We start from the raw sequence: 72089 nt of genomic DNA on the forward strand, positions 1-72089 counted from the left end.
ACCCTCCACAAAAGCTGGACTTAGACATAAAAAATAGTGAAACTCTGCCTGCAAAACCATCTATTGATGTGCCTCCCAAGTTAGAACTAAAGGCTCTCCCATCCCATACGCAGTATGTGTTCTTGGGCCAGGAAAATACGTTGCCAGAAATTTTTGCTGTTGATTTGAATGACGGTCAAGTATAGGCAAAGATATCAATGTTGAAGCATTTAAAATGAGAAATTCGATGGCCGATTGCTGACATTATAGGTATTCTACCGAGGTTAATTGTAAGCCAAGCATTAAGCACTAGAAGAGACTAAATCCACTAATGCAAGAAGTTGTTAAAAAAGACATTATAAAGTAGTAAGATGTTGGAGTAGTGTATCCGGTTCCCGACCGTAATTTTGTGAGTCCGGTTCAATGCGTTCCTAAGAAGGGAGGAAACATTGGTTCCTAATGCAAAAAATGAGATTATCCTGATGAGGTCGGTTATTGGTTGGAGAGTTTGCATGATTTATTGCAAATTGAATGCATGGACAAAATAAGTTCACTTCCCAATGCCGTTCATGGACCAAATGTTAAATCATCTTGCTGGAAAGGGTTGGCACTATTTTCTATATGGGTATTCAACAACAACAACAACAACATACCCAGTGAAATCCCACTAGGTGGGGTCTGGGGAGGGTAGAGTGTACCAGACCTTGCCACTACCTCGTGGAGGTAGAGAGGCTGTTTCTGAAAGACTATATGGGTATTCGAGTTACAATAAGATCTTTATAGTGTCGAAAGACCAAGAGTAGACTACTTTCACTTGTCCTTATAGGATGTTTACTTTCAAGAAGATGTCGTTAATGTTGGTAATGCACCAACAACTTTTCAATATTGCATGATGCCTATCTTCTCAGATATGGTGGAAGACACTGTTGAGGTATTTATGGATGATTTTTTTTGTGGTTGCTGATTCATTTGGCGATTGCTTGACTCATTTAAGTGATATTTTGAAATGTTGTTAAAAATATAATCTTGTGCTAAATTCGGAGAACTATCACTTTATGGTGAAAAGAGGCATAGTTCTGGGTCATCAGATCTTTGGCAAAGGCATTGGGGTTGATAAAGAAAAGATTGAGGTAATTGAGAAGTTTCCACCACCTATCTCTGTAAGGATGTTCAAAGCTTTCTGGGACATGCTGGTTTCTACCTGAGATTTATGAAAGATTTCTTCAAAATAGCACACCCATTGTGCAAATTGCTTGAAAATGAGGCAAAATTTGAGTTCAATGATTCTTGTCGGAAAGCGTTTGAAGGGTTGAAAGAGAAGTTGATTTCTGTACCGATCATTATTTCACCAGATTGGGAAAAACCACTGTAAGTTATGTGAGATACAAGTGGGGTGGTGCTTGGTGTAGCATTAGATCAAAGGTGAGAAAAGATTCTTCATCCCATATATTATGAAAGCAAGGCCCTGAATGTTGCTCAAAATAACTACGTTATCACTGAACAAGAATTGATTTATGTAGTCTTCGTGTTCGAGAAATTTAGTGTAATACCTCGGTCTTAGAAAGTGCTAATTTTAGAAAGAACTATATTGGAAAGAGCTAAATTGAGATTTTTCGCAAGTTAGACTTAAATTGTGAGTTTTGGGTTAACTTCAAATGTTCATATCTTTCAACACAAGATGAGTTAGGTGGCCCATGAGATATCAAATGAAAGATCTTTGAGTCCTCTTTCCAACACCATTGAGTTTGCTAAATTCGAATTTCAGATGAGAGAGAAATGCCCATTTGAATTCAACCTGTCCAGTTAAGGAAAGTTCATCCGAACTAATAAGGGGTATTTTGGTCTTTTCCTTACCCTATTAGCTTTAAACATTTTTAATAATATTTAATGGGTCTAAACTGACTTAGATCAGTTTTCACAATTCTAAAATACGCTTAGGGTTTTAGAGAGTAGTTCAAGAAGAGAAGAATGAGAAAACAGTCTAAGCGTTCAAGGTTTTCTTGCAATTGTTAAGGGATTTCGACAAGGATTTGATTCTAACGAGGTATGTAAGTTTTCATAGTGATGAGTTCGTTCACCCTCACACCAATCATGAGATTCTTGAGTTAATTTTGCCCATGATAATCCATGTATTGAGTTTCTTGATTAGTTGTTGAAGTTTCATTCTTAAACCTTGATTATTGGGGTTTTGATGAGTTCTTGAGGTGAATATTATTAGTTTGAGGGTTATTTTTAGTATATTTTCATATTTTGATGTTGGGTATACGAATCTAAGAGAGTTAGGAAGAAATAGATTGATTATAGGTGAATTAGGGCCAAGAATCGAGGAGGAAAAATTCATTGGATTTCTAGGCAGGGGGCTGGCGCGCCAGAAAATGTACTTTGTAATTTAGGGGCTGGGGCCCTGCAACACTCAGTGTGCGAGGGTCGCCTACTCCCACTCTTTTCCATCGTTTTATCGATCTAAGTCCTTCTAAATTGTATCCTTGCTCTCCTACTGATTATAACTATCCAATATACATCAAATCATTCAGAAATATGTGTATCCAATCCATAATTATTAAATTAACATTTTCAAATTGAAGATAGAGTTAAGAGTAAAGTTTGAGGGAGTTATTTTAAGTCATTTGAGAAGTCTTTTGTAAACTTTAAAGACTTTTTTTTAAGACTTGAGTACTTGAGTATAAGGATGAGGAGAGTTGAGTTTCATTTTTCAAAATGAATATATGAGAACTAAGTATTCCAAGAGTAAATGATTTTACATCTAAAATGAGAGGAAACCTTGATTCTAAACTGAGTTTATGAAGAGTTTTGAGCACTATCTCTTTTAAGAGAATTATTTCAGTAGTAATCTCAAAGTTGAGGATGAGGAAATGTTTTTAAACATACGAGCATGAGTTTTATTATTGGGAGTAGTATTGAACACTGATATGGGGACATGTTTAGACAACTCAAAGTCCTCATAAACCATCTATGCTAACATGAGTAAAGGGTCATACTTTTTAGTTGATTCCCTGTTGCTTTTAAGCATAGCTTAGTGGATGCACTTAGTTCAGGATGGCGTATACTCCGGCAAGGAATAGGACAGTTCTGGAAGCGTGGGTGAGACGTGGTATCATCACATAGCTTATAGTGATAGTTGTCGGTTGAAGAATCTCCCAAATAAGAGTAAAGAGTTTTTATTATATTTTTAAATACATTGAGTTATTATCTACTACTTTAAAAGCTTTCTTTATACTACATCATTATTTTTTATTTTATATCATATTGAGTTTGAGTGAGTTGAGTTGAGATGAGGTAAGTATGTTCCTTTCGTTCCCATTCAAGAGCATATGTCCATGCTTTAGAGTTCCCCTTGCATGCTGGTAGATTCAATGTACTAGCGCCATTTTGGCCTGCATCATTTTATGCTGATGATACATGTATTCAGGATCATCAATCGGTGCTCCTTTGATCCAGTCGAGCCCCATATTTACTTTAGTGAGCCTCTTTGATTCCAAAGGATTTCCCATTTATTTATTTCAGTTTGGTTTTGTTTGGATGTTGTGGGTCTTGCCCCGACTTCCATCATAATATTGTTATAGGCTTCATAGACAGTAGTAGTTAAGGAGTCTTTTTACCGCTTCCTTTGTTGATGCATTAAAGACTGTATGTTGAAAATTTATGTTCGTTTGAGTATAGTCATTAGACTATCTTATTTTATGATATCCTTATGATTTAAGCTTGATTTAATTGCAATTTCATTTAAGTAAAGTCTTCTGCTGAGTACTGAGCCAGGCCAAGGGTTTACCTGGGGACCAACAATGGTTCTCGAGTGCCAGTCATAGGCTTGGGGAATGACATTTAGATCATATTTTCTTGGCACTAAAGTCATAGTGTATACTGACCGTTGAGCATTGAGGTATTTTATGGAAAAGAATGATGCATAACTGAGACTAATTTGATGGGTGTTATTGTTGCAAGAATTTGATTTTGAGGTGAAAGATAGAAAAATGACAAAAAATCAAGTTGCTGATCACTTGTCTAGATTAGAGGAAGAAGAAATGTGGAAGTTAGTTGATAGAGTTGAGATTGATGATATGTTTCTAGACGAACATGTTTTGGTTGCTTCTTTTGATCTTATCTTTTTGTTCTTAAATTTTGCTAATTATTTGGCGAGTGATTTGGTGCCTTCAAATTTTGTCGTTCAACCAAAGAAGAAAATTTATGTCTGATGTGAAGAAGTTTTTCTAGGAAGAACTTTATCTGTTTTAATTTGTGTCTGCACCGATGGGATTATTTGTTATTGCGTTCCTGAGATATAAATGATGAGTATACTGGAAGTTTCCATTCGTCTCCTATTTTTAGCCATCATAGTTGTATCCGGACTGCTAACAATATCTAGCCATGTGGGTATTATTGGCCTACCATTCACCAAGATGCTAATGATTTCTCCAAGTCTGGTTCTCGTTGTCAAAGAGAAAGAGGTAATTTAAGAACTCCAAGCTAATCCTATTTTGGTAGTTGAACTATACGATGTATAGGGCCTTGACATTATGGGTCCATTTGTGAGTTCAAATGGGATGAAGTACATACTTGTAGCTGTATACTATGTATCTAAATGGGTGGATGCTGTTGCGCTTTCAAACCATGAAGGAAAAAGTGTCACTACATTCTAGAAAAAGAATATCTTTTCCAGATTTGGTACACCGAGGGAAATTATCAGTTATGAAGGTTTTCACTTTTGTAATAAGTTGTGCAAGACGTTTCTTGAGAAGTATGGTGTTCAACTTAGCGTTGATATACCGTGAGTTTACGGTATTTCTAATACATTTCACTTACAAGTTGTGTGTGTCTAGGGCCTTTTTATATTGGTTTTTATGTGTTTTTATCATGTTTTGCAGGAAAGATGTTCAGGTGCGGAAGTATAAAGACAGCTGAAAGAAATGCAGAAACAGGGCATTCACAGAGATGATCTATGGACCGTAGGTCCATCCACGGTCCGTAAGTGATGACCGTAGATCAGCAGGCATGGTATTGAGGACAAATCAGGGAAATCTGACCAAGTGTGGAACCACGGGGTCCATTGACGGTCCGTAGATTAATCTACAGACCGTACTGTTGATCCGTAAAATGATGCTGCAAGGGTTCCAATACCTGATTTTTGAAGATTCTAAGTATGGAGCTACAGAGGGGATTGACGGACCGTAGATCTATCTACGGTCCATACTGCTAGTCCATCGTTTGCTTCAGAGAAGCTGATTTTTGGAAGCGGAAATATTTTCTATGTCTTGGCTTACGGAAGGGACTTACGGACCGTAGATCCATCAACTCGCCTTGTTGCTACTTGCCGGATCAAGGAGGTAATCAACAAGAAAAGAATTATCAACATAGATTTAGTGTGATACTATCTAATAGGCTAGTATCGATTGGTGCGAAGTAGTAACTAAGCCACACATCGATTATGATGTTTAATATGAGGTAAAGGTAAGGGTTAATAAATTATACACACGCAGCCGGATCAAGGTGCGGGGTGAAATTCTCTAGATGCCGGATCAAGGATTTAGAGATACCTAACTTATCACTTTGCATGTAACACACTAGGAAAGGATTGCGATTACTAGGATTACTGCGTTATGAGCTTGTGGGGAACACGTCTACCCTAATTAATTTTCTCATCTTGATAACAACCGAAATTGACTTTTGTTTATTGATTACTTACTGAATTCTTACAATTTGTTTCACAAATCCCCCTTTTTTATTTCTTGTTTCTGGAAGTATTTTGGCTAATTGAATATAATTATTGGTTAAAGTAAAGTCTAAACCATTTTCCTCGTGGGATCGACCCCAACCTACAAGTTGGGTTCTTTACTTGATAATGATCGCTTATACTTCTTTAGAGTGGTGTAATTTGAGCGTATCAAATTTTGGCACGCTGTCGGTGAATCTGGCATTTAGATTTATTTTTAACTACATTATTGAACGTTAGTCAAATATTTCCTAATTTTACTTTTTCCCTTTGTTTTTGTCTCTCTCAGGTTCCGACTCTAGTGTATGCCAAGTACACGGAGCCAAGGCGAACCACTTACTCCGTACGATCCAGAGTTGAACAGAACTTTGCGAAGAATGAACAATCAAGGACTTTCAGTTAATCCTATCGAAGGAAATCTAGATGAAGCAGTTGAGTTACAACAGCCAAGAGTAGTTGGTGGGGAAAACCGAGGTCTAGCTGAAAATCAATTGGGAGATGCAGTGAGGGTGCATGGTCCACCAGGCCCACAACAACATGACAACTATCGGGGCAACATCGATAAAGCAGACTCTGATGGTCCCATTGTCCTACCTCCTCTTCCTCTAGGGCACACATTTGTGGTGACTAGTAGTTTGATGCAGATGCTTACAACAAGAGGCTTATTTTCAGGATCGCCATCAGAGGATCCACATGCTCACTTGGCCAAGCTAAGGGTGGTTTGCAAAAGTTGTGTAGGTAGACCAGACTTGGATATGGATGTCATATTAGGAAATATTTTACTAACGTTCAATATTGTAGTTAAAACTAAATCTAAAAGCCAGTTTCCCTGGCAGCGGCACCAAAATTTGATACGCTCAAATTACACCTCCTTTCAGAAGCATAAGCGATCGTTATCAAGTAAAGAACCCAACTTGTAGGTTGATATTGATCCCACGAGGAAAATGGTTTAGACTTTACTTTTAACCAACAATTATATTCAATTAGTCAAATTATTTTCCGAAACAGGTAATAAAAAGGGGGGTTGTGCTTGTGTGAAGCAAATAGTAAGAACTTAATAAGTAGTCAATAATTAAACTCAACTTTGGTTGTTATCAAGATAAGAGAAATAACTAGGGTGTACGTGTTCCCCATAATCTCATAATGCAGTAATCCTAGTAATAGCAATCCTTTTCTAGTGTATTACATGCAAAGTGATAAGTTAGGTATCTCTAAATCCTTGGTCCGGCATCTAGAGAATTTCACCCCGCACCTTGGTCCGGCTACGTGTGTATAATTTACTAACCCTTACCTTTACCTCATATTAGACATCATAATCGATGTTTGGCTTAGTTATTACTTCGCACCAATCGACACTAGCCTATTAGATAGTATCACACTAAATCTATGTTGATAATTCTTTTCTTGTTAATTACTTCCTTGGTCCGGCAAGTAGTAAGAAGGCGAGTTCTAACGTTGGCCACCGTTAAAAAGACTTCTAAACGAAAGAATTATCAATGCATGCAAAATACTAGTCAAGAATTGCTTATTTACTATTCATACTTTGTTAATTGATTATGGTTCCCACAACCCTAGTTGTCGATTTAGTTACTCATATTGGCAAGAACACAATTCATAATTGTAGATGAAGAAATCATGAACTTACTTAAAGAGAATATTAAACCCAGAAAATTAACTTGAATTGCAAAGCCAAAATCTTCAAAACGAACTTGGGAAATTAATAATTGCTAGGGTTGCAAATTAATCTCCAAAGTTAAAAAGCAAAAATAGAATAATAGTGTCTAACCCCCAAAAACGAGGTTAACATGTCCTATTTATAGAAAACAAATCCTAAATAAAAAGGAAACAAATTAAGGAAAGTTTTGTTCAGGAACGCGTCTTCGATCCACGAGACTGACTTACGGACCGTCGATGGATCTACGGTCCGTAAGTCCCTTCCGTCACTCGGGACTTAGAAAATATTTCAGCATCCAACAATCAGCTTCTCTGAAGCAAACGACGGACCAGCAGCACGGACCGTAGATCGACCTACGGTCCGTCAATCCCTTCCGTAGCTCCATACTTAGAATCTTCAAAAGTCAAGTACTGGAACCCTCGCAGTCTCACTCTACGGATCAATAGTACGGTCCGTAGATCAATCTACGGACCGTCAATGGGCGCCGTGGTTCCACACTTGGTCAGATTTCCCTGATTTATCCTCAACACCATGCCTGCTGATCTACGGTCATCACCTACGGACCGTGAATGGACCTACGGTCCGTAGATGACCTCCGTGGATGCCTTTTTCTGCATTTCCTTCAGCTGTCTCTAAACTTCCGCGCCTGAACACCTTTCCTGCAAAACATGATAAAACACATAAAAACCAATATAAAAAGGCCCTAGACACACACAACTTGTAAGTGAAATGCATTAGAAATACCATAAACTCACGGTATATCAGTGGTGCATCAAATCAGAGATTGAATGGACTTGATGAGTTTTACCTAAAAGCATATGAAAGTTCAGCCTTGTACAAAGAAAAGATGAAGAAGTAACATGATCAAAATATCAAAAGCGTGAATTTGCTTCCATAGATTTAGTCCTTCTCTTCAATTCACGATTGTGTTTTCCTGTCAAGCTCAAATCAAAGTAGACAAGAAGAGTTGTGCAAGTGTTTTCACACAGAGCGGTTGAACTTAAGAAAAAGGAAGGAACAAGGTTCAAGGTGAATGGTCAGAGGATAAAAATCTACTTTGGGCAATTGGAGGTAGTCAAAGAGGTGATTCAAGAATGAGTTCTTAATGAAGTCTAAGTGATAAATAAGTATGCATCGTACCGCGACGTTAAATAAAGCGCCTAGTAAACCCAAGATGTAAATTAGATTTTTTTTTTTGAAGTTTTTCTAGTTTTTAGTTTTGATTTTTAGGCTAAAATAGGATAACTTAGGTTCAGTGTCTAAAAAGTGTCAAGAAATGGTAAAATGAAGGCTTAATGTTTGTGCAGGAAAGAAAGAAAAAAATTGAAATTTTTTAAGTACAGAGGGTCCTATGGATGGGTCCTACGGGTCGTAGGAAATCCTACAAACTATATAGGCCTTATCTATAGAACCTTAGTGAGAGGTAAAATATTAAGGACTAGTTTATGGTTCCCATCTACAAGTCGTTGTTCATTCAACCAACCATAGATGACATTTGTAGAATTTGAGTCCAAATACAACTACATCTTTAGGTTTTTGAGTGCACAATACGACACATAGTAAGTTCTACAGCTCGTAATATGTACTATTAGACTCCAGGAAATTTTATAAACTTTTTCCAAGTATAAAGTCTATCTACAAAAGCTTTTTACGGTCCGTAGGATCCCCTACATCCCATAGATGGTCTTTCACTTAACCAAGTCCTTTTAAATTACCAACACGACTCGCAAATATTTTACATAAAACACCCAAATTTCAAATCCCACCCATTTTTCCCTTTTCCAAATCCATTCCCCCAAAATCAACCGTTACAACCCATCATTTTCCCACCTATTGACATCACCCTAAAACCTCCTTCAACTACCTTCCATCACCATATAAGTTCCTATCGTATACTGATTCTCCTTCTTCCTTTGACTTTCACTTTACTACTCTAATTATCAATCACCTACGGAGGAGTCGCATGTCATTTAGGGTAGGAAGACAAATTAGGTCATTATAAATTGTTTAAGATACTAACAATAATTTGATTTCACACACAGTAAGGTATAGATCAAACTAATTAGACTTTAGTTGTTTGAAATTTGAAGTTGATGAACTTAACCTAGGGTTGCAATTTTTTCTCTTGTTTTATTGATTAATAATGTACAATCAACCCTTAGAATGATAATTGTCTATGAGTGTGTGTAAGTGTAGCGTTTAATAGAACGCATGAATTAGTTTGGGTTGATGATAATTGCAAATTACAACTTGATGTTCAGGTTCTATCTACCAGCCATACAACTATCAACGGACCATAGATAGGTCTCGTAGTCCATAAACAAAATTCCAGTAGCTCCAGTTTTGAACTACGGGTTTGACCTACAACCTGTAGAAATTTTGGCGGACCGTACTGATTGTCTGTAGTTCCAACTACTAAAACTAAAGTTGTGGCTTTCCTTTCTACGATTGGACCCTATAGGTCATAGAATCTTTTATGACCCATAGGAATCCAATCGTATGACCAAATAGTATTACTATCTGTAATTTATTTGGTTTCGTAGTTTTATTTTTAACTTTTTTTCTTTCTTTTAGTATGTTTATAGTACTAATGAGTGTTCTACAAGTACTATGCCGCCAAAGGATACGTCGCAACATGGGGAAAGGTCCACCTCACTTTCTTCTTGGAATCAATTAAGGGACGAATGACTTGAGTGGATCCAAATACAATTCTGGGGTACGACAAGGCTCCCCCAAAGAACCCCAGACAACAATGAATCAATCCCGGCAACTCGAGACAATAATTGACCCAGTTTGCATGGCTGGACCACCCCAAACATCGACTCCCCAATCTGAAGAGGGAGTTGTTTAAGAGATCAAGAAAGGTAGTTCACCGGCTTGGTCTTCATTAGGTACTCAGTTTCATTCTGAGGGGTCTCACTCTGAGGAATCAGAGGATCACATTCAGTTTGGGTGGGTTATGGGACAACCAAATTATTTTGAGGTCTAAAACATGTTCTAGAGCTTTGGAATGTATCTGCTTGAAATGTGAGAAAACACCCCAACGGGCTTATTACTGAGAAGACAACAGTGTTGAATGATAGTTTGCACATTGTTCAAGAAATACATGCACTATTCAAATGACATTGATGTGAGTGCATGGCAGAGTCCTCGAACCAATACAGTGATAATATAGTCTAAGAATTTTATGTATCATATGCAGCCACAGTAAAAATTTCAATGCCGAAAAAGGGAAAGGAGCTAGAACAACCTAATATTCTGATAACCAGAGTTCGGGAAGCGTGTGACTCCTTGTGAAAAGTGGAGGGTTGATTGTTGGGAAAAATTTCATCTGATTGCTTGATTTTTTGGTTTATTTTTGCATTGTATTGTTTAGAGTTAGTAGTGTCGCTAAAGAATAAACAATGATTTTAAGTTAAGGGTGTTGATGTACCATTGACTTATGGTACTTATAATGCTTTAAACATGGAGTTTTGTGTATGTCTTAAGCATTTGTTAGTAGATTTATTGGTATTGTGCTTAAATTTTGAAGGAAAGTAGGTTACAACAGTCTAAGTTTGGAAACTTAATGAAGCAGCTTGTTTTTGAAAACTTAAGGGTGAACCTACAAGTCGTCGTTCACCCTATGAGCCGTAGGACTTACTCAAAGATGAAGGCTAAAATATGATGCTGAGATTTCGGCTATGCATGGAGCAACGGAAGCAGACTATGAGCCGTATGATGACCTGGGAGCCGTAATTTTGAGTTGTAGAAATAGTCAAAAATTATGAACCTCTATACATTGAATGATGAATTGCCAGGACGGACCTTACTTAGGTCTACGAGTGATATATTATGTCCATGGAAAATATTCAGAGAGCCTTTGATGAAGGTAGCTTCTACGGGCTTGGTCGATAAGACATGTTTGATCGACAAGCCCTAAGCTGTGACTCGTTGAACTGACTGTCGAAGCCAAATTTTCTATGTTTCCTTTTTCTACTTTGTTAAGGATTTGATGTCTATAATTACTTTGTTTAGGATTTGAGAGTTATACAATTTGATATCTTTGTTTTTAGCATTGAGAATTAATTTGTGAACACTTTGTTCATTTAATTCTTGAAGCATTAGTTTATAACATAACTTTTGTTCGTCAATTCAGGATTTCAATTTTCAACTACTCTAACTGTAATTTCATGATTTATTTTAACAAACTTATTATAAATTATGATCATCCAAGCATGAGCAACTAAATTCACAACTAGGGTTGTGGGAGTCATGAGTAATTAACAACGTAGACCTAATAATTAAGTAATCTTTGAATAAAGTTTATCATGTATTGTTGATCTCTTCATTTTGATTGCATTTTAATGGTGTGCTACATTAGAACCAGCCTTATTACTACTTTCCCGACCAAGGAAATATCGAATGGGAAAAGAGATTAAACAACAAAGATTTAGCGTGATAATCTGCCATCTAATAGCCTAAACCCAGAGTGTGAGGGCTAATCTGGGGTCAAGGGTAAGTCTTAGTAAAGCATACAACCATAGATCGACCAAATTGCGTGGTTAAATTCCCTACTTAGACAACCAATCACTTAGGAGATACCTAACTTACCAACTTTGCATGTTAAACACTAGATAATTAAGTGTTAGTATAGTAAGGTTTACTGTGCTATAACTTGTGGGGAACAGATACACCCTAGTTTCATATTCGATTGATTTTACAAAATGTTAAATCCTGTTTACTTGGTTACTTGTAACCAAAATCAATCGATTAATATTTTGTGTTAGAAACACCCTTTTACGGAGATAATCTTACTGAAAGTACAATCAACAAAAAAGTTGCCTAAGTCTAGATCTTATTCCTCGTGGGATTGACCCTAACCTGTATTAGATTTCATATTTGAACAAAGACCACTTAGGGAGGTTTAATTTGGCCAGATAAACCGCGCTGACGGAGTTCTCATCCGAGCTCATTTACGTAGAATATTGATTTAAGTCAAACTTAGGCCTTAACTGAAAGTTAAAACTTTTAATCACACAAACTCGCATTGAAAGCATCGAGAGTTATGTGGGCCATGCTACTAGTCTAAAATAATCCTTCTAGAGCTGATGGAATAATCAAAATTAGATTCTGAAGTCATCTTTTGGAACTTTTGATCAAAATGACCATTTAAGTTTCAAGATCTCTAAAACATAGAAAATCGGATAAAAACCAAATGAACGACTAGGTGACCAAACTTTCATTCCCAGCAGACCATAAATGACTTAGGGTTGCTATAGGGACGCTCTAAATGATGAATAGAAGGCATAAACACCGTAATGATCTAGAGGGTCATTACAAACAACAACCATCATCAACCCCAGAGAATTCCTTCCTGAATATATCCTAATCATAGTCTGATTCCCCATAATATTCCTCCCTAGAATAACACCTATCAAACATCACAAAGCCAACAATAACTAATGAGTTCCATCAACAACCTAACACAACTCACCATACACTCAACCATCTAGACTCTGTGATCGAAGACATATGCATGAAATGTTCCGACAATCTACAAAATATTACATGGGTAAATACATGTGTAATTACTCAGTTAAAAAAATCTTGCCTACCTGGGTGCCAAGCAGCAACTGCTGAAGGACTATGAATGTAAGCTCCTGGCTCTTCGGGGATGAATCTTAATGAACGTTGACTGAGAATCATTGGGTTTTACCCTTCCTTACATTTAAATACCTCTTCTCCATTGTTCTCAAATTTAGAGTGTCTTAGAATAATTTTACAGAGTAACTCTCATAATTTTTTCAACTAAAAGAGGGAAGAAAAATAGAAGAGATCAAGTTTTCTAAGGTATGATTTTATCAACCTCAATATAGTCGCCCTACAGGTGCTATAACAACATTTCTTTAGCAAGAGGCTTCCCGCTATGGCGGTCTGGTGCTCAGATCTATTAAAATTTAATAATTCATCTTGTGTTCCAATTTTTAATTTGGCACCAAAATTTATGATTTTTTCAGATTTCTGTACAAGGTGCATATAAATAACGATTAATCGAGTTGTTAAATTCTGTGTCAGTTGTTGATATATATATATGATATATTAGCATACATAATATATAATATCCTCCAAGTATAGTGCCTCTAGGTTTCTCACCACCATCACATACACCATAAGTTTTGGGTGATTTTTATATTTTCGAGGTAGGGGTGGATGCATGAGGAGTTTCAAATTGTATCATTCCATTTATGTTCATTTGAAATTAATGTAATAGTGTGGATTACTTGTTTATCTTTTTAATTTTTTAATGTTTAAGAAGATGAACATCATTGGTAGTTCTGAGAAGTGTTCTTCATTTGTATCCATTATCATTATGAACATGATTTTGTTCTTTGATGAGTAGAGAATGCTCATATATCAAAGTAATTTGTCATTATTAAAAATTCACCTGATGCGGAATCCTCAAATCTTTGAAAATATGGTTGCCAATTTTAAAAATTAGGTACACAATGATTTTGTAAAATTTTAATTGATCCTAACGTCATCTCAGAATAGTGGGAAGCCTCCCTCTATGGTGAAGCCGCTAAAGGGCATGCATGGGCCCTATAGCGAGCTACCTTGATAAAAATGATGTATTTTATTTTTCTTCGCTATTGGAAAAAGAAAAATAGCCAAAAGGTTACTCCTAAATTCCCCTAATCCACTCTAAGTTTAAGAACAATGGAGGGGAGGAATCTCAGCTCAAAGGAGGCTAAAACCCAAGGATTCTCCACCTTTGTGTGTCAGGATTCACCTCCACAGAGCCAAAATCCTATGTTTGTAGTCCTTCAGTAGCTGCTTAGCACCTAAGTAGGCTAGGTTTTCTTGACTGAGTAGTTAGACATATGTTTAGTGATATAATATCTTGTAGATTGTCGAGAGATATCATGTATATGATTTTGGGCATGGAGTCTGGATGGTTATAAACGGTTAGTTGTGTTTAAGGCTGATGACAGACTTGATTAGTCATTATTGACATTATGATATCTACTAGGTAATATATTGGGAAAGGTAATGGCTGGTATCAGATGGCGATCATGGAATATATGGGAAGGAATTATCTCTGGTAGGTGATGGTTGTTTATGTTTTCCATTTATGATATAGGTGCTTGTCAAACTGGGTTGGTGGTATTGCATGCACGTTATATGATTAGGATAAATGAAGGAACATGATTTGAAATGGAAGATGTTGTTAATCACATGACATGAATACATTTACTCGAGTGTACAAGTGTGATTGTTGGTCATTGTGACAGTGATTGTGTTGTGTGTTTGATGATCAGATAGGTTACCACGCCGGTGTATATATTATTGGACTAGGGTACCGCACGGGTACATAGTATTAATGGATTGGGTACCATAATGGTACATTAACAATGGAAATGGGTGGAGTTGACACACTCTAGTGTCACTCTTACTAGTTGAGTGAATTAAACGTCTAGGCGTGGACTATTTGACTAAGTGACTTTGATATATTGAGATCCGCTTCAGATTTTCCATGCCCTTAGGTTACTCTAACTAGCTGGGCGACTGTCTGGCTAGGTGGCCTGGAATGATTGCTACACTTGCTAGCTGGGTTGGGAGTTGATTGTGGTTGTAGTAATTTAGGCTGGGAGCTAAGTTTTCAATTCTTGGGTTCAGATTTGCAGCCTTTCTATGATAGTCCTATTGCACCCTCCGTATTCATGTGCATCGCCTATCACCGGTATACTTAGTTTTTTATTGTACCCTACGGTGTTTGGGGGCTAGTTGGGTTATGTTTGTTGTTTGTACCTTTAAGGTTTATGGGGATTCGTCTAGGTTATTGTTTGATTATATTATGTCCTATGCTATTGTATTCTTATTAGTTGATAGGTTTTAGAGTTTTGAATTATGATTGTGGGTCCTCGTGACCATGGGTAGTTGAATTGGTGTCTTAGTTGCTTGCGAATAGGTTTTTGGCTTGTATTTCAAGTATGTTCTTGACTCGGCTTCTCATGTGATGTATCTTGTTTCTTCCCTTGATTTTCTATCTATTTTGGCATTTCCTGTTTAGTTACTTGTGTTACTTGCGAATAGGTTTTTGAGCTCAATCGACTGATACATATTGAGTACTGGTTTTGGTAGTCATACTACACTTCTGCTCCTTATGGATTGCATTTTGAGTTATCACCCTTGATTAGGAGTCATGCAAAGCAACTTGGAATTTTGGAGATTAAGGTGAGCTCTAGGCATCCGGAGCTACTAATTTCCATATTTTGGGCAAGGCTTAGTCTTTATATTGTATTCAAAGACAACCTGTATTTATGTTGTATTTGTAAAAACATTGTGCTCTTATTTTAGATTAGATGATCAACTATTGACTGATGCCAGGTCTTGGGATGGTTCATTGTATTGTTTTCTTATATTATCTTTTCTCCTTTTTGTTGTAACCTTTTTATTCCTTATTATTAGCTTTCAGTTTGTAGTTTGTTGCTTATGGCTCCGTGCTAAGGAATATGCTTACCTACTAGTGGGGTGCAGTGGGTGCCATTATGATATGAGAAATTGGGTTTTAACAATTTGGTATTAGAGCCACGTTGACCAGCATAGTTGGTTTGAGAGAAAATGCCTAGTAGAGGCCCGTAGATCGGTGTAGAGACATCTGTATTCTATCTTAAGGAGGTTATAAGGCATTCATAGTTAATTTTGTTTTTGACTCTTATCATGTGCTTTTGCTTTGAGTAACCTCTAAAAATTCTTCTTGAGAATGTACAATGTCCTAGATAGATACCTCGAAGCATTCGATGGACTTGGGCGTGGCATCAACTTTTTCCACTAGGGTTTCGGCTTGTGATCGGGTTAGAAGGCCTCACTGGGGCATGGACCTTGAGGTCAGAGGCATTCATCATCAATTGGGGAGTCTACAGGTAGCCTAGGCTTGGACAAGTTCTTTAGCTACCTCGGTTCCTTGACATTCAGTGTGAGGAGGTATGAGCTCATACGAAGGTACACCTCAGATAGGTGTGGTTCTCAGTGCATCGGGTTCTCCTTAGAGAAAGGTTAACTTGACTCGTCCTAACAGTGTTCTTCGTCTGTGTATGACTATGTGTTGGGATTTCTAGAGTGGGCTGGGCATAGCCCTAAATTATTTTCTTCAAATCAGAAGTTGAGTCAGGGGTTCATCAGGGGGTTTTCCTTGCCACTTTGGTTAGTATCGGAGCATCTGATATCATTGGGGTCTATATTTCCCCAGGTTTTGAGTCATGTGGGGAATGTGGAGCAGGCGTGCCTTGAGACTTACGAATATAGTAGTAATAGGTTTTGCCATCAATACAGTGGTCACAACATTGCACTTTGAGGTGAGTATTAGTTCAATGAGGGACATCTTCCTTCTCGACCTATCAGGCCTTTAGAGGTAGAATCTCAAGTTCCAAGGGGTTCTGAGGTAAGTTATGGCACCTACGGTACGTTGAGTTCATCCCAGACTTCACAGAATGGTCATTTTGGACCACAGGGGGTTGGGTCTCATATTACCCCTGTTGGGTTTTCACAGCCAATTGCTCTCGGAGATAGTTGATATTGTTGTGGTGAGATAGGCTACTATGTTAGAGATTGTCACAAGGCCCCAGTGCAATTGGAAATGATGTAGGAGAGGTAGGTATGGAAGATCATCATGTTCTTAATGTCGAGCTTTATGCTATAGAGGTTTCCATGATTGTAGAGACGTGACCACTGGTCGAGAGAGTGTCCTAGTCAGAGGTTGTCTTTCAAGGCAAACATCTTATACTCCCAGACTAGGATTTTCGGACCTAGTTGTACCAATGGGGAGTTTGGTCATTAGTCTATAGCTTGTCCCATCATGGGACCATGATGAGGTGTATTTAGTTAGTTTAGTCTCCTGGATTGTCGGTACCTTCCGTTAGAGGGTGTGTCTTTGGTGTTGCAAGTGCTACATCTGTGGTTCAGGTTGAGGTTAGGCATAATTCGTTCTATGCTTATGTAGGCCAGCTAAAGGCGAAGGCTCCAAATAACCCTTCTTTGTATGCGATTTTGTGGTTTATCTCTTTAGTTCATATTTTGTGTGGGGTTTTCATGCACATTTTGGTCTATATAGCTTATTACCTATTGCTGGCTTTTTATGGCACCTTGATTTGAGTTTTGTTAATAGTTTTGCCTCCTATAGTTTATTCATTTGTCTTGCTTCGATTGGGAGTAGTGGTTGGGTAACTCCCCGTGCCTTTGCCTTGATAGTCCTAATTTGGTTGTGGCCTTGGGATGGTTGGTTTTATTTTTTGCCACCCTTGTTCTGTGTTGATGTTGTGATGTTGATCCTTGTTTGATAGTTAGCTAGACTTGCCTTTCCCGATATGAGATTTTTATATTGTTGGGCCTAGTTGTCTTAGGAGGTTGGCTTACTTGTGTGCCATCCCTTTCAAGCATTAGATGTGAGATTACTAGTTTTAGGAGTTCTATTTTGGGTAGTTTCCCTTCAATAGTTGTGGTGGTCCTTTTTGGTAGATTTCTCCATTTCACTTAGTCACTTCTCACTTTTTGAGTTATGCTTTCGCTCGTTTGGCCCTTTTTGGATTTGTCCTCTTCTCATGGTCTTGGTGTTTGGTTATGGCTAGCAATAATTTGGAGGAGTGACTCCTTGTGATTCTTCATTATGCCTTGTTGCTATTGATGTTGGTCCCTTGCGGTTGAGTTGATAACTCTTGAGGCCAGTGTATGATTTACAGTTGAAATGATGATTTTCATCAGTGATTTCAGACTTAAGCTTCTACAAAAAAATTGAAATTTGCTAAGATGGTTCACCTTCAGAATGGGGACAAAGTAATTCATGGAGTCTATGAAATAATTCTAGTTCAGATTTACGGTGGTAGAGCAGTTGGTAGACTCATGGTGTCAACTTTTCTCAGGACTTCATTTTCTTAGGGTATGTCTTTGGGAATGACCCAATGTAGACTTCTTGTTTGCAAGATGACCTGGTAAGCTTCAGAAGGCTATGTTTCAGCTGGATTCTATGATCTTTAAGAGCTAAAGGTTGATTTTGGGGCTTTCCTTGGGATGAGCTCCTGGTTTTGGCAGTTGTTATATCTTGGTGCTTAGGTGGAGTATGTACATATCCTAAGGCTTATGCTGCATGGCCATGAAGGCATGTTTCTAGATGTGTTGGAGATGTTCAGGATGGCTAAGGGTCGATGGAACGCTTTTGATGGTTAGAAGATTTTAGATGTGGAGCATCAGGTTAGGTTTTCAACTTGGGAGTTAGGTTGCATTAAACATGGTCCTGCGGTTGCTCAATTTTATGGTGTTTGCATGGTGGTGGTTTTCTCATATGAATCTTGTGATTTTAGGAAATTTATATTCAGTTGGATGGGAGTTGTAGCCCAAATAGATTTGGAAGAGTTTATGGAGTTTTGAAGTGAATTTGAGGATTTTTCTCCTAGCCTAAGCTCTATGATGGTGTTGTTCGACTTGGAAGGGTGCCTAGGCCTCTGGAGGAGCATGCGTACCTGATATCCTCATTTCTTAGTACCTTCAAGATGTGTCTATCTTTCTACTTTTGCGGACAAAAGTCATTTTATAAGTGGATGTTGCAATGGCCCTCCAGGTCATTTTCTTCATATTCAATCTTTTTAGTATTCAGAGCTTTCTTCTAGTGACCCTAAGTAATTTATAAGTTGTTGGGATAAATAGCTCAGTTTCTAGGTCATTTATTAGGGATTTTCGCATGCAACCATGTTTTGGAGTGTTAGAAACTTGAATGGTTGGCTTCAGTCAAAGTTTCAATTAGACGTCCTAAGAATGAAATTATGATGGTTTATCCGCTCTGGATGGGCCACTTTAGGCTAGAGGGATGGTTGGTTTGTGCTAAGGACTTCTAGTGTGAGTTTGCGCTGTTAGGCATTTTACTTTGGAAATTTAAGCCTAGGTTTGACTTTGGTCAACTTTCTTGGTAAACATGCTTATAGGAGAATTCTGTTAGCACGATTAGCTCTGGAATGTAAACTTTGGTCAAGGATGACCTTTCGTGCGGTTCCCTAGGCTTTCATTCTTATTTTGAGCCTTCTTGTGGTTTTTAACTTAAAATTGAACTTGGGTGTAGGACCTACATTTCAACAAAATAACCTTCGATGTAAGTTTTGCTGCTTCTATTAATTCTGAAATGCCAAATTTGATGGGGTAGCATATTTTGTTTGCCTACACAAGGTTTCGAAATAATTCCAGGCACCTCGTCTAAGAATTCCAAGATGGGGAAACCAACTGATATGCATCAGCAGGTGCAGATAATTTTTTACCTTTAAGTTCGTAGGACCTAGCTGCCACATTGGTGGAGCGTTGTGCTCTTAGACTTCACAGTAGAGAGGCCTGTGGCGGTGATCGCGGGAGGTTGTGGACCTTTCAGGCCGCGTTCACATGAAGTCAACTATGTTTGCGGAGGTTAGGCCAGCTGACCCTCCGAGTTCGTGATGGACTTTTCTCACGTTGGTAGTGATCGCGAGCCTTGGGCTCTACTTTATTGAAGAGGCTTTGCAACAGATCTTTTAAATAGAGATCACTGATGGATCAGCTTAACCCCAAGAGTTCTTTTGGTGATTTTGGGAGCTTGGGAGCTCCATTTTTGGAAATTAAAAGTGCTAGAGGTTCGTGGTGATCGTGCTAGGCATTGGAGTGTTTGTGGAAGTGTGGAAGGCTTCGGTTTGAGGTAATTCTCATCCCGAAGGAGCTGCTTGTTCTCTTAAATTTGTGTCTTATTTGCCTTTATGTGTGGGGGCTATTCTGGGCGCAAAATTGAGTTCTATTTCAGGACACAAGCTCGGGTAGTCTATTAGGACCTATTGGTAAAGTCAACATTGGGATTCTCAGTGTGGGTCCCACATCTTATTCTAACTCGATTCAAGGTCCATTTCGAATTGTTGTGATTTTAGTATCTAAACATTGTAATGATGTTGTGATCAATAATTTGATAGTGTGGCGGTATTTAGAAGCATTTTGGAAGTAGATAGCTTATGTGTAGTGGATTCGGAGTGCTCATGATCGGCTTTGTGGTAGGCTTCTGTCTCCTTTCTTGATTGAGTTTGTTAGATGATGCCTACTATAGATTTAATTTAATTTTGGATGGTATTTGCTAGGTGTCTATATTTCAATCTTGAAATCCCATATTTTCTTGATTCCGTAGGAGTCTTGACATTAGTATAGGTGTTGGGATCCTTATTTTAGGCTTGTAGCTTTGCTTGATGTCTATATGAACTATTTTATTTTCTTTAGGATTGGTACTTTGTGTCCTTAGACTAAGTTGGACCGTAGGTGCTTTATATTGTGTTTTACCGCCCATGTGGTTAGGATTTGTTCCCTAGAGGGGTGGTATTGAGTCATTCTCCTTGAGTTGGTTCTTGTGACCTTTGTGGCTCATCATAGTCATGGGTTAGTCCTACCTATGCCCTGTCAAGGACTAGAGTGTTATGATTGGGGTAGGTTTTCATCCCTTAAGTTGGTTCCCCTATTTATTGATTTGAGACCTCTATTTTGGTCATTTCTCATGTTGTTGAGTAGTAAACCTGTTATATTCTTACTGTATTCAATTATATTATTGGGCCCAAGGTTGTATGCGAGGACAAGTTAAATCTCAAGTTAGTACTCAACTCTTTGGTAGCGTGTTTTGGTTGACTATAGTTATTTGACTTGAGTGCCTTGTTTGAATGCTGGTGATGACATGCATATTTTTTTTTCATTCTCACGTATTTTTTGAGGTATAATATTACCCAGTTCATGCATTGGCATCATCATGAACTACTGTTTTACCTGGATTTTATTCTAAACTAATTTTAACGGGAGTCATACCTTATGTACCACTTGATTTACTGGATTTTAATATCACGAGGCATCTGAGACGTGCTCTTTTCCTAATTTAGATTTTAGAGGTATCTGGGAAGCACTTTGTTTTTACTTGACTAACTAGCGCATCGATGCCTTTTCTTGCATAATCCTTGTCTACATTGAGATCCTCTTTGGAGTTGACACGTCCTGAGTAAATTTTACTAGCTGGGATGGGAGTGGACAGACCTGTTGGGCGGCCTGGAATGATTTTCACTTTTGCTGGTTGGGCTGAGAGTTTACTGTGGTCATGGTTACCTGGGTAAGGAGCCTAGTTTTCACTTCTTTGGTTTAGATTCGTGGCACTTCTATGATGGTCCTATTGCACTCTTTGTATTCATATGCATTACCTATCACCAATATACTTTGATGTTGATTATACCCTCTTGTTTATGGGGGGCGATTGGATTATGTTTGTTGTTTGTACCTTTCGGGATTATGGGGGTCTCACTAGGTTATGGCTTAACTATACCCTATTTTGTATTATTGTTTTCTTATTAGCTAATAGGTTTTGGACTTTAGAATTGTGGTTGTGGGTCCTCTTGACCCAAGGTAGTTGACTTAGTATCTTAGTTTCTTCCAAATAGATTATTGGCTCGTGTTCTAGGTACGTTTTTGACTCAACTTCTCACCCCTTGTATCATGTTTCTTCCCTCTATTCTCTATCTATATTGGCATCTCCTGTTTAGTTACTTGTGTTATGCTCTCCTTATTAGTTGTTGTTTCTGCTTGTTTTATCTTTTGAGCTCAGTTGGATGGCGCCTACTAAGTACCATTTTTGGTTCTCATACTACACTTGTTCTCCTTGCAGATTGCAGTTTGAGTTATCGCCATTGATTGGGAGTCATGCAGGGTAGCTTGGAGTTTTGGAGATTAGGGTGAGCTCCTGCCGTATGGAGCTACAAGTTTCCATCTGTTTTGGCTAGGATTAATCTTTATATTGCATTCAGAGAAAACTAGTACTTATGTTGTATTAGTAAAATCATTGTACTCATATTTGGATTAGATGCTCAACTCCTGACTGATGCAAGTTCTTGTGATGGTTCCTTGTATTATTTTCTTATTTTATCTTCTCTCCTCTTTGTTGTAACCTTTTTACTCCTTTTGTTGGCTTCCAGTTTGTAGTTCGTTGCTTATGGCTCTGGGCTAAGGTTTGGCTCACCTATTGGTGGGGTGTAATAGGTGCCATCACTGAGAAATCAGGCCATGACATAGATGCAATACAATCTCCTCTGATCCAGCTCCATAGGCATAGTGCAACATGGAAGCTTTCTCGACTCGTAGATTCCAATCATGGAGATCTGGTACTGAAATTTTAATGTTGTATTTATGTTAAGTGCTAAGTATTTGTTGGTTCAAATTCGTAGGTGTTACGTCATCAATCATAGCACAATATAGAGGTAATACCACATCTTAAGGGTGGATCTACCCTTGCTCGAGGTTTTGTCAAGCTACACCCCTTCGCCACAAAACTACATTGTATATGTAGGTCAAATTTAAAATTTATACCTATATATACATGTTTTGACACCATTTGACACAAGCTGGAGGTTTAGCGTATTGATCAAGGTGGTGCAATTTTTTTAGGTGGTAAGTTCTATCCCGAATAGCAACATAACAATACTTTTTGAGTATATCCATCTTTTTCATTTTAAATGACACAATTTCCTTAGAATTAGACATTTTGTCAATTTATAATGTAATTACCTTATATGTTTATTAGTAAGGTTTATTTTGTTGCTTTTTCATATTTTTTACTTCCTTATATTTTGCCACACCTTAATGAATTTTTTTGCTCCGTCACTATTATTATGTATGGAAAGAAGGGAATGTCCGAATATTCCAACACAAGCAAAGGAACGTTGAGGCTATTGTGAAGAAATTTTGTACAGGTGATACATAGTTGAGGTATTAGGAGGAAAATATTGAAACTTAATCTTGACGACATGAATTACTATCCTTATAGAAGGAGGCGGGCCTACTCGTAACGTTGAGGAGTCACCAAACCCAAAAAACATCACCAAATATCTTGTATATGTTTGAGTGTATTCCTTGTAAATGATAATATAATTAGCTTAACACCCTGAATACTAATAACCTTAAGGGGTACTAATTGAGAAGCCACCTCAATTTCTTCAGTGCCCTATTATGTTACATGTGTTAATCGCCATCAATTATAATCTCTGCCTACATAATATTACTATAGAATCTTCTATAGATGTATTTATCATGTATAGTATTTACCATGTGCAGTATTTTACCATGTCTGGTATTTTACCATGTATATTTTTCTTGTAAGCTAATTAGGAGATAATCTCCTTCATTCTAAAGTAACAAAAACCATGGTTTTTCCGTTTTTTATATGGTATCAATGCTTTGAATTTTTTCTGTCTTTCTTCTATTTCCTCTCCTCCTACTTGCGCGTTTTTCTTTACTTTCCAGTCCATTCCAATGGATGTACATAATCAACAAACGATAATGAAACTTGATGGAAACAACTATTTTTGTGGGTTTCATATTTTAGAGATTTTTTTGAGGGAACAGAGGTTTTGGTTCATGTTACCTTGCCCAAACCAGAAACTACAAACAACGATTCAGCAATCATCTCCAAATGTTGTCTGTCTGACACAATGGTACGTAGCTAGATCATGGAGTCCATCGACAAAACCATTGCTCTGAATCTCACAAATATCTCTTTTGCTGGTGTGATGTGGGAATACTTTCAAAGGAACTATCAGTGTAGTAATGATGCACACATTTATCAACTGGAACTATCTCTCACATCTCTTTCTCAAGAGAGCGCTAGCATTAAAGAATTTTATTGTTCCATCATTTTGATTTGTAATGAGATGGACATGATTGATGACACCAGTAATCCGCCAACGACACTCAACACGGTTCTTAAATTACAACAAAAATCTTGTTGTCGTACATTCTGTAGGAAGTCACGACCAGAGTTTGAACATATTTGAGCCTCTATTCTCAACCACAACTCAATATCATCGCTTGATAATTCCCTTGCTGATCTTATTGAAGTGACTCTTCTTGCATGTGTCTCTTCTCAAAATTGCCCTCCTAACTCCTTTGTTTCTTACAAACGGAAATATTTTGAACTGTCTACTTTTGAGTTTTTCAACTGTCATAAAAAGGGACATTATGCTTCGCATTGCGGCAATTATAGAGGGTCTACCTCCAAACTATTTTGTCATTATTGCAAGAAAGATGGCTATCTGATAAAAAATTGTCGGACCTATCTACTACACCCCGACCATTCAACCACTCCCACTGCTTTTACCTTTGCTGCCAATCCTCCTGGTGGTTCCTCATCTTCTATACATTCTGACCTCATGCAATAATTTATCAAGGTCTTAATGTTGTATGTTTTGGTAAGTCTAGGACAACTATTACTGGGATTATAGATTCAGGTGCCACTCATCACATGACGGGTGACTTGACAACCTATGTTTCTTTCCTGCCTTTTCCTCCCTTGTCTCTATCACTTTTTCCAATGGAATGAACCTCACCATTCATTGAAGTAGAATATTACAATTTATTTTCCATGATTCTCCTCCTCTAGTCTTATCTGATGCTCTTTATGTCCCTAAAGTATTTGCTGATTTGATTTCCATTAATCAGCTTGTTAACCAACGATTCTCTCACCTAATGGTTGTCTTATTGAGGATCTAAGAATTGGGAAGGTGATTGGTCGGGGCCGTAGAACTTGAATACTCTTAATCTTGGAGCTTAGCTCATCCTCCAACTCTCACAAGTGCTTTATCACTCAATCTTTTTAGGAGAGCATTTCACCCAACACTCTTTGGTGGAAACTGTAGCATATGCTGTTGGGACATCCTCATACTCAAAATCTGAAGTCTTTATTTTTCTTTAGAAATTTAGTGTCAGAGATTAATTTTAGGGATAATAATAATGTTAAATGTGAATCTTGTTCTCTTGCATAATCACATTTGTTCCCATTTAATAAAAGTATTTATCATACTCACTCTCCATTTGAACTTATTTATTCTAATGTTTGGGATTTTGAAAGCTTCAAGTAACTTTTTGGAAATTCTTATTGTTGGAATTAATGCATTCACACTTTGATGTTTAGTCTTTCAATATTGTCTCTTAGTTTTTCAAGAAGTTTTTTAGGATTTTGTAATACATGTATCTAGTAATTTGTGATACATGTATCTAGTTAATTGTGCAAGACTTTTTGTTTTCTATTTTGAGTAGTATAAATAGTGATGTAGTTGATGATTGTAATCATCTCAAGTGGCCTTAAGTAGCCTATATAAAACATGAGCATTCTCTAAAGATAGTATTCTCCTTCTATATTTCCTACACTTATTATGTAATATTTCTGGATCCTGTATCTCGAGTTACATAGGTTTACTTTCCTCAACACAAGTTTGAGGTATTTAGAATCCTTAAGTATTTTTATGCCATGGTCTACATTCAATTTGAGTAAATTTTAAAAACCTGCATACAAACTCAGGCGGTGAATACATCTCAAAAGATTTTGAGCATTTCTTGGCTACTGAAGGTGTTATTCATCTGAAAACACATTGTTATCAGTCTCAGCAAAATGGTTTGACAGAACAGAAACATCAGCATATAGTTGAAACTGCCCATGCCCTTCGACTCCATGACAATTTGCCACAATTATTTTGGACTAATGGTGTCCATACGACATTGTAGTTTATTAATCGGATGAGCACTAGAGTTCACCAAAATCATTCCCCTCTGCAAATTCTTTTTGGTACTAAGCTTCTGTATGACTCCTTCCATGTGTTTTGATGTACATGTTAAGTGTTTCTTCCAAGATCTGAGTATACTAAACGTGAATGGGCCACACACATCGATGGAGTTCCTCAGATTATAAATGAGGTTCCTCATGAGCGACACCACCATATAACCCTTTCATTTGAAGAAATTGGAGCATTGTGCCCGTGATATCGAAGATAGTATTACCCACAATTGGGGGCTATCATATTGCACCCACACTACCATGATCATCCAACTCATCGATATTGATCAAAATCAACACTTAAATGTACAAGAGAACATTGAAAACATTTAACAATCAGAATCAGGAGATGGATCACTAAGAGAAAAACAAACCAACAATGGGGAGACCTTCACCCCACCAAGAAAACCTACTTAGTGTCCTCAATGCATATACAAACTAATTTAAATAGTAAAAAGGGAAAGTAAGGATCACTAAATGAAAGCATTAGAGAAGGAAAGACTCTTCACTTCACGCCCAATCGGCGAGCAGTACCGGTGACACACAACCATTCAGCTGACCGCCAAGTGCAATTTGGTTCACCGAAATTTACAGAAAGATGGCCTTACAGTTGAAGCAAAAAGGTGAGGTTAATCAACCTCACCGTTTCAGCTCGGCGGACCGCCAAAATTACTGCAGCCTCGCCAAATTTTCCAGAATGAATCTCTAGCCTAGCCCTAGGAAGGGTGATACACTTGGGCGATTTGGGGAGCCTCGTTGCTATTCACCAAATGGGTCAGTCCCCCGCCCGATTTCCATTCTTTCAAAATAAGGGTTCCAATCTACACATTCAGCAAACATTATTAAAAAAATGACTAAAACCTAGGTTGCCTCCCAATAAGCACCTTAGTTAACGTCATGGAACTACATGTAAATGCATTTAAGCGTCTTCCGTATATACCACTTCAATTATAGACAAATTTAGGCATTCTCCGAAGTAGAGCTTCAATCGTTACCCATTTACCTTGAATACCGACCCTTCCTTGCATTCAGCTTAAATTGCGCCATTAGTTAATACATGAGTCACTTTGAATGGGCCTGATTATTTCTACTTGAGTTTTCCCGGAAAATGTCTCAAACGGGAGTTATAAAGCAAAATAGGATCACCAGCTTTAAACTCTCTCTAAAGGATTTTGGCATCATGCCACTTCTTCATTTTCTCCTTGTAAAGGGCTGAACCCTTATAAGTCCGCAACCGAAACTCTTTAAACATATGGAGTTAGGTTACTCTATCCTTTGAAGCATCCCCTAATTCAAGTTCAATGCTTTCAATGCCCATAATACCTTATGTTCAAGCTCAATTAGTAGGTGACAAGACTTTCCAAACCCTAATTGGTATGGTGACATGCCAATCGGGGTCTTCCATGCGGTGCGGTTTTCCCAAAGAGCATCACTTAACTTTCGAGACCAGTCAGTGTGATTTGCATTGACTATTTTTGCTAGAATCTCCTTAATTTCCCGATTTGACACTTCAACCTTCCCACTTGTCGGTTGATGATAAGGGGTTGCAACTTTATTCTTAACTCCATATTTTCTTAACAAAGATGCAAACAAACAGTTAAAAAATGAGATCCTCCATCGCTAATAATTGCACATGGAGTGCCGTTCCGTGTGAAAATGTACCGCATCAAGAAATGCACAACATTTCTCCCTTTATTGTTGGGTAAAGTCATAGCCTTTACCCATTTCGAAACGTAGTCAACCGCCACAAAGATATACTTACTACCATCTGAACTAACAAAAGGTCACATGAAGATGATTCCCTAGACATCGAACAATTCTACATCTAGAACCGAACGGAGAGTAATTCATGCTTTCTCGACATTCCTCCTTACTTTTGGCATTGAATGCATTGTTTAACAAGAGAGTGTTCATCTTGGTATAAAGTCGACCAGTAATAACCACTTTGAAGTACTTTGGCAGCAGTGCACACCCCACTATGATGCCCACCAACAAGTGACACGTGGCAAGCATTGAGAATTGCATTTACCTCCACTTCCGGCACACACTTTCTAATTATGTGATCTGTGAATTCCCGAAATAGGTATGGTTCATCCCAAAAATACTTCTTCACATCGAACATGAACCTCTTCTGTTGGTAGAAATTCAATCCATCGGGAAAAATCCCTCACACAAATTAATTTGCAAAATTATCATACCAAAGTGGATTTCCATGAGATAGAACCATTACTGAATCATCGGGAAACGCTTCCTCAATATCCCTCTCACTGGAAACAACATTGGTTTCTAGCCTTGACAAGTGATCCTCCACTTGGTTCTCACACCCTTTCCAATCTTTGACCTTGAAATCAAACTCTTGTAACAACAACACCCACCGAATCAACCTTGACTTTGCATCTTTCTTAGCCATCAAATATCGGATTGTAGCATGATCCGTGTGTACCACTACTTTAGTGCCCAACAACTACACTCTAAACTTTTGAAAAGCGTACACTACAGTTAGAAATTCTTGTCGGTGACGGTGTAATCTTTTGAGCTACATTCAAAGTCTTTCTTGCATAATAAACCAGGTGAAACAACTTATCCTTTCGTTGGCCAAGAACAACTCCTAAAGCCATACCACTTGCATCACACATTAGTTCAAATGGAATGCTCCAATCAGGTGCAACAATGATGAGAGCCGACACTAACTTTTCTTCTAAGCATAATAATGCTTTGAGGAAAGCTTCATCAAAATGGAAAGTAGATTCCTTTCAAAGAAGCTTAAAAAAGAGATAAGCTACTTTAGCGAAATCCTTTATAAACCACCGGTAGAAGCCTGCATGTCCTAGAAAGCTCCGAACGCCTTTCACCAAAATGGGAGGAGGTAGTTTAACAATAACTTCAACTTTAGATTGATTCAATTGTATTCCTTCTCCTCAAATTTTATGCCCCAAAACAATACCTTCGTTGACTATGAAATGACATTTCTCCCAATTTAGAATAAGATTTTTTTCGAAACATGTTTGCAATACTTTTCCAAGGTGTTCAAGACATGCTTCAAATGTGTCACCCACAACTGAAAAATCATCCATAAAGACACATCCAATTCTAAGTATCGATGATCGTAAATCAGTATAAACCCAACTGAATGAGTTGGGGTCGATCCCACAGAGAATAGCTTTCTTTGAATTTGAATATGAAAATATGACCGTGACCTTTGCAGCCGAACAAACACCACACTTAACAATTTTATAAGTCAAACTCCAAGATGTCGTTACCAACCAAATTCAATAATCAACAAGGAACAATCAAATAACTAGATAACACATGGGGAAATGACTAACCAATTGTCGAATTTAACTTAACAGGTGTACACCATTACCAACAATGTTAATTCATTGTGGGTAGAATGGACTATAAGTAAAGCAATTTTCTCTCGAACAATTACCTTATTTCTGTTGAATTCTCTCGAACTTCAACACTACTCATAAGACGCCCAGCCCACTTTCTCATCAAATCTACTCTTTCGAGGTAGTTACAAAGGCTCAATTTCAAGTTTCACTTTCTCAAGCTGAAACCATCATGACCCACTACTAAGGATGCCAAATTACTACATTGGTTCTATATTACCAACTTCAAATGAAGTTAAACCACAGTAATAATTTAGACCAACTTCAAATTAACACCAAAATTTACTAATTGATGACACCTAGTTAGTTAAATGCAACATTTGCCACATTGCCAAACCCCCAAGGTTAGGGTTTTAGCCAACCATAGCAAAATAATGAAATTCAATACCTGCCACATTTTCCATAGCTAGGTAAATGAAATTTAAAAGTCAAAATTGAATAATATCTTCTCTATTAAAATCCCCAGATAATTTTTTTTTCTTAAAATCACTTGAAATCAACAATAGTAATGTTTTTGCTCTCTATCTTTTGTTCCTCACAATTTCTGAATGCTTTCTCTGTCTTGCAAAAATCAATTTATCCAAGTCTGATGTGTGGCTTTTTTGGACCAATCGGCAAGGATAGTCGAGCTTCGCCGACTGTTCGGTGACTCTCCGATCGATCTTTGTCTCGCCTTCATTCTTCACATCTTCTTAGTCCAACAATTGTAATTTTAGGCGAGCCAGATCGGAATCTCCATTTCATTCGGTGATGCACTTTTTTGCCTTTTAAGTCTCCCAGCAACACTTATCTGGATCTCCATCAATACTTTTGACGACGAGGTCATCCTTCGCCTATCACATCGGCGACACACCGAATGGAACTGATGCTCGCCGAAGTTACTCCTAATCCAATCTCAGAGTTCTGTAAATTTAGGCAACAGAGGAGCAACTTGGCGATTCGCCGAGTGATCTCGGCGATCATCAGGCTTGTATTTCCTCTTCTCTTTTTCAGCTTGCGGTGTCCTTGTTTACCATTTCTGTCCTAGCTTCGTTCCTCAACCCATATATCTGAAAATCAAAGGTTTTACATCAGTTATTGGCATAAATTGAGCATTTGAGGACACTAATTATATGCGAACAAAGCCCTAAATGAGTCCAAATCTCGGAATCATCAACACCCCCAACTTAAACTTTTTCTTTCCTTCAAGTAAAACTCAAGTTCATCAGTTCAAAAAGGATGTTTCAAACAGTGCTACAAAAGACTCAATCCTGAATGCACACAACAAGACTCAACTTACTCATGCAAGGATCAATTGTGCACTTAAAAATTCAAGTTGTGACTCCCCATTATCAAAGATGCTCAAGTTCACAATACTTGCTTCAAATGCAACTTCAAGCTCAACAAAGGTACTCAAATGCCCTCACAGAAAGATGATTCCATATTCACACACAATGGTTCAACACTTTATAGTTCTGGAATCACATACAACTATCACACTCAAAAAGATGAACACATGGATGACTTCACACATAGGTTTGCCGTTATTTTCCAATCAACATTCACTTCAGCTCACTCACGATCAAAAAGGTCTTTTCAAGGCTTGTAATGGGGTTGAGTGCAAAGGTATGGTCATTTAGGCTCAGTGGATGCTATCCTCATGAAATGTGGTATGAAAACCATTTTCTTTCCTTTTCTTCTACATTCTCATTCATGCTCAAAATTCACCCCATTATTCACTTTTAATGGAATACCGAACACCTTATTTCTTTTGCAACTTTCCAAATTTATTCCACAAATTTTTCATTCTTTTTCTTTTTAATTATCCTTTTCTCTCTTTGTTTTCTGTATGGAGGGGTTCCATATGTTTCAAAACCATGGATCAAAGGGGGACTTCTTTGCACTTCTTGATTTACCTTCTCCTTTCACCACACCCCCAACTTAGGCTTTTGGTCTAAGTTGGTTATTTATACAAACCACACCTCATGAGGATTATGGGTGAATGGATAAAAAGGGGTTACAATTACATCAAGTTTCTTCCAAGAAAAGGATAAGGCTCAAAAGGGGAGTTCAAGCAAGGCTCACACACTCACAAGGTTGGCCACAAAAGAGGTATATTGTCAAATTGTTTCACTCTTCAAAAATGTTGCCTAAGATCATTTCAAGAGCTTGCATCACTTAGTCAACCGGACCAACGGGGTAAATTCTAGGTGTCATCACACAAGGTTCACGGTAAGATCACCACACAAGGCATTGTCATCAATGCCAAACAAGACTCCACACTTTTGCTAGTGTGCAATGTTCATCACGAGAGACTCAATCGATGATCAGCTAGTTACAATGAGATGCACAAAGTTCACACATTGTCTATGCAACTTCATTTGGCCTCATCGTAGCCGCACATTTATTTTTGTTTGACAAAGAGCACTATTCAAGTCATCAGTATTGATCATAACTGATACTTAAGTAAATAACTTTTTTGAATGAGCAAGGGACTCACTGACCAAATGACCAAACACACATCCCCACCAAACGCATTCAACATTGTCCCCAATGTGAGTAGAGAACAGATAATACCAAAAAAATAAAAAATAAAGATAAACTACTGGTGTGTAAACACGCAAAGCAAGGTGACAAGGAATCTTCACTAGGTGCCCATTTAGCAAAAAATTGTAACAGTCGTCGAACTACTCTATGATTCACCCAATGATATGAATATCACTGATATTTCTAGTATGAAGCACGTTCAGGAAGGAGCGAAAAGGAGGAATTGAAGTAGTTCGCCGAACCAGTCGGCGCATCACCTAATGGACTCGCAGCCTTGCCAAATAATCCATTGGGTCAGGCCATTAGAGTAAGGGCAAAAAGAGTGGAGAAATTTGGGTCGCCCAATCAGTTCGACGAGTCGCCCAGTGATGAAGTTTCCTAGCCTAATATTCTAGTATCCCAGTTTTATTTTCAAAGTCCAGAAGGCAGACGAGATCAGGATAACTGAACAGATTCGGCAATCCGCCAATGGTGTCTTCACCTCGCACAATTTTTTCCACCTGTAAAATCAGCGCACATTATTTGAAATACTAACACTTGGGTTGCCTCCCAAAAAACGTCTTATTTAACATCGTGGCACGATGTGGAAATTCTCCCAAGCATCTTCCAGATACACTACTTCAATCAAGGAAATCCCTTGGCATTCTCTAAAATACAACTTCAAGCGTTGCCCATTCACTCTGAATGCAGGTCCCTTTTTACCTTCGACTACAATGGCACCATTTGTGAACACCCGTGTTACTCTAAATGGACCTGACCATTTGGATTTGAGCTTTCCCAGAAAGAGTCAACACCCAATCTCCTACTCTGAACTCTTTCTTAAGGATTCTAGAATCATGTCACTTCTTCATCTTTTCCTTGTAAAGAGCTGAACTTTCATACACCCTGAACCTGAATTCGTCCAACTCATTTAGCTGGTCCACTCTCTCTTTTGAAGTCTTTGCCCAGTCCAGATTTAGAGCTTTCAATGCCCATAATGCTTTGTGTTCTAATTCAACTGGTAAATGGCATGATTTTCCGAAGACTAGCTGATATGGAGACATACCAATTGGTGTTTGTATGCAGTGCGATACGCTCATAGAGCATCATCAAGATTTCAAGACCAATCAGTCCTATTTGCATTCACCGTCTTGGCTTGGATACTCTTGATCTCACGATTCGACACTTCAACTTGGCCACTCGTTTGGGGATGATACAGAGTTGCTACTTTATGTTTGACTCCATACTTGCTCAATGCAGATGCAAAATACTTCTTGCAAAAATGGGATTCCCATCACTAATAAAAGCCCGAGGAGTACCAAATCTACCAAAGATATAGCGTTTTAGGAATTGAACAACACTTTTCCCTTCATTGTTTGGAAGTGCAACAGCTTCCAACCATTTAGAAACATAATCTATTGCCACCAAAATATACTTATTACCAAACGAACTCACAAATGGCCCCATGAAATCTTTCCCCCAAACATGAAATAGCTCAACTTCTAAAATGGGCTTGAGAGGCAACTCGTGTCTTTTAGACACTCCACCTTGTTTCTGACATTGAGTGCACTTGTTAATAAACTCATGAGCATTTTTGTAGAGGGATGGCTAGTAGTAACAACTTTGAAGGACTTTAGCAGCTGTACGTACACCACCATGATGGCTCCCAACCGGTGAAGCATGACAAGCATGAAGAATTTCGATGGATTCTTCCTTCGAAACACATCTCCTAATGATATGGTCTGCAAAATCTCTGAATAAATATGGTTCATCCCAAAAGTACTTCATAAGATCGAACAAGAACCTCTTTTGTTGGTAGAAGTTCAGTTCTTCCGGCATCAATCTACACACTACATAGTTAGCAAAATCAGCATACCAAGGAGATTGTTGGAGAGTTACTATGAATACATGTTCATCAAGAAATGCATCATTTATGTCGATCTCCAACTCGTCATTTCCTTGCCTTCCAATCTTGATAAGTGGTCAACCACCTGATTTTCACAGCCTCTCTTATCTTTGACTTCAAAGTCGAATTCTTGCAACAGTAGCACCCAGCTTATCAATCTTGACTTGGCATCCTTTTTTGCCATCACATAACACAGTGCAGCATGATCAGTGTGAACAACCGCTTTGGTGCCTAGCAAGTATGCCCGGAACATCTCAAATGAATATACTACCGCATGTATTTCTTGTTCTATGACTGTATAGTTACACTGAGCAACGTTTAGAGTTTTGCTTGCGTAGTAAATGGGGTGAAATAGTTTGTTGAGTTTTTTCCCCAACACGACACCCAATGCCGTGCCGCTTGCATCACACATCCCTTCGAAGGGTTCTGACCAATCGGGGCTAATAATAACCGTAGTGGAGATCAATTTTTGTTTCAAGAACCTGAAGGCCACTATGCAAGGATCATCAAGGTTGAATTTCACCTCCTTTTCCAAGAGTTTGCATAGAGGATGTGTAATTTTTTAGAAGTCTTTGATGAACCTCTAGTAAAAACCAACATGTCCCAAGATACTACGAATACCCTTCGCGGAAATTGGTAGTGGTAACTTCTTAATCACTTCAATCTTCGCTTTATCAACCTCCAACCCTTTTTGCGACACTTTGTGACCAAGAACTATACCTTCGCTAACCATGAAGTGACATTTTTCCCAATTTAGGACCAAATTTATCTCCACAAATCTTTGGAGAACTTGTCCCAAGTGTGCCAAACATGCTTCAAAAGTGTCACCCACAACCGATAAGTCATTCATGAAGACTTCCATTGTATCCTCCACCATATCAGTGAAAATATATAGCATGCAATGTTGAAATGTTGCCGAAGCATTACATAACCCGAATGAAATCCGTTTGAAGGCAAAAGTTCCATATGGGCAGGTGAATGTGGTTTTCTCTTGGTCTTTTGGAGCAATGGAGATTTGGTTATAACCGGAGTATCCATCCAAAAAGCAATACCAACCTCTCTCTGAAAGTTGATCAAGCTTTTGATCCTTGAAAGGCATGGGGAAGTGATCTTTGTCGGTCCACGAGTTCAACTTCTGGTAATCCATGTAGACTCGCCATTCAGTCACAGGTCTCATAAATACAAGCTCCCCCTTTTCATTTGGGACTACTGTGATGCCTCCTTTTTTCGGTACACATTGCACTGGACTTACCCATTTTCTATCCGCAATAGGGTAGATCACACCTGCATCCAACAACTTTATTATCTCCCTTTTCACCACCTCTTGCATCGGTGGGTTCAATCTCTGCTGATGTTCAACACTCGATTTACAATCACTATCAAGATAAATTTTGTGAGTGCAAATGCCGAGAGGAATGCCCACTATGTCAACGATAGTCCAACCTATAGCCTTAATATACCTTTTCAATACCTCAAGGAGCAATTTTACCTGCCATTCAAGTAAGTAAGCTGTAATGATCACCGGTAAGGTGTCATTTGCCCGTAAGAAAGCATATCAGATATGGGAGGGAAGTACTTTCTACTCCAGATTCGGTGGTTCTTCTATTGATGGCTTTACGGGAGAACTTTCTCAATTTTTTAGATCAATGTCCAACTTCAATGGAGTCTTTGAATATTCCCCCATGCCAAAAAGAGCAGCTACTACCTCTTCGTAGCCTTGAATTTCGAATGCATCATAGTTAGCAAGCACGGCCTCAAGTGGTTCACTCATACACATTAAATGGCTCACACTAGCCACTGCCTCATCAATAACATCAACAGTAGAAACCACGTGAATGTTGCTTGGGTGTTTCATTGACTTACAAACATTAAAGGTTACTTCATCTTCGTACACCCGGAACTTTAGTTCTCCACTTTCAACATCCACCAATGCTCTCCCGGTTGCCAAGAATGGTCTTCCAAAAATGATGGGAATTTCAGCATCTATTTCACAATCGAGAATGACAAAATCAGTCGGGAAAATGAATCGTTCACCCTTTACCAAGATGTCATATATTATCCCCACATGATGTTTAATTGATCGGTCTACCATCAAGAGTCTCATTCGGTTCACCCAATCCAAGTTGTTTATAGATTTCAAATGGCATTAGGTTGATGCTTGCTCCCAAATTGCATAAGGCTTTAGCAAATTGGAGCATGCCGATGGTGCAAGGGATGGTGAACGCTCCAGGATCTTCTTTCATTTTGATTAGATCCTTAGTCATAATTGCACTACAACTATGAGAAACTTTGATTGTTTCAAAAATCCAAGCTCCTTTTTTTGTGACTAACTCCTTCATAAACTTGGCATAACCCGACATCTCCAACAATGCCGCCACTAGCGGGAGATTAATCGATAATGTCATGAACACCGATAAAAACTTTTTGAACTTATCGTCCTCATTCTTCTTCTTGAGGCGTTGGGAAAATGTAGGGGATATTTTGGGTAAAGGTTGCACATTTTGTGGGATTGAACTGTGTTTCTACTCATCTTTTTGTGGCCCTTTGTCAATGCTTTGATGGATGGGTATTTCTTCTTCCCCCATACCTTTGTCTTCTTCATGTATTTGAGCTTCTTCATTTCCCGTCACATCATTTATCGCTATCTTTCCACTATGAGTAACAACATCCATGTCACGACCCGGGAGCACCCCTTAGTCGTAACCGGCGTACTCGACCTCGAAGAGGTCTAATACAAGCCTCTTAGCATTCATTCATCGCATAGACACTAAAACCATAAGGAATTAAAAACTTTCTTCACCAAGAAAACATTTCATCAAAAAAATAGCAAACGGAAGACTTTCCAGACTTTATACATGATGTCTCAAAACCATCTAATACTTTAGACTACAAAATTCGGGACTAATCCCGTACACAACTTAAACAATACTAAAAAGACATAAAAGAACATATTGGGTATTATCCTCGAATATATGAGGACTCACCAAGTCTTCATCTTCAAACATCTTAGAAACCTATCCATCAACAATGGAATATCAACATCTCCAAATCCCTACACTTTAGTCAAAAGGGAAAGAAAGGGGTTAGCACAATTAAGTACTAAGTATGGAAACCATGCAAAAACATGCTAAAAAGGGCATTTGGTTGAAAGTCATGCCTTATGCCATTTTAGTAAAACTTCATTAACATTGACATATTAGACATATTATAGAACATAACCAACATATAAGACGTTAACTACATTATACACATACTCAACATTTTCACCACGTAACTCATTTCAACATCCAAGGACCCTTATCTATTGTTACCCTATGACACACTTGAGTGAGACATGAAATGGCCGCCCATACAACCTCTTCATACACACCTAAGTGTTCCTCAAGGCTACTATAGACAAGAACCATCATGCTTCAAGGTAACATACCAAGTAACTCACTTCATTAACATAAGCTATTCATTCAACAAATCATTGAGACAATAAGTCAACATTCTTCTTTAAAGTCATTTAGGACACATTCATGCATTTAAGGGACTTCACACTTTAGTCATATAGACTTAGAGAACTCACTTTAGCACCTTCAAAGGCTACTCGTGTCATGTGTAGATAGCATCGCATACTACTACCTACACGGTGTAGAACCTATCAAATAACTAGAGTTCACATTAAGGGCATCAAGTTCTACACTTAAAGATCCAAGTGTCAAGAATGCTCATAGCACCAATTTCCAAGAGATTCAATAACAAGACTCGCCAAATATATACATCATGTCGTCACACCAAGCACAAACAAGTATCAAGAAGGGTCGTCGCCCTGTATCAAGAAGGGTCAAAGCCCAATAATCAAGAGAACCAAGAACTATATTAAAAATGGCTTCCTAGTTCGTACTTAAAATGGACAACTTCCATTCATAAGACGGACTAAAAATCCAGAGTCAAGATGACAAATGATCTGAATCAAGAGGAATGCCAAGCGTGACAAAGTCACAGCCACAAGAAGGACAAGGTCCCAACAAGAGTGCTAGGTGATAAAACAATCCGTACAAGTGGGCGAGTTACACAAGCATCTTTAATGCCTTAAAGGATACCAACATGACAATGCCAAGTGACAAAAGTAACTAAGGTATCAAGATAACCCTTCAAATATACAAGAAAATAACAAGAGTACAATTACAAGTTTATGCACAAACCTCGGGCTTTAGCATAGAAACAGTCCGACAAAACATCAAGAATTCAAACCGTAGCCCGACCAACGTATTAAGGTTCTCAGCTTGTACACGAGTATATATAACCTTTAAAATATAATTACATAACTTATTTAATTTCTATTAGCTCAGTAATGTCGACGTAAAATAGGATCATCATCGCAAGTAAGTCTAGCATGTACAAATACAACTATGCTCCCAAAACAGTGAATCTGTCCAGCTTGGTACCCCAAGTCGCAAGTTAGATTTGAATAGGAAAATGGTAAAATTAGACTTTATAACCTTCATGAAAGATGTAACTACATCTCTTAAGGTTGCAAACAAATAAGAATCACCACAAAATACATTTTGTACAAAAAGATATATTCAAAACACTACAGCTGAACATGCAGGATTTCAATTTCCGAAATCTGGGCAGAACCTGCCCTATGTTGCGTCCCATATTTTGTATCCATAACAGTTAAATTAGCGTTTTACATAAACATAAGAGTTGTAGGTATACGAGTTAGCTTTCTAAATCATATTTGTTAATTGCAAACTAAGTTCTAGATAGGGAGATATGGATAAAATACCAAACACTACCCAGCTTAGAAACAGATTTTGTCACTTACCAAAAAGAAGTGTGTGTCTCGAATTCCAGCCAAAAGAACCAAGTTTTCTCTTGTGATTTTGAAGAACAATCTATTTAGATAAGTTTCTAAATTTCTAAGGTTTAAAGAACGAAATTACTAAAGGAGGGGTGAAAATATATAGTCAAACAAGTGATGTTTATCCCTTGGGCAGCTGTCCTTCAAAGGTGCTGCCCAAAATGCATACATATACACGTATATATATATCCCTCATCTCATTTTAAAATTATACATAATTCCAATTAGAATATTACCTAAACACCTCATCACAATCCTTTGCATGACATTCACATATATGATATCATGTCAACACTTCAATTCCTCATATAATGCCTTCAAGACCATAATCATAATACATTCCATAAGTAGACACCTCCACCATAAGTGTATCACACATCAATCTATCACAATTCTATATCAATTATACATTAACAATGAAGTTAGGCCAACTTACCCTTTTCCAAAGCCACAATCACCATTCCTCAACTCTCTAATAATTCACAATAGATAAGCATAGATAATAATAGAAATCAACTATTCAACTCAATTTAAGCATAATTCTATCATCATTCAATCATAAACAACAACCCCACTTCATAAGCCAACTTTAGGAAACTTGCAAAGACATGGTTTCATGGAATTTTCTTTCTTAAAACCATCAATAAACATCAATAATAACATAAATCATCATTAAAAATCATTTAATGCAAGAACCCATGCTAGAATCAAAATTAGGATTTTGAGTTTTTGAACAACTTTTGAAATCTTTTGGATTGACTCTTTGATTGAAGAAGGAATCAAAGATGAAGAGTCCCCATACCTTAATATTCAAGAACCAAACAAAATTGGAGAAGAAATCAGTAGCCACCATCTACCCTAGCTCCATCTTTCACCTTGAGCTTCCATGGGGTTCTAGAGAGAACCTTTTTGAAAGAGGGAGGGTTTCTTTTTTTCTTCCTAATTGGAGTGATTTAAATGGAAGAATTTTGGTCAAAAAGGGTTTTATAATTTCTAGGAAAGGCAAAGAATAATAGGGACTCAACTTAGGAGAAGAATTAAGGACCCACAAAGTTAAACTTAAAAGTTTTCCCTAAACCCGTCTAAACTCGTCCTTTTGGACAGTGCTTCACTATTTCAGGCATAACCTTTTACTCCACAGTCGGAAGTGGGCAAACTCGGTGGCGTTGGAAAGAGGACTCAGAGACCTTTAATATGATAGGTAAAGGTCCACCTAATTCATTTTGAGCTAAAAGATATGACCATTTAAATTTGACCCTTACAACTCACTAGTTCAAATGACTAGTTTCCGGACGTCACGGTCATTTCTCATCATTTCATCAACTTCTCAACTCCAAACTCACATGTGAGGCTCTAGTTTGACTAGTTCGTTTTTAGGGTCGTTACAATCCAGACCTTAAATATGCTAGATTAGCAAGTATGATACACATTTATCAACCTCCTTTTGCTTCTCATGTGAGTTTTGTTAAACTTAAATTTGTATAACATACAAAACTTATCTAATACATTAATTTAGCCTTTTGTTTCAAGAGAAACTAACATATGAACTTTATAAACTATATCATCCACTCTAAGAATCATTCACAAGCAACCATAGAGATTTTAAGCTAGATTAAATTTCAAAAGCTCAAATCATGAATAAAAACGTGATGAAATAATTGAACCTAATTCAAACCAACATTCAATTGAGCAATTACAAAGATCCACAAACTATCTAGGACTCAATTATATTGCACAGCCCTAACACTATGGGGTTTTAGCAACTTATGCTAGAAATGAATTTTTTTTACCAAAGTAACAGTGGTCCATTCAAGCGTGATGTGCTTTAATTGTCAATTACAAAATAGCCCAAATTAAAACCCCAATTTTTCTAAGTCTTAGCTAGATAAAATCCCCAAAATATTTTAGAGTGTTGTTAGTATTTCATCTTCGGAATAGTGATAAAGTATATTTCCCTCTCTTCAAATCCATTTATACCTTCCCAATATTTTGAAAATAGTGCACTTTAGAATCACTTCGGTGATGCTAATCAGGCTTCCTCACTGACTCAACAAGTCACCAGAAGCTACACCTTTGGTGAGCACGATGGGGTTCGCCAATCAAGATTGGTGAGTCGTCATTATTAATTTCACTCACCAAGTTGGCTTTAATTTTTAGCAGAGTTCTCCAATATTTTTGGTTATGAAATTCAAGCTCACTTACCTTTCTAGCGAGCTCGTGTTCACCACTTCTACTCTCCGTGTTATTTAGACCATTTTAGCAGAAGTTTCTATCCTTTTTGTGATGACATTCAAGCTCGCCGACTTGTTTGGCAAGTTGCCATTCACCACTTTTGCTCACCAAGTCATTTTAAGACATTAAATAGAAGTCTCAATTATTTTTAGTGAGCATACTCTTGTTTGGCGAGTCTCCTTGTGAGTTTGGCGAGTTTCAGCTTTGTTATTCTCTTTGCTTTTCCAAGTTTTCACTTTATTTTTCTTCAATTTGTCCTGGGTTTATCTTTGAGATTTAATAGTTGCAATTAAACACAATTAACATCAGAAATGGATATAAATATACATTGAGAACACTATTTGGTGAACTATAAGCCTAAAAAGTTTCTAAAATCTCCAATTCATCGAACTTCAGCCTAGGAAGTTGCATATGGAGTTCAGATTCAAGGGGTGCAATCTTCTTCCATAGCTTCATGCTTAGTGGTTCAGCCGGTCCCAATAGCTGCTCCACATATGGTGCATATGCTAATTATGTGTTCTGAATAGTAGAAGATGTTAGGAGAGTTGATCAGGTTGGGTCATCCCAAGTTCACAAGTGTTGTGGGTTAGGATGGTCACAACTTTCTAGTTAGTTTGTAGGAGAGGTTGTATAACCTCAACTTGGTGGAGTCTTACTATTACACCATTTTCGAGATGGATGGGTCAGCAAAGAAGTGGTGGAGGTCTTATTTTGAGGGTAGACTAGTTGGGCCACCTTAGATGACTTGAGCTTAGTTCTCTAAGGCTTTCTTAGAGAAGTATGTACCTTGAAAGCTGAGGGAGCGGTTGCAAAATGAGTTCACTAACTTGACGCAGGGATCATTGCTATTTTTAGACTATGAGACACGGTTCCACTAGCTATTGGCATTTGTTATTCTTTTAAGAGGTTAGTGAGACATATTCATGGCATTAGTAGAGTTTGTGTATAACAATTGCTACCATTTGAGTATTCAAATGACCCTATTTGAGGCATTATATGGTAGGAGGTATCAATCTCTGGTGGGATGGTTTGATACCTTTGAGGTTAGGTCATGGGGCACCAACTTGTTTTTGTGATTCTATGGATAATGTCTGCGTGATCTAGGAGAGACTTTTTATGACCCAGAGTAAGTAGAAGAGTTATGCATATTAGAGAGTTTTGGATTTAGATTTCATGGCTGGTAATTAGGTGTTTCTATGAATATCTCCCATGAAGGGCATGATGATGTTTAGGAGGAGGGGCAAGCCTAGCCCCAAGTTCGTTGATCCTTTTAAGATTCCAAGGAAGATTGGAGAGGTGGATTATGTGGTAGACTTACCTCTAACAATTTTAGGTGTTCACCCCATGTTTCATGTCTCTATGTTGAGACGGTATATTCTAAGGGGTCTCATATCCATTGGGATTCCATTCATCTTATGGAGTTATTGCCATTCAAGCAGGAGCCTGTGGTTATTCAATATTGGCAGTTTAAGAGGTTGCAGTCTAAGGAGATTCCATTAATGGAGGTTCAGTGGAGGCATCGTCTGGTCGAGGAGGCTACTAAGGAGACTGATCTTGGTTTGGAGACTGACTATCCTCACTATTTTGAGCCTTCAGGTACTTCCTTTTCTTTAACATTTGAAGACAAAAATCCTTTTATTAGTGGATGTTATAGCGACCCTCATGGTCATTTCTACATTTATGTGTGCTTTTACTATTTTTCCCCTTCCTGTAACCTCCTTATATCTTTTGTGTGTGTCTGGGTGTGGTGGCAAGCTTTCCAAGGTGGTTAGGAATATTTTCAGCAAGTTTTGCCCTTTCAAGGACTTTGAAGTGAAAGAGTTTAATTTAGTCAAAATCTAGAGAATCTGATATTGTATGAGATTCCTGATAATTCCATCAGCTCCGAAAGGTCCATTTTTTATGATATAATGGTTGGTTCGGGTTACGATGTCCTCATTTTGAGTTTGTACAATTAGGCATTTTCACTTTGTAGTTTTGGCCAAAGCTTGACTTTGGCCAACATTCTTGGTAAACATGCTCAGATGAGAATTCCCTCAGTGCGGTTAGCTTCGAGTATTTAGTATGGTCTAGAATGAAGAACAATGAATATTTTTAAAAATGTACTTAAAAAATCTGAGGAAGCCCCTCTTTTTATAGCCAACAAAGAGTAGTATATGAAAAACTGCTTATTGTGCCTGATAAAAAATAATGGGTAGATAGATAGATGGGTAGATCGATAGATGGATAGATAGATGGATAGATGGATGGATGGATGGATGGATAGATGGATAGATGGATGGATAGACGGATGGATAGATGGATGGATGGATCGATCGATCGATAGATGGATAGATGGATGCATGGATGCATGGATGGATAGATGGATGGATAGATGGATGGATGGATGCATGGATGGATAGATGGATGGATAGATGGATGGATGGATGGATGGATGGATAAATGGATGGATAGATGGATAGATGGATGGATGGATAGATGGATAGATGGATGTATAGATATATGGATAGATGGATAGATAGATGGATAGATAGATAGATGGATATATGGATGGATAGATGGATGGATAGATGGATAGATGGATAGATAGATAGATGGATAGATATATCATGGATAGATATATCATGGATAAATATATCGATGGATAGATGGATGGATGGATGGATGGATAGATGGATGGATGGATAGATGGATAGATAGATAGATGTATAGATAGATGGATAGATAAATAGATGGATAGGTAGATCGATGGATAGATGGATGCATGGATGGATAGATAGTTATATATATATATATATATATAAAGATTGAATGATTTAAGTTATTGATGAGTGTTCTTGAAGTTTTGCTTTCGTTCTTAAATTAGGATGTGTTTGATGAGTCCTTGAGATGAATCCTTTGAATTAGAGGGTTGTTTTTTAGTAGATTCTTGTGCTTATATTGGGTATTCGAATCTAAGTGAGTTGGGAAGAAACCATTCGATTCTAGGCGAATTAGGGCCAAAAATTGAAGAAGAAAATTCATTGGAAAGTTCTATGGAGGGGCTAGGGCGGCACGCCCAAGTTGCACCACGGGGGAGGGGAAAGCCCCCCAATAGAGCGCCAACATCATGTCTCTGAAGTCTAGGGACTGGCTTCCCGCGCCAGCAGTGCGCCAGGGTCGCCTGCCCCCACTCATTTTCCGTCGATTGTCCCGTTTGAGTCCCTTTAAAGTGTACCTTCACTCCCTTTTGATTCTTACTACTCTAAACTACTTCTGAACACCTAGAAATAATTCATATCATTAATCATAACCTTGAATTCATAATTGAAATTCAAGGTAGAGTTAAGAATTAAGTCTTGAGAGTTCTTTCTAACATTTTGAGAAAGTCCCTTTGAGTATTTTTGAGGAGTCTTCTACAATTTCTAATAACTTGTTTCAATACTCGAGAAAATGAGTATGAGAATGAAGAGAACGTATTCATGAGTTTACATTATCATCATGAGATCCTTCATATAATGAATCATAACTCCTGAATTCATAATTCAAATTCAAGAAAGAGTTAAGAGTAGAGTTCAAGAAAGTCTTAGAGTTCATTTGTAAATCCCTTGTGATCAACTATCAATTTGAGCTATGTTTTGAGAAAGTAAGTATGAGAATGAGAAGAGTCATTTACATGAGATCCATATTGTTATATAGACCCTAGAGTCGAGTCGTTCATGCCCATAAATTTTGCATGGACTTCATAAATTAAGCATCTTTGAGAGGAGTAGTATATTCAAATTATAAGTCTTGAGTATTGAGTTCCTAACCCTTTTGATATTACATTCCGAATAATGGGGCTATTACATGTTACCCATGAAGTACTTGAGTTGAGTTATTCATGCCCATAATTTCGCATGAACCTTATGAGTTGAGCATTCTTGAGATGAGTAGTATCATGAAGTCCTTCAGTTGAGTTGTTCATGCCCATTATGAATTGAGCATTCTTGAGATGAGTAGTATCATGGAGTCCTTGAGTTGAGTTGTTCAAGCCCATAATTCCGCATGAACTTTATGAGTTGAGCATTCTTGAAATGAGTAGTATCACTGCAGTTCTTGAGTTCTGAAGTTGTTGAGTTTCGAGTATTGAGTTCTATGTATGGTTATTGAAAATCTTGAATTGAGTCGTTCATGTCCATAATTCGGCATGAACCTTATTTTGAGAAGTCTTTTTACAAATTTTTCTGTACTTGTTTTAAGACATGAGCAGTTGAGTTTCAGGAAAAGTAGAATTGAGTTCATTTTTTAAAAATGAATATATGGGAACTAGGCATTCCGAAGAGTAAATGTTTTCACATTTAAAAGAGGGGGAAACTGAGATTTCTGAAAGAGTTTTGAGCAGTTTGAGTACCATCTATTTTAAGAGAATGATTTTTGAGTAATAATCTCAAACCACAGAAAGAGCTATGTTTTTAAGCATATGAGCTAGTTATATTTTCGGAGTAGTATTGAGCACCGATATGGGAGAAAGTTCAGATAACTCATAGCCCCCATAAACCATATTGCCAACGTGACTAGAAATGGTCATACTTTTTAGATGATTCCTTAATGCTTTTCAACATAGACTAGTTGATTCACTTAGTAGTAGATTCAATGCCCTGGCAAAGTATAGGATAGTTTTGGCAGTGTGAGCTAGACACTGTATCATCACATATCTCATAGTGATGGTTGTCAGTCAGAGAATCTTCTACAAAGTTTATTTTGTATTGTTATATACAAATAGAGTTTATTTTGTATTTTTATATACAAATAGAGTTTATTTTGTATTATTACATACTAACAGAGTTACATTATATTTTCTAATACATTAAGTTGCTATCTACTATTTTAAAAGCTTTCCATATATTACATCTTTTACTGTTGCTTTGTATTGAGTTGAGTATCCAGAGTTGAATTGAACTATGTTCCACAGAGTCAAGTATCTTATCATTGAGTTGAGCCTTATTTCACTGACTTGAATATCTTATTATTTCGTTCAACCATGTTTCACAAAGTTGAGTATCTTATTGTTGAGTTATGCCTTATTTCTCTGAGTTGACTTGAAATATGTTTCCTTGAGTTGAGTATCCTGATCTTAAGTGGAGATCGAGGTGAATTGAGTTAGTTTGAGAAGAGGTAGGTATGTTTCTTTTCCATCAGTTCAAGCTTATGTTTATATTTTAGAATTCCCCTTACATGCTCGCATATTCCATGTACTGAGCCATTTGGCCTGGATCATTTCATGAGGCAGATTAGGATCATCAACAGGTGTTTCATTGAGGTCATGTGATATTTCAGTCAGCTTTGGTGAGCCTTCTTACATTTCGGAGGACTACACCTTTACCTTATAGTTAGTAGTTTTGAGATGTCATGGGTCTTGTCCTGATATCCTTCTGTAATAGTAGAGGCTTCATAGATAGACAAAGTTGAGTTGTTTTCAGTATGTATCTTCCTTGAGTTGTTTTTACTAACTCTGAGTTATCTATTGAGTATTGTTCAAATTATATTTAAGTCAAGTTTATTGAATTTAATTCAGTTTTTAAGTTTTTGTATGCTTAAGTTAGTCTTCCGCTTATAGTCAGCCGAGATGAGGGTTCGCTTAGGGACCAACAATGGTTCTTGAGTGTCGGCCACGTCCAGGGTGTAGACTCGGGTCGTGACAAACAACTTAAAAAATAAGTAGTTCCAAAGTGTAAGAAACCCCCTCTTTTTATAGACAATAAAGAATAGTACGAAAAGGTGTTTATCGTGTCTTTTAAGATAAGACACAACCCTTTAGAAAAATTATGATTTTTCTGAAATGTCATAACTCATTGAAAAAGTCACAGCTCTATATAAAATTCGCAACCCTTCAGAAAAGTCACGACCCATCAATGTGAAAAGGTGCTTGCTTTTAATATAAGATAGCGTAAATAAATATAATATTAAACATAGAACATATACTAAATTGACTGTTTTAAGTTGGGGTTACTATAGTAATTTAACATTAAAGTTAAGGAGTTCATGTTTTTAAGGTAGTATAGATATAGATATAGATATAGATAAGCAAAAAATACTTAAAAATTCAGATTACTTTTTCAAACCATACTTCAAGTTCATCTCATATGATTTCATATCATATGACCAAATAGGGTAGTATTTTATAATGTACATATATTGCTAAAGTAGATGATTTTATCAAATTTTGTACAATTTTGAAAATTGTATTCAATTGTAAATATATTTTTATACAATTTTTGCATGTTACCAACAAAATGGCACTTTTTTTATTTTTCATCCAGTGTTACCCACAGTGGAGCCTGACTAAGGACCTCTAGTAAGAAGGAAAAAAGGACCTACTGCTCCATCAAAACCCTTGTTGGTTAGAAAATGACACTTACCACTGAACAACCAAACAAACATAAAGATCCTAGCTTGCGCCCACTTATGATAGATGTTCCTCATTTCAATTTTGAGAAGAGGGCTCATTGACATTTTGTAGCTTTGTTTTCCCGTAACATGCTTCTTTCTTACTAATTTCTTGATAAACTATACAGTTAATTGAGTAGGTTTCTTGATTTTTTAATGATTGTAAAATTTAATTATTAGCCACTCCACATAGTTGGTCTATCTTATAGGTGTTTCGTATTTTAAATGAGATATTATTAAAAAAATAACTAAAATAAAAAGTCTAGTACTTTATGCATATATTTAATATAAAAAATAATATTCTAATTAGTCATTGATCAATAATAAAGATAAATGAACATATCTCAAGTCAATTCCTCATTAGAATCATTGAACTTGTAGAATTCTAATATTAGATTGCACCATCATTTTGCTCTAATTTACATATATAATTTATTTTATCAAAGGTCCATTTGAAATAGTCAAATGATGTTTACACAATGGGTTATTGGGTATTGAGTCTAAAGATTAATCCTAAAAAGATACATGTATAAACTCTCGTTAAAAATTAACTTTTTGTTAGATTTTTCCTTGTTCAATAAATTCATTCCAACACCAGGTAAAAAATAATAATTTAAAAAAAAAAAGAATTAAGGTGTACACTTCACATCATCCTCATACTTTCGAAGCAAAATAAGGATTCTGATATCATAAAATGCACAAAATATTTATCCACTCTAGTCTATGAAGATTTTTGTTTTTATACTATCTGATATAAGAAATTTAAGGGTTCTTACTTAACATCATCCTCGTCCCTTTTTGTCATCTTTCCTTTTTTTGATGCTATATTAGTGTATTTTTTTAGTCCGTCCTTGTTACTCTGTTTTTACCTATTTATAATAGGTTTATTAATATTTTTAGCCTCTTATGAATATTCATTATTTTTCAAAAATATTAACTATTCCATTGTTTAATAATTCGTGTGTTATGTTAAACTTAATTTATTATTCAATATTTGATGATAATACATCTAAAAGTAGTCCATGACATATGTTTTATAAAAGGGAACATTTTGATTAGTAAAAGATCAAATATACCGAGTCATATATCAGAAGTACTAACATCAAAATTTATCACTAACTCAAATACCAAGCACATAATATTATCCTTCGTAATTAAGTTTTGAATAATGACATTTTTGGTTACTATAGAGTTTCACATTACTGGTCACCCTCCCCCACAATTCTTTGGGTGTGAACTGCATCAACTCATTTTTGTAGAATAACTCACAAATCATATAGGAGATATAAATTGTATTAGGAAAATTCGATGCGACAAACATGACTATGAAGACGTTGGCAAGTAAACCCGATCCATGGCCTACAACCCACTATATTAACTCAATCACCTTTATAACAGATTATAAGAAAATTCTAACACCCCTTGTCACTAAGTTGAGAAAAGCCTTTTTTTCAAATGATTTTGTTGTTAATGTACATTCTCTAAGTTGTTCACAAACCCGAAACTGTTTAAATTAATGGTCTCTAATCATCTCATTCTTTTGTCTTTAAAACCTAATGTAAGGGGCCCATTAGAATGTCCATAATTGAAGTATTTTTCTTCATCGACCGTCAATTTTCATACTCAAAGTGATATAAAAATTTATACTAAGAACATTGGGGTTCAAAGTAATAAAGTTATAACTAAAGTATATGACTTAAGACTTAACTGCGTAGCTAATTAAGTAGGTCCAACAATTTTGAATAAGTTATACACTAATTAAATTAAAATGAAACCAAATTAATAATTTTTTAGTTTTTCCGAAAATACCCATACACGTCTGTTCTTAAAATATAAGAGAATGTAGACATAATATTATTTCTGATACAATTTATGTTACATCCGAATTTTGAAATTCAAATCTCTAAATTTTGAGTTTGACTTTATGTGACTTTAATCATTTTAAATTTATAAAATTATTCAGATTATATTAAATTCATGAATATATTACTCCAAATAAATATTATAAATTAATATAATTGAGTTAATTATTTAAATACAATAAAAATATGAATTTAATCAAAGCCTGCTCCATAAAGCCCATATACCATGTCACTTAAATTTGATTGGCCGAAGAGAATCCTATTTCAATCACAACTTGTCTATTTAAAAACAATAAATATGGGTCCTCATAATTCAGAAAAGAGACCAACAGTTCTAACAAGAAGTTAGAGAAAAGTCGTGGATCAAAAGCCGCAGATTTCTCTACAAGCTAAAAGTTCAAGAATTCAAGCGTTCAAGTTCAAGAACGATTAAGATCAACAACGATCAAGACCAGCATATTCAATATCAAGCTCAAAGTCCTTGAATTCAAGTAGAAGTCAAGGTCAAAATAAAGTTCAAGTTCATCGAAAATTCAAGAACAAGCTCCAAAGCCCTTGAATCAAATATCAAGTTCAAGATCATGATCATTAAGTTCAATTCCATATCAAGTTCATCAAATCGACAAATCAAGTTAAAATTCATCTAAGATTCAAGAACAAGCTCCAAAGGCCCTTGAATCCAAGATTAAAGTCCAAGAACAAGAACAAAATTCAAGATCAAGCTTAAGAGACCTTGAATTTATATTTGAAAAGGAGAATTTAGATGAATCATAGAGATTATAACACTCACACATTGAAATCAATAAATATGATTGTTGCATTATTTTCAGTTCTTGATTATTTTTTTCTCGACGCGAATTTTATTGTCTACAAATTTTGGCATGCCCAGTGGGACAATATCTACCTTTCATCTCAATTTTTCAAGTATCAAGAATATCAGAATGAATTCCACGATAGATGAACAACTAGAAAGCTTGAAAAAAGTGATTGAAGGCTTGACAAAGTGAGCAAACGAACAATGTGCTATACTTTCAAAGCTAACAAATAATATGGATAGCATGACTGAGAGAAGATCGAGTCAAGCACCTTTGAAGCTTCCTGAAATTCAAGATGAAGGAGCGTCTTGCATAAAGTAAACAAAGATCAAAGAGATTTATCTCCCCGTCTAAGGTTTGATTCTCATTGATCAATTGAGGGACTTTATCATAGAGGTTATCGAAGACAAATATGAGTCTTCATCCAATTTTTCTCCCACATATGCAAAGCCATATACAAAAAGGATTGATAACTTGAAAACGCCTAAGGGCATTAACCTCCTAAGTAAACAAATTGATGGCAAAGAAAATCCCAAAAAAAACATGTAGTGCACTTTATCAAGACTTGCAATGATGCTAGGACATATTGTGATTATTTCGTTAAAGAGTTCGTTCGATCTCTCAAAGAAAATGCCTTTAATTTGTACACAGATCTCGAATCTAATTCTATAGATTGTTGGGAGAAGTTAGAGCAAGAGTTCCTTAATTGTTTCTATAGCACAAGACGTGGCGTCAATACGATTGAACTTACAAAGGCTCGTCAAGGTAAATCTGAGTTAGTTGTTTACTTTATCAATCGATGGAGAAGTTTGAGCCTCAATTGCAAAGATCGCCTCAGTGAAACTTCTAGCATTGAAATGTGCATTCAAGGCATGAATTTGGGTCTTCACTATATTTTGCAAGGAATAAAGCCCAATATATTTGAAGAGTTGGCAACTCATGCACCTGACATGGAATTAAGCATGACTTTAAGAGAATATCAACGATCTCTTGTCTATGGACCTCATGAAGATGAAGATATAGAAGAACCCCAAAGTAGGGGCAAGTGCGCATCAGAAGATGACTTTGAAGAGTCAATGTATATCTCGACGCTCCTTAACACAGGAGCTTAAACTGCAAGTTACAATGATCCTTACCGTATGATACTAAACTACAAGTTACAATGATTCTTATCATATGAGCCTAAACTGCAAATTATAATGCTCCTAGACGCACGAGCCTAAATAGTATATCACAAAGCTCTTCGAATTTGAGCTAAATCTCTAAGTTTGAAAGCTCTTAAAATTTGATCTAAATCTCATATTTTGAAAGCTCATAAATTTGAGCTAAATATCTAAGTTACAAAGCTCTTAAAATTAGAGTTAAATCTTCAAGTCACAAGGCTTCACATCGTATGAGCCTAAACTGCAAGTTATAATTCTCCAAGATGCACGAGCCTAAAACTGCATGTTAGAAAGCTCTTCAAATTTGAGTTAAGCCTTCATATCATAAAACACTTTAAATTCAAGATAAATATTCAAGTTGTAAAGCTCCTAGATGCACAACCCTAAACTGTATATCACAAGACTCTTCAAAATCGAGTTAAATCTCTAAGTTGGAAAGCTCTTCAAATTTGAGTTAAATCTTAAAGCTGAAATGCTCCTCGAAACATGAGCTTAAACTGTATGTCACAAAGCTCTTCAAATTTAAGTTAAATCTTCAAGTTGAAATGCTCTTTGAAACACGAGCTTAAACTGTATGTCAGAAAGCTCTTCAAATTTAAGTTAAATCTTTAAGCTGAAATGCTGCTTGAAACACAAGTTTAAACTGTACGTCACAAACCTCTTCAAATTTGAGTGAAATAATCATGTTGAAATTCTCCTTGAACACGAACTTAAACTGTATGTTACAGAGCTATTCAAATTTGAGTTAAATCTTCAAGCTGAAATGCTCCTTGAAATACCAGTTAAACTATATGTCACAAAGCTCTACAATTTTGAGTTAAATCTTCAAGTTTAAATGTTCCTTGAAACACGAGCTTAAACTGTATGTCACAAAGCTCTTCAAATTTGAGCTAAATCTCTTGCAAGAGTATCACCTATGTAAAGAACAACAACAACAAAAAAACCACTCACTTTCCCAGAACTACGTTATGACTTGATCCTCTTCATTGAGGTACGTAGGCGCTTAGAACCATATGCGAAGTCCAATTGCATGAGTGTCAAAAAACAACATGTTCCCATTTGATCTATTACATGAAAGTTAAAACTATGAGTAATCTTTCATCAAACATTAGACTTGCACCAAATGGTGGTGATTCAATGGGGGAAAACCCTTATGAATACGACTTGTTTGAAAAGTTAAGATCTTCAAATTCTTCAAGTTTGCAAGATGCAGTCCACAAATTCTTTAAGTCTGCAAGTTGAAGTCTTCAAATCCTCCAAGTATGCAAGTTGAAGTCATCGCCTCCAAGTATGCAAGTGGAAGTCTTCAAATTCTTCACGTCTACAAGTTGGAAGCCTTCAAATTCTTCATATACACAAGTTAAAATCTCCAAATTCTCCAAGTCAACAAGATAAAGCCTTCAAATTCTCCAAGTCTACAAGTTGAAGCCTTCAAGTTCTCCAAGTATACAAGTTGAAGTCTCCAAATTCTTCAAGTATACAAGTTGAAGTCTCCAAATTCTTTAAGTATACAAGTTGAAGTCTCCAAATACTTCAAGTCTGCAAGTTGATGTTTTCTAATTCTCAAGTCTGCAAGCTGAAGTCTTCAAATTCTCCAAGTCTGGGAGTGCAAGTCTTCAAATTCTTCAAGTCTTGACCTTCTGATTACCTTTCTTAAGGCAAGGATGCGTATCCATCCTCTTTTCACCTCAAGGATACCAAAAAATTACCTTTTTTAAGGCGGGGATGTGTATCAATCCTATTTACGCCATAAGATTACCTCTAAATTACCTTCTTTACGGTAGGAACGCGTATCCATCCCTTCACACCTCAAGACCAAATCCTTGTATTGTGATAAAACTCTCCATTATGTGGCATCCATAAAACAAAAACAAATTCCATATCCTACAAAATAAAACACAAAAGTAAAAGAAAGAAGAACAAAGTAAAAACACGTACTTTGTATCTTGATGTCTACACAATGAACTCAAGAGTTTATGCAGGATGGAGCTCCAAATTTGCTGATGTTGATGCTGAAAAAACAAGGATCAAGTATCTATTTATAGATGCTAAAGTAGGTGGTAGCAAGGAATATTTCTCCTAAATGCCAATGATTTCTATTTCTCCAGGATTCAGTTGGAAGTTATTTGAATTTGAGTTAGATTTGGATTTGAAAAATATGAAAGTAGTTCATGCTTAGCGGCTGACTTCCGTAGTTGGATAGAATTCAAGTTGAAGTTGTTCAATTTAAAATTGGATTTGGAAAATACATGCTATTGATTTATGGGATAACACGCATTCTACATATTCACTATAAAAGAATGTTGTTATGTATGGCCCACAAAGTAATAATGAAAGGAAAGAAAGAGATTGAATGCACCTATACATTTGATATGGTGGAATCAAGTGTATCTAGACAAAGACTTGAAGCAGGTGACATTTGTAATCATTTAAAATTTATTAAATTCATGAATATATTAGTCCAAATAAATATTATGGATTAATATAATTGAGTTAATTATTTAAATCAAATAAAAATATGCATTTAATAAAAGCCCGCTCCATAAGACTCATATATCATGTCACTTAAATCTGATTGGCCGAATGAAATACTATTCGAATCACAACTCCTCTATTTTAAAACTATAAATATGGGTCCTCATAATTCAGAAAAGAAACCAAAAATTCTAACAAGAAGCTAGAGAAAGCTAGTAAAGCAAAAGCCGCAGATTTCGCTACAAGCTACAAGTTCAATAATTCAAGCGTTCAAGTTCAAGAACGATCAAGATCAAGAACAATCAAGATCAAGACAACCAGATTCAAGATCAGGCTCAAATCCCTTGAATTCCAGTAGAAGTAAAGATCAAGTTCATGGAAGATTCAAGAAAAAGCTCCAAAGCCCTTGAATCCAAGATCAAGTTCAAGATCAAGATCATTAAGTTCAAGTCCATATCAAGTTCATCAAATCCACAAATCAAGTTCAATTTTGTCGAAGATTCAAGACCAAGCTCCAAAGGCCCTTGAATCCAAGATTATAGTCGAAGAACAAGAACAAAATTTACGATCAATCTCAAGAGCCCTTGAATTTAAATTTGAAAAGGCAAATTCAGAGGAATCATAGAGATTGTAACACTTACACTTTAAATCAATAAATATGATTGTTGCGATACTTTTCCACTCTTGATTCTTGTTTACTCAAAGCGAATTTTATTGTCTACAAATAGACATTGAAATTTTGTGGGACTTTACAAGACGTGTTCAATTCAAGTTTTGATTCTACAAGGTTGTTCAAATCCAATTAAGATTCTTGAAGGCTACTCAACCCTAAAAACATATCTCGAATATTCTGTTAATTTATGGAATATTCATAAAGAGATCATCCAAATCATTCTAGTTCGGGAAATAAGCCACTAACTGCCCTCGAATAATGGATAAATCTTAGAAGAGTAGAATCAAGTGTTCAACGGATATGCACTCAAAATCTTGACAAATAAAATTATGTTTCTTCATAAGTTTTTATTGTAATTTATTTACTGTCATTTAAATTTTTTTTCAAACAAATTGGCACGCTCAGTGGGACCAAATCTACCCTTCATCTCTTCTCTCATAGATCAAATCTGCAAATTTGATGTAACAAACCTGCAAAGGTTGAAGAATGGGTACTTTAAGCCTCGTCTTTGAGTTTCAACAAGTCTACGCTCTGACAAACCTTGAAGCAGGAGCATTTGTAGACATTGAAATTTTGTGGGACTCTACAAGGCGTGTTCAATTCAAGTTTGGATTCTACAAAGTTGTTCCATTCCAATTAGGATTCTTGGAGGCTACTCAACCCTAAACCCTAGTTTATGCCTATATAAAGGGTAGTATATTCCTTTAAAAGGCATCTTGAACATTTTGTAAATTTATGGAATATTCATAAAGAGATCATCCAAATCATCCTAGTTCGGAAAATACGCCACTAACAGCCCTCAAATCATGGATAAATCTTAGGAGAGTAGAATCAAGGGATCAACGGATTTGTACTCACAATCTTGATAAATAAAATTATATTTCTTCATAATTTTTTGTGATTGTAATTTATTTTCTGTCACCTAAAATTTGTTGCAAATAGTGACACGGTTCGATGATTTCATATTTACACTCTACATCATCCTAGTTCGCTGGAAGATTCGAATCATTAAAAAAAACATGCCTTTTCAAAAAAAAACTTTTGGGTTTCTATTAAAATGAAACTCAAAAGCATTAAAATACTCATCTGGGCTTAATGCCCAGATCAATTAACAAACAAAATAAATAAAAGAGTACCCCATCCAGATTGCCCGTGACAAACTCCCAAAACATCGCCTTAATGTTAGGTTTGCCATTTCCTGATCCGACTCTCTCTTTCAATCTATGGATCATCAACATTCAAGGTTATGTGTGTGTCTTCATTTCCTCAGCTTACAAGAGTATGTGTTGTTCATCCTACTCACTTCTTTATGTTTTTGCTTCTTGTTTAAACTACGCTCTTCATCTTTAAACTATTTTCTTTGGTATGGTGGGTTTTCCCTCTTGTGCGTTGCTTTTTGGATAATGTCTTCTAGAAGGATAACTCTTATGTAGGTTCATGCTCATCTTTGTTCTCTTCCTCTTCGTTTTCTTCCATCTGACTCCCTACTTCTGTTTGGGGAGATGGCGCTTGATTTGAGTGCATGGGTAGATTCAGTCCACCTCCTCAAACAAGTGGTGAAGGTTCCTTCCAGGTTTAACCTCTCTCATATAAACCCAGATCATCCCTTTTGTTGAGTCCTTTTTTGTTGGCTGAAGTAGCCTAGGCTAAATAGATCTTTGTATTTTTCTTAGCCACGTGATGTTTTATAAATGATTTATATGTGAAAACTTGTACTATGGCCTTCACATTCCCATTACCCCCTAGTGTGTGATACTCTCAAATATGGGCAATTTAATGTATTACTGTTTATAATCCTTCTCCCTGTAATTTCTATTCTGTTGAAATTCGAAAGTGTGTAGTTTCCATTATCAATAGACATGCTTTCAATGGTGTCTGCTAATTGGTTCGCTTCTCTCATTATATGTTGGATAATGTATCTTTTTTTTCTTTAAGAGTTTGTTTAATCTCTTCTACTGTGTCTCTTATGGCACACACTTTACATAAGTTTTTTGTTTTCTTGTTTTTCTCTCACACAAAAAGGCTCATCTATATTCACGTTTTTTTTATTTTGTTTCTCTATCTCGTTCTATATATTTTTCTATATATGTTCAATTTCTACAAAATTCATCAATCTCAATTACTCTGTTTTTACAGTTTCATGAATTCAAAGTTTTCGGTTCATGATTTTCCAGGAGGAAAAAGTTTTCTCTATTCAAGTCAGGTTAGTGTTTGTAAATAGAGTACAATCTTGTTGTTATTGCGAAGAATGTCATTAAGATACGTCTATGTTTGTGCATTTTCATCGACAATGAAAATTGTGTATTTTGACTCAGGTGCGGAAGATTGATTTAGAGGATGACCCTGTTTCAAAGATGAGGACTAGAAAACAATCATTAAAGTATATAGTAGAGATAGTTGAAAAGAGGAACAAGTTGAGTCAAATTGGTAATTCTACGAATGTTAGTAATGGAAGAAAAAAAATTGAGCCTTCTAGAGGTGATGAGAGAAATATGGAAAATACTGGGAGGAGGAAATCTAGTCCAGGAACTTGCGAGTCCATCTTGAATAAGTTTTTCATCGAGTTAGTATCTAATGATGATGATTCATTGAAGGAGGATAGTGATCCTGATGTAGTTATCATTGAGGAGGAGAGTCATCCTGATGTTTTTATCATTGCGGAGGAGGAGAAGGAAGACGATAATGATCATGATGTTGTTATCATTGCAGAGGCTGATCCTATGTTGTATGAAACAGAGGTGGTTGTTTCTTCAACCTCACGCATGTGTAGGAAAGCAGACAGATCCAAAGAGCTTGCTGTTTCTACCTCATATTTTGATCCAGGACTTGAATCTTCAAATGATGCTCTTCAGAAGAAGATTCTTGAAGAGTCTATGTTTTTTAAATTTATTGTTTATTCAATAAAAAATATTGATGATCAGAATAAATTTACTTCTCTTGAAGAGAAGAAAAATGTTTTTATCAAAGAAACACCTCCTTTAATATTCTGATTTGAAGACGAGGAACCTCTTCCCCCAGATAAAGAAGAATGATATTTTTGTTGAAATGGACATGTGTATCTTGGAAACATATATTGGCTTTATGAATAAATCAGTTTCATCGATGCAGATTGGATAACTAAGTGACTGTAAGATGTGGATGCACCATGTTGTTCTAAATGAACAAATTAGATTCACCTATTTTGTTTGTTCATATGTCCATTTCGAGAGGTACATCTTCTCTCCTTTTGTAAGTATATGAGTTTTGTCCTATCAAGCACTTTTCTTTCCAATATTTTGTAAACTCTACTCTCCAATTTATTTTTGGTTCACTCTTAAAATCTTGAACTTATGTGTCATCTGCAGTCTCAGAAAACTCGAGGGAGGTACGAAAGAAAATATTTTGGATAGTCACCATTACTACTGGATGTTGATGGCTTCAAAGTTTCTGATTTTTTTGCAGCTCAGAATTCTCCTATTTATGGAGAAGAAACAGTGTGGGATTTAATTCCCCAAAGTGGCAAAGCAACAATGTATCCTAATCAACATTGAGATTTGAGTTCATGTGTAACAATATTGCTGGAGATATAACTCTTGAGAAGTTTAGAGAGCCCTTATCTGTGAGTAAGGGAGGATGCAATATCTCACACCCATATGGCCTCGGAAAAACCTGACTCACCATAGTTTTTCTTTAGTAAATTCTGAAGTTGTTCCCACAGTGTCAGCATGTAATCAAAGATCCTTGCAATATGCTTTTTACCTGGGAAGCCAAGTTTTAAAAATGGGAGGTGGACATCATTCTTCTATGTAGAAAGGAATTTCCACCTCCAATTTATGAACTAGACTTCCTAGTTAAGAAGAAAACTGGATGGAGCTATGATTATAGGCAAACACTTTGGAAACATCATCAAAAATGACTGAAGAAATCTGTGGTGATACGCATTTTTTTCGGTGCCAGGTGGATGTGAGATTTTGTATCCCCCCTTACCAACAGATAAGGGATCTCTGATCCCCTCAAGAGTAATATCTCCAATAATGCTTTTCCAACTTATCTCAAATCCTCCATGTTGATGAGGATACATTGTCTCTTCGAAATTTTAGGAAACTAAATCACACACAATTCCTTCTACTTAAAGAGGAGAAACTTTGCCTGAAGAAGAATCACAAGTTGTAAGGCCGTCAATATCCAAGAGTGATACCGATTCTCTGAGATATTTTCTTCCATGACTTCATTGTGGTCTGTTAGACTATAAATGACAAATATGTTTAAGATTTTGATAGTGAACAAAATATAAACCAGAGGGCATGTGTGTAGTTTGAAAAAATAAAATAATGAGTGCTTGAGAGAAGAAAACTAGTATTCTAACAAAATTAGGGAAGATGGACTTTACTTTTAATAGCACATGTGAATGAAATGAACACATGATTCCAATTTGTTCTTCTAGATCAAGTTGGAGGTTCCCCATCTGACAGTCACTTATTTTTTCACTCTGCATCAGCAAAAAAGGTGAATTTGTAAACCCAACTTGTCCTTCCAAGATATGCATGTCCATATAAACAAAGGGAATATCAATTTCCTTTTCCCATCTTCTTTCTCCGGAGGTAGTGATTACTCATCTTCAAACATGAATACTAAAAGAAGTGTTTCTTTAACGGGAACCTACAAGTTCCTGGACTAAACTCTTCTTCTTTTAACCTCCACAAGGCTCCACCATCCTAATTTTCCTTCCACTATATAAATATTCTCCAATATGAACATTCGTAGGATAATCAAAATCTTCAAGAATATTGTTCTGTCAACTTCACAGTCCTCTCAGACTCCTAGTAATCACTTAGAAGAATCGAGTCTTTGTTATGCTTTTTATCCTCAACAACAAGTGGAGGAAACCCCAATTACAGATCCACAAAGATTTGATTTTCCATGTGAGTCTCATTGTCCACCCAAGTTACACACCCACCTTCACAAGTTGGTAATTCCCCTTTGCTAGACTCAGGATAGTTACAATGTGGACGCAAGCATCTTTAAATAGAGCTATCCCCTGAATCAAGAAATATGCACCTGAGTCAAATTGCACAACCATTAGCATACTAAAAAATCGATCGGAAAATAATTTAGTTTGTTATAGAGGAAAACTATTTTTAGTAAGGGCGACACATATTTTGAGAAAGAGAAAGTAGTACTAAAGGAATAGTGTGAAAAATTACTATGATCAAAATGGCATAATTCAAAACAAAATTACAAAGGATAATACACATATGATATTAAATTTATTGATAAATTTTTATTTTGGTACTTATGAAATATGTAACTAAGGAAAATAAATTGAAACAACCATGCATTTTCACTGATTTATATATACATTAAAGTTTATTCAAGTACCCCACTAACTTTTTTATAATTAATTTATTTTAAAATATAAAATATTTGATTGTGTCATTGCATTGGTAAAACCAAAATTTACACATTAATTACAATGTAGGGTGTTTCTAAGGAAGGAAAACATGTTCTATGTAAAATATTTAATAGAAAAATAAATGAGATTCTCATTTACTTTCTTGTATCCACAAAAATACATGATTGGGTTATTTTTTTATTTGGGCTATGTCCTAAGGGGTAAAAAATGGGTTAGGTAAATTATTACTGTCACGTCACTTTTTTGGAGTTTTAAAAAATATCTTTAGAATTTTTCTTTTAATTTTGTACAGTAGAGTTGCAAACGAACATGGTAAATAAGAACCATTGGTTAGACGATGCTGTATATATGCACCATTTGTTTTTAGCGAGGAATATATCCACTCTACATCACATAGTTTAGGGCAAATCTAGGGTTAGGACTAGCAAAAATGAATTGTAAATACTTCATTTATCATAAATAACATACCTCAATTTGTAGGGCTGATTATTGCCTTGTTGATCCAAATATTTTTTAAAATTGACAATATAATAGGGCAACTCCAAACCTTCCTATCTCTATTAATCAACAGAAGAGAAAAATGTTCTAGTGGGGGGGGGGGGATTTATTGTCTAACATTATCCTCTATGGTAGATTACATGGGGAACCTAAGAGGGGGTGGTTTATACTACGAAAGATGTAAGCAATTCGACTAGGCTCTCCCTTATTTGAATTTAGTAACCCTTGTGATTCTCTCTCGCTACAAGCCCAAATTTAGGCCTGACCAAGTTGGCCTTCTTGTGATGGGCTTCTCATTGTGAGGCCCATAGACCTACATAGGTAAGTTTTTTCATGATATTTTCATGACTGGTTATAATATATTTTTTCATGTCCGTCTCTCGTGCCTAGACTTTTGTCATCTCACAATAGGCTCAAATCATGAGCCTTTTTGGATTGGTAATGTTGAATTATATGTGATTCTTTCACGATTATTTGAGGTGTATTATGATTTGCTTGGGCCTTTTAATACCTTATCACGATGATGACACATGATCATCATAAGCAATCTCGATTGATTCTTTTTAGTTTTCAAACTTCACATGATATTTTATTCCTATTTTGTCATTTTACTACACATCTAAATAATACTAACCCTCTATTATCATGTCGTAACATAAATCATTGAAATTAATTCCTTATTGATGACACTTTAGTCACGCAACTGGACATGTAATTAAAATTTAAAATATAATGAGTTTTACATTGCTCTTGTCCATTCTCTCGTGCCTAGACTTTTGTCTTCTCACAACGGTCTCAAATCATGAGCCATTTTGGATTGGTAATGTTGGATTATATGCAATTCTCACACGATTTTTGTAGGTGTATCATAATTTTTCAATGCCTTTAATACGTTCTCATGATGAGGACATTGGATCATCATGAGTAATTCCACTAGATTCATTCTAATTCGCAACCTTCACTTCATGCTTTGTTCCTATTTTGTCATTTTAGTAAACTTCTAAATAATACTAAACGTATATTATCATGTAGTAACATATATCATGTAACATTAATTCCTCATTGATGACACTTTATCACACAATTGGACATGTAATTAATTAAATCTAATTGGTTTTACATTTCTCTTGCCCTTTTCTCGTGCCTAGACTTTTTGTCTTCTGACAATAGACTCAAATGCTGAGCCTTTGTTTTGGTAGTGTAGGAATTTACGTGAGTCTCACATGATTTTTTTATGTATATTATAATTTTCCTTGGCCTTTTCATATCTTTTCACAATGAAGACACGAGATCATCATATCACGACCCAAAAATGGACATGATGACACTTGTTTATCCCCACAAAGACAAGTCAGCCTCAACTCAACTCAACGAAAGAAAATACGGAAAGATAAAGCAAGAACAAGATAAGGTAGAAAGCTTACTCATTCTACTATAACCCCAAAACCTGGTTGTCATGTGTACAAGCCACTAATACAGAAAGTGTGGAAATTAAATATAACTACAGGTCTCAATGTCTTTGATACTCATATAGAAAAAAACATAAAGATAAGGAACAAGAGGTCCCACTAGGATGACAAGAAGCTATCTCTCGAAAATACTTTGACAAGCCTTGGAAGGGGTGAAGAAGAAGAGCAATCACATAGTACCATACTCGGAACCTACACAAGTGTAGAAGCAAGGAGTGAGTACCAATCAACATGGTACTCAACAACCAACCTAATAGACAAGGCAAATTAGCTAGAAATCGAATACTCCTTTCATCCCAGCTAAACTTACTCAAATTACGACTAGTATAGAAATTAGCCTAACCTAACAATTTCACAATACAAAGTTCACAAGGATTAACGACACAATTCAATAGTCGCAGTTCAACAACCAACACATATCATGTTTGCCAACTCACAAGTAACAAGTAGATCAATCACAAATATCAAAAGTCATTCAATCACATTAAGTAACTCTTGTCGGAACCATTTCCATTCGGCAAAATATCACTAGTCGGAACCATTTTCCATCGACTTTATATCACATCACTAACCAGAACCATTTCCCTTTGGCTTTAAATCATTTCATTACCTAGAACCATTTCCCTTCAACTTTATATGATTTCACTGTTTAGAACCATTTCTCATCGGCTTAATATCATTTCTGTAACCAGACCCATTTCCCTTCGACTTTAAATCATTTCAGTAGCCGGAACCATTTTTCTTCGTCTTTGTATCATTTCACTAGCCGGAACTATTTCCCTTCGACTTTCTATCACATGTCTCATCACGATGTACAACAATCAATGAAAATAATAAATTTCACACCATAAGGAAGAAACAAAAATTCAGGTAATTCATGTCCACATTCATGCCATTAAAGTATTTCATCAATAAATCAAATAGGGGCCACAACAAGGAAATTCACAAAACATTATGATCAACACATTGCCTTTTCATTAATCCCCTTTTTATTCATTTAGATTAATCAAGTGGAAAAAGGAACATACGACCACATTCTTTTTACTCCCCAACACATAAAAAATGAACGAAATACATGAATTATGCTAGATTTACAAAGTTTAAGGGACCACTTACCTTAATTCAGTCAAATAGTCAATCCAAGACTTGAGTGTTCCCCTTCTGAATGTTATCCAATGCCCCAAAAATATAGTTCAATCAAGTAATCGCAATAAGACTTCGGACATAACATCTCCCAATTCATTCAATTGAAAAATTAGTCATTCAATTCAAAACCATATTCCAGAAATGAGGTTTGAATCCAAAAATATTTACTTGAAAATATTTCCCAAGGCTTTTGGAACTCATGGGTGAAAACCATTTTAAAAAAAGGATAAAAATAAATTCACAATCACCATTTTAGCTTAGCACTTAAGTTTCTGAAAAACCTTGCCATTTGTCAATCAAAATCCCAAGTTTTGATGTTAAACTCCATAAATAATCAAAAGGAAATGAAGTTTTTGGGTTAGAAAAGCTCACCCAAATGATTTAGCATAACAAATCTCTTCAAAATCGCCTCCAAGGCTTTCACCAAGCTCAAAAAATGAAAAATGGGGCTTAAACCCCGAAAATGGTAGGTCAAACTCTCTTTTAATGTCGCCAAAACGACCTTAGGTTTGCAAAAGAGAACTCCAGAAAAAATCTCGACCTTCGCTTTCGCGAACGGGCCTCTACTTTTGCAAAGGTCTGATCGTGAACAGGCCCTTTATGATTACGGAGGTTTGGATTTCCATCTCCCTCTCTCTCGTGATAAGGGTTTCACAATCACAACCTTTGCAAAAGCGAACCCACTATCATAATCACGAGGGTTGCAGACATCATACCTCAACAATAAAGAGCCAACACAAAAGCATTGAAAGGACCCTCATGATTCGTTTGGATCTCTATACACACAAACCATATATTCAAATCCACTACATTTAACATTTCAAACACAATGGAAGCATCGAAACATGAATCAGAGGAATCCTTGATCCAACAACCGTGAAAGTCACAAGAATGAACATAACACCTAAAAAGGCTAAATCAAGTTTGGGACCTCTGAAAATTTTATCAAGATCTCACGTAGGCCTAAAAAAATCCCCCAAACCAAGTCGAAATCTCAGAATTCTGATCCAAGCATCCTAATCCTGAATGTTGATCCAAGTCAACCCAAAGGATAAAATCTCAACTATTTTCAACTTAGGACCTCAAATCCTCAAAACAACTCTATATTTGAAACTAACAACTCTCTTTGACCATAATTCACAATCTGGGGCTGATGAAATCGATGGAATTCCGTTTCGACTCTCGAAACTCCAAAAGACTCCAAAAACCACTTCTAAGCAACTTAAGCCTTTCAGTATCAAAACTTACGCAAATTCTCAACTCTTTTTTTGAAGCATGAAACAAACTTTCAAAGCTCAATCATTAATATCTTGGGGTTAAAACCGGGAGAGAAAAATAGTAATTTTACATATTCCAAAAATGACCAACCGGGTCATTACATATCATGAGCATTTTTGTTAGATTCTTTTTTTTTATTTCAACCTTAACTTGACGTTTAATTTCTATTTTGTCATTTTAGTACACTATTAAAAAATACAAACAATCTATTATTATGTGGTAACATACAACATATAATATTAATTTTTCATTGATGAATCTTTAGTCCTACAATTGGACATGTGATTAAAATTTAAAATCTAATAGGTTTTACATTAATTTTTTCTTATCTTTAATCATAAATTCAAAATAAAAGAGTGGAAGATTCATAATTTTTTTTAGTTTTATTCAGAGATAAGACACAAATATCCCCTAAAATATACTTGGAATTCGGTTGACACAACCGAAATAACTATGATGTCAATAGTAGAATCAATAATGAGAAATGGGAAATAGAGAAAATAGAAATAGTAGGTGTAGAAGAAAAACCTTAGTTTTGATCTGATTAACTTAAACTGTATATATATAGCGTGAGGAGGAACTAAGTTTCTCACTATGATAGCTTTACAAACGAAGTTTCTCACTATGACGACCTTCCAAGGCTCATGGAATTCCTCTACGGATTGCAGAAGTGTTACCATCTTTCTGGTTCTCATCCATGAGTCCATTCCATGGATAGTAGAATGTTCCACGGAACATGGACTGTCTTAATGGAACTCGGGAATTTTGAAAACTTTCATGTTCGAGTCTACGTGGTCATTCCACGACTCTTGGGATGACCCACGACTCGTGGAATCCTTTCACAGAACTTCAATGAAATGCAATATTCTTTTATCCAGCTCCACATGCATAGTGTAGGGCTCATGGATTCTTTCACGATTTGTAGATGCCAATCGTGGAGATCTAATACTGAAATTTTAGTTCGGTTTTTCTGATAATTGCTAAGTATTCACTTGTTCAAATTCTTAGGTGTTACGTCATCATTCATAGCACACTATAGAGGTTTTATCACATCTAAAGAATTATGTAGAACGAGTTCAACCAACACTATTGATAAGGAAGGGATGGAGCTACCCTTGCTCGAGGTTTTGTCAAATGACACCTCTTCCCACAAAATTACATTGTATGTGTAGGTCAAAATTTTAAATTTATACATATATACATGTTTTGACACCATTTGGCACAAGCTGAAAGTTTAGTGTATTGATTAAGGTGGTGCAATTTTTTTTAAGGTGGTGAGTTCTACCCCAACTAGCAACATAACAATACATTTTGACTACAACCATTTTTACATTTTTTAGTAACACACACTTACCTTATAATTAGACACCTTGTCGAGTTGTAATGTTATTACCTTTTGTTTTTATTCGTAATGTTTATTTTGTTGTTTTTTCATATGTTTAATTCTTTATATTTTGCCATCCCTTAATGAAAACTTTGGCTCCGTCACTATTATCAGGTATGGCAAGAAGGGAATGTCCGAATATTCCAACAGAAGCAGAGAAAGGTTGAGACTATTGTGAAGCAATTTTGTACAGGTGATACATGGTTGAGGTATTAGGAGGCAAACATTGAAATTGAATCTTCATGACATAAATTACTATCCTTATTGCAGGAAGCAGACCTACTCTCTACATTGAGGAGTCACCGAACCCAAAAAACTACAGCAAAAATTTTGTATATGTTTGAGTGTATTCCTTGAAAATGAAAATATAATTAGCTTGACACCCGGAACACTAATAACCTTAGGGGGCACTGATCGAGCAGCCACATAAATTTTCTTTAGTTCCCCATTGTGCTACAGGTGTTAATTTCCATCAATTACAAACTTTACTGCGCGACCATATATGCGTGATTGCATAATCTTGCTATAGATTCTTCTATAATTGTATTTATCATGTATAGTACTTACCAGGTGTAGTATTTTACCATGTAAAATTTTCTTGTAAGCTTATAAGGATATAATCACCTTCATTTTGAAGTAATCGAAATCATGGTTTTTCCCTTGTTCATATGGTATCAACGCTTTGAATTTTTTCTGTCTTTCTTCTTTTCCCTCATCTCCTACTTGCGCATTATTCTTCCACTCCATTTCAATGAATTTACATAATCAACGCACGATAATGAGATTTGATGGAAATAAATAATTTTTGGGGGCTTCATATTTTTGAGATTTTTTGGTGGGAATGAGAAGCAAAATGTCCTTTTTGTCAATATTGCAAGAAAGATGGTCATCTCATAAAAAATTGTCGGACTTGTCTACCACGTCCCGACCATTTAACTAGTCCCACTGCTTTTACCTGTGTTGCCAATCCTCCTGATGGTTCCTCATCTGTTAAACCTTCTGACCTCATGCAATAAGTTATCAAGGTCTTTATGTTGCATGTTTTTGTAAGACTAAGCCAACTACTCCTTGGATCATATATTCGGGTGCCACTCATCACATGGCGAGTAACTTGACAACCTTTGTTTCCTTCCTGCCTTTTCCTCCCCGTTCACTATAACTTATTCGAATGGAATGAACCTCGACATTTAGAGAAGTGGCGATTTACAATTTATCTTCCCTGAATTTCTAGTCTTATCTGATGCTCTTTGCGTCCCTAAATTATTTGGTAATTTGATTTCTATAAATCAGCTTGTTAACCAACGATTCTTGGTTTCACTTTAACCTAATGGCTGTCTTATTCAGCATCTAAGAACCGGGAAGGTGATTGGTCGGGGCCGTAAAACAGGAGTACTCCTCATTTTGGATCTGAGCTCACCCTTCAACTCTCACAAGTGATTTATTACTACATCTTCTTAGTAGATCATCTCACCCAATGCTCTTTGGAAACTGTGGCATAGGCGGTTGGGACATCCTCGTACTCAAAATATGAAGTCTTTGTTTTCCCGTTGCAATTTAGCGTCAAAGATTAATTTTAGGAATAATAATAATGTTGATTGTGAATCTTGTTCTCTTGCAAAATCACATTTGTTGCCATTCAATAAAATTATTCTTCATTGGAACTTATTTATTCTGATGTTTGAGGTCCTTAAAGCTCCAAGTCACTTTCTGGAAATTCTTATCCTATTATATTTGTTAATGATGTATCTCTATTTACATAGGTTTACTCCCCTCAACAGAAGTCTGAGGTATTCAGAATCTTTAAGTATTTTTATGCTATGGTCCACATTCGAATTTGAGGATATCTTGGCTACTTAAGATGTTATTCATCTAAAAACTTGTCATCATCAGTCTCAACAAAATATTTTTGCAGAACAGAATTATCGTCATATAATTAAAACAGCTTGTTAACTTCGACTCTATGACAATTTTCCATAATTATTTTGGGCTAATGGTGTCCACAAAACAATATATTTCATTAATCGGATGCCCACTAGGGTTCACCAAACCAGTCCCCTCTGCAAATTCATTTTCGTACTAAGCCTTTGTACGACACCTTCCGTGCGTTCGGATGCACTTGTTATATGCTTCTTCCAAGATCTGAGTATACTAAATGTAAATGGGCCACACACATCGATGGAGTTCCTCAGATTGTCATTGAGCTTCCTCAAGCGATCCCTCCATATAACTCCTTCATTTGAAGAAATTGGAGCATTGTGCCCATGACGTGGAAGATAGTATTCCCCACAATTGGGGGCAACCAGATTGCACCAACAATCCCAAGATCATCCAATTAGCCCGTGTCATCGATATAGTTTTGATCGTTAACGACATCGCTGCAATGAATACTGAAGGCATCACATATCATGATAACAAAAATCAAACAAGGTATGAGTACTCAATTACAAAAGAATAGTTCATTAAGTTACTTCAATAAGAGAAATATATGCACCATTCCCCGGCAGCGACGCCTTTTAGATAACACTCAATTACATGTTTTATAATTCAACGTATAAGTGGTCGTTAGAAATAAAGAACCCAACGAGGAGTTGGGGTCGAATTCTAGAAGGAATGGTTAAGTAAGACTTCAATCACAAAGTTAAGCCACGTACTAATCTTTTGTAAGTTTATTTAATCGATGTTAACATAAATACAAGTTTTAGAGATTTCAAGTTACCAATAGTGCGATTGCTTAACAGGTTTTTAACATGGGTGTAGGACAAAGTAATTACACAAGTAAGAAAGGAATTTTAGGAATTTGCATAATTGAATACTAATTTTGAATGTGGGTAATTGCATTGCTCAAGTTAGTCGGTTATCAACGGATAGGCTAGATTAACTAGTACAATACGCATTTCTCAACCCCTTTGGTATCTCATGTGAGTTTTGTCAAACCTGAATATGTATAACATACAAAGCTTATCTTATGCATTAATTTAGCCTTTTATTTCAACCAAAACTAACATATGAACTTAATCAACTATATCATCTACTCTAAACATCTTTCACGGGCAAACATAAAGATTTTAAGCAGGGTTAAAGTTTGCAACCACAAATCATGAATAAAAACATGATGAAATACACCCTTAATAGTTTGGGGTTTCAGGAAACTCATGCTAAAAATGATTTTTTTTGCCAAAGTAATGGTTCTCCATTCAAGCTAGATGTGCTACAATTGTCAATTCCAAAATAACCCAAATCAAAACCCCAATTTTTCCATGTCTTAGCAAGCAAAAATCCCCAATTTTTTTTGAGTGTTCTTAGTATTTCATATTCAGAATAGTGATAAAGAATATTTCTTTCTCTTTAAATCCATTTATACCTTCCCAAAATTTGGCACATATTGCACTTTAGAATCACTTCGGTGACGTAAGTAGGTTTGCTGACTCACTCGATGAGTCACCAAAAGCTACGCCTTCTCTCATTTTTGTTCCACTCCAAGGCTTCAAATGTTAATAACCATTGGTGAGCCCGATGGAGTCGCCAATCAAGATTGGCGAGTCGTCATTATTGATTTCACTTACAAAGTAGGCCTCAATTTTTAGCGTAGTTCTTCGGTACTTGTGGTGATGACATTCAAGCTCGCTGGTGTATATGGTAAATCTTTGCTTACCACTTCTACTCATTGAGTTATTTTGAGATTTTTAGCAGAAGTCTCTATACTTTTTGTGATGACATTCAAGCTTGCCTACTTGTTTGGTTAGTCGTCGTTCACCATTTCCACTCATCAAGTGGTTTTGAGCTTCTTAGCAGAAGTCTCAGATATTTTTGCCGATCTTCATCTTGTTTGGTGAGTCACCTTGTGAGTTTGGCGATTCAGCTTCGCTATTATCTTTACTTTTCAAACTTTTTACTTCTTCTTGCTTCAATTCATCCTAGTTTTATCCTTGAGCTTTTTTAACTTCAATTAAACAAATTTAGCATCAGAAATCGACATAGCATACATCAAGAACACTATTTGGTGAACTAAAAGACTCAAAATAGTCTAAAATCTCCAACTCATTGTAATTCAGCCTAGGAAGGGGAAACATGGTGTTCAGATTCTAGGGGCTCAACGTGCTCCTATAGCTCCACATTTAGTGGTTCTTCTTGTCCCGATAGTTGATTAACCTATGGTAGTTAGGCTAGTTATGTCTTCTGAGTAGCAGAAGATGTTAGGGCGGTTTATCAGGTTAGGTCCTCCTATGTTTACAAGTGTTTTGGGTTAGGATGCTCACAACTTTTTAGTTAGTTGTCAAGAGAGGTTATATAACCACTATTTGGTGGTGTCTCACACGGATGATTAAACTTCTTCAAAAATAGATAGGTTGGTGAAGTAGTGGTGGATTTCTTATTTTGAGTGCAGACCAGTTGGTGTCACCTCCGATGACTTGAACTTAGTTCACTAAGGCTTTGTTAGAGAAGTATGTACCTTGCAACGTGAGGGATTGGTTGCAAAATGAGTTCACTAACTTGATGCAGGGATCATTTTCATTTTTAGAGTGTAAGACACGGTTCCACAAGCTAGCCAATCATGCAACTGTGCTTATGATGATAGAGCATGAGAGAGTGAATATATTTATAATAGGGTTGGCATTTCCCTTTCAGTTGGCTACGGAGCAGATGGTAGCGTTAGACTGTTCTTTTCTTTAGATATTTTACCATGCGTGCAATGTTTAGAGGATCTATCATGAGGCCTATAGAGGCAACAACAAGAGTCCCTGTCATTAGGTTGTTTTAGCAAGTCAAAGTCTGTGGTAGAAGGTTTATAGGAAGACGCTACCAACAACACTTTTAGCCTAGTACATAACTTTAGGGAACTCTATATCTTACATATGGTGGCATTGTGGGTGCTAGTTGTTAGATGGGTTAGACTTTGGGTCAGGCTTTGATTTAGACTTCTTGGGGTTCACACTCGGGGTATTCGAGTCGTAGTGTACATATAGTTCTAGTTGAGTTGTCTTAGATGGTTACTTCTTGTCAGGTATTCTATGAGTGTGGTGAGTTAGGTCACATTATTTGAGATTGTTGTAGGAGTTGTCATTTAAGACAATAGGGTATGCAAGTTCAATTCCTTAGGGATCCTATACCATCAACTAGGGGTAGTGGTCAAGGTGGAAAAGGTGATTTCCAAGGTCCTTGAGTTAGTCCTCAGTCAGGTAGGTTAGGAGGTTTAAGTGGACACGACCATATACATGTTTTTTCTGAGCAAGTTAGAGGCAGAGTCTTTGGATTCTATCATCATAGGTACAATCTCCATCTATCATCAACCTGTATATGTTTTATATTATCTAGGGTCTATATTTTCTATGTGTCTTCTTATTATGCTATGCGGTTGGAGTTATCTTATGAGGCATTGTATGTGCCTATGCGTGTGGCTATCTCTAACACCTTGGATTTCAAAAAAGGGAAAATATTTCATATTTTAAGCTACTAGTTCAGGTCTACGAAACCAGTCTACGGTTCCTAGACAAGTCTTGTAGAAAGTGGGAAAACAGTTTTGGAGAATAAAGTTTCAGTATCTCATCCTATAATTGATCAGGATGGTCTGTCAAATGATCTACGGGTCGTAGATGGGTTCCATAGAAGCAATTCATACTTGGTGAAATTTTTGTTAAAGTTGAGTTCTATGATTTGGATTTACGGACTGTAGGAAGTCCTATAGACCGTAAAAAGGTCTCGTCATGGGTAAATTTAAAGGTCTCAGTACTTGGTCTACGGTTGACCAGTACAAAATGTAGAATGTTTTGCGGCATGTTGGTCAGATCCGTAGGAGAGTTCTGACAATTATTTCTTAAGAGCTTTTTGTCCTTTTCCCATACATTATATGGCTATACAATGCCATTTTGACCCCTATACTAATCCCTATATAGACATTAATTCCTTAATCTACCTACTTAAAACTCATTATCCTAATTCCCCCAAACCTAACAAAATTCATCCTCCCAAATTCTCTCTCATGGTAAAGAAGAAGAAGAAGTTGGAGTTTCACTCCAAGGTCTTCAATTCACCATTTTTCTTGGGATTTGAGTATCAAGGTATTTGGGTATTCATCGATGGAGTCCATTCTTGCATGGGGTCCCCAAGTTTTTCAATTCATCAATTACATTTCATTTGATCAAATTAGGGTTCTTCTTCATTCTTCATGGGTTATATTCAATTTCGATTAAATAGTTGTTTTCAACCTTTTCTGCATGATTAGCGTTATTACTTGATATTGAGTTAAAATCATATGAATCAATCATGATCCATGATTGTTGACTACAAACTTGTGAAGAACTGATGGACCTATGAACTATGAATTTCAAAAGCTATGCATGTCCTATGAAAATGATGTTTATGATGATAGGTGATTATATATGAAATTATCAGTGCTATTGTGAAAGGTTTTCTCATATACAAATATAATCATGATTGTGAAAGGTATTTCTCACATATGGATTACATTGGTGATAGGCTTTCTTACCAATGCTTGAATTGTGCTTTAAGGACCTATTCTAAATGTTTTGATTTTTAAGATGTGGATTGCTATTGATCATTACTTTACCTATGTTCTGATGATAATTGATTTTTATCTATTTCCTTGGGACTTTTTTACTAACACCGAGACAACTTTGAGGTGGAGGCTCAAATAG

The sequence above is a fragment of the Solanum stenotomum genome, chromosome 1, assembly GCF_019186545.1.
Source record: "Solanum stenotomum isolate F172 chromosome 1, ASM1918654v1, whole genome shotgun sequence".
In the NCBI taxonomy this organism is placed as follows: Eukaryota; Viridiplantae; Streptophyta; class Magnoliopsida; order Solanales; family Solanaceae; genus Solanum; species Solanum stenotomum.